Below are 72,089 nucleotides of genomic sequence, written 5' to 3' on the forward strand. Positions count from 1 at the left end.
TTCATTTTGGCATTAAAGTCTTCACTAGGACAGGGCCTGCATCTCAGCTTAGTGTTCTTATGAGCACTTCCACAGTTATTAACTGAGAGCTTTCTTTGTCAAAGTTGTCATTTTCGCATTCGTATCTCGTTTGGCAAGTACGATGATACTCTATGCCCAGGGAAGTCAAGGAAACTTCCACTACAAAAAGATCCTGAACCGACCGGGAATCGAACCCAGACACCTTCAGCATGGCTTTGCTTTGTAGCCGCGGACTCTAACCACTCGGCTAAGGAGTTCCTTAAGTGTTCTGTACGAATTTGTCCAGGGTTCCTTCAGAGTTCCTCCGATAATTCCTTCGTAGCTTCAACGGTAATTCCTCCGGAGTTGCTCAAGAAATTCTTCCAAAATTGTTGCAGTAATTCTTCTGAATTCCATCCAGCATATCCTCCGGAGTTCCTCCAGAGCTCTACAGGGAATTCCATTGGATTTTCTTCATAGCGACTTCCTACGAACTCAGGAATTTTAGGATGAGGTCTCAAGGGATTCTTGAAGGAACTCCCTATGAAAATTTTGAAGAAATTCCCGGGAAAGGAATCCTCAGAAATTCTTGGAGGACCTCTCAAAGGAATTTGTGCAAGAACTCCTGAAGAAATTTTTGGAGAAACTCCCGGAGGCCTTCCAAGAAAACTCTCGGGTATATTCTTGGAAAATTCTCGGAGGAACAACCGGCAGGATTCCTGGAGAAACTGCGGTAGAATTTCTGGTGAAGCTGCCAGATTCTTGAAGCAAATCGCGTGTAAATTCCTAAAGGAACTACAGTACAGTTCCTGGAGGAGCTCCGGAGAAATTGTGGGAGGGATTCCAGAGGAATTTAGAAAGCACCGTCTGAAAAAAAAAATCAGTGGAGCTTCGAAAGAATTCCAGAAGAAACTCCCTAAGAGTACCCGGATGAAGTCCCAAGGAATTGCCGAAGAACAAATTCTTGGTGGAGCTCTGGAGACTTTTTCGGAAGAACTGTTGAGAAACTACCGGTGGAGCTCCAGAGGTACTTCGGAAGAATAACTGGAAGAACTCCGAAAGAATGTATAGAAAAATTCCTGGAGAAACTCTGGAGGAATTTCCAGATCAATTTTGGAGGAATGGATCTTTAAAGTAAACACAATTAACCAAACTTCGAGTGGTTCTTCAAGGAATATTATCAGACATTTTTCCATCGAGTCTATTGAAGATTTTTTCAAGGATTCCTGGAATTCAATTTTTGCATCAACTCATTCATCGATATCCTCATGAGATTTCTTGTTTCAAACATTTTTCAGCACCTCTATGAAGAATTTGTTGGATAATTTGAGAAGAATTGAATTGAAAATTACATGTATTCCTCAAAAAACATCTGGAGAAAATCCAGTTTGAATTTGTTGACGATTATCCTGCTTTTATAAGAGAACCTGAGAGATTCATGTTGTAATCCCTAGATAAATTTCAACACGAATACCTCAGTAAATATCAGGATGAATTTAGTAAGCGCTTTTAAACGAATTCCACTACAAATTTGGTAAGTGTTACCATGAACAATTTCTTAAAGAAGAGCTGAAAAATTCATAGAAGAGTTTATTTGACAATTCCTCGGTGTAGACACTTTTTTTTCAAATGACTGGATGCATCCCTGAATTAATTTCTCGAGATATTCTTGAATAGTTAATAGGGCTGGGGAAACTTCTAGCAAAGTATCTAGGTTATTTTTGAATGAATCATTAAACAATTTAACTCCCGGCGTTAACAGTTGAATGAGATTCACAGTAAAATTGGGACTGGGATACACTCAAAGCTTTTAAGTATCGTAAGCGTGTTACTGCTTCCAAATGTTTAGCAGCATCCTTGCAGTCTTTGGAACATTGCACAGAGCCTTCAAATAAACTGATATGAATCAACCAGATAAACATTTTCTGTATGTTCAATGTTGTTTCATCAATACTGTTATGCAGTACTTTGAAACATTAACTCTACGAGCAATGACAATTATTGCTTACAATTCAGATCAATCATCAACAGAAAAATAACAAACCGATCAATGTTTTACTACACTCCTTCAACATTTTAAAAAGTTGATTTCCATCGGACAAAATCGATTTATTTTAAGTTTCAAACAGCATGCAAAAGAACGCACAGCAGCGTGTGCTTAATCATACGCGCCAAGCTGTTGTTGTCTAAACCTGAGATCAAGTGTGCTGTGCGCGGATGCAAACAATGCGTCAAGTTTTGCAACACAGTGGGGTGAAATGAACTGTTACCTGTTGCGTTTACGGACCAAAATTTATGACCCAAAGTGGCGTGTTCAAATCAAAATTGCAAGAGAACGCGTAGAGATAGAAGTTTGGTGTCAAAGAACGAATTGTAGAGCAGCTTGAAGCACACAACTTTGCTTAAGACAAGCATGAAATTTATTACGCATTTTTTAAAGTAAACTGACAAAAACAAGAGAAAAATCACTACCTTTGAACTTATTTGCTCTTAAAAATGAATTTATTTGCAAAACCCATTAGATGTAAAGTTGTTAGTAGATTGGAAATTTAATTAGCTTTCAAATGGAAGCAAGAGAATTGAGATTCGTTGAACTATTCCAAAGTTATAACCACTTAAAGGCAAACATATCCTAAAACATTAAATGTTTAATAACTCGGTAACAGTTAAGAATTGACCATATCCGTAGAACGATTTTTTTCATCTAACATGGTCCTCTATCACCCCTTAAAATGTCTGCACTCACGAACCTAACACCCTGTATGTTGATAGACTTTTAATTGACTACATGATAGACATATTGTTTGAATTCTTTGATGGCATTCGCCGTTTGGTGCGTAGCTCGCGAATATACAATAAACGCCTTCTTTTTGTGAGCAAGCAGAGCAAACGGAATGAAGAAAAAAATGTCTTTGCTATCTAAAATCGATTTGAGCATGTTTTGGGCAATGATTTATTTATATTCACAAAATTATTAATAGTGTTGCTTAATTTCGCCAATTTTAATTTTTTAAACATCACAACATTTCGTTATTTAAGTTTTTACTGATGTGAAATTCTGTAGTTTTTCAGTAACACGTTTTATAATCCTTGTAACTAATAAAAAAACAGGTTTGAATTTGTTTAGAATTTAGCACTAAATTTATTCCAATTTTCCGATCGTCAACATCCGCTACTGTTTCTGTACAGTAAACATAACATCGAAATGAGTGCGCTATATACTGCCCATAACTGCATATTTGTAACATTCGACAAAAGTAGGCATTGAGGAAATTAAATACCAAGTGTGAATTTTATTGCAGTATGGGAGGAAACTAAAATTTCAATAAATTGCTAGGAACTCAAAAGTGCTTAATTGAGGCTGTTATTTTGTACAACTCATATCGCATACTAGAGGAATAGTCAGAAAATAATTCTGATAGAAATTTCATTACTATTACATTACAAGGCTCATTTATAATCTCCATGTGACTGTTATGCGATTATAATTAACAATGTGACAAAACAACTTGGTATTGTTTTCGAATTTTCTAGAACAATCTCACAGATTTTATTAGGTTGATTGAAAGTATTTATCATTCGATGACTCTCCATGGTATTAACTCCAATTTGTCAAAAATGTCGAATGTGACTGTTATGCAGTTACGGGCAGTATAGTTTACCAGATGGATAATGCAACGCCCCACTTCCGAATACATATTCAACGTATTTTCTATACTGCAGCAAAAGGAAATTATCTGAATATCGAGTTTAATTGCATGAATCGAATTATTGAAAATGTTGAGTACCCCTAAATACTGCTCATCGAATAACTTTTCACAAAGTCGACTGGTCTTTTATATGATTGGTTTATCAAGTATCGAATACCAACACTAAATTCAACTATTTTACATAATAATTATTCAACAATGTACTGAAAACACTAACAGAACTACAGTAGTACAATAAAAGTAGAAAACATATCTGTGTTATCACCTGGCAAAATTTATACGACCTATTTCAAAATTACTCCTGATTTTTATTCCGATGGTGTCTAGTGATGTTCTTTCCGTAGCATCAATCGATTTTTTCTCAAATTCATGCAACAAATCACCTTAAAGCGTTAAGTGTTCTGCAAAATGCATATATACAGTCAACTCTCCCTTAATCGATATTTGGTATCTCGATATCGAGTTGGAGAACCATAGTAAACACGGGTTTTAATGGCTACCTCGAGGGTCCCTTGGATCGCAGTTGCACTGGTTTTGCGTTATGTAACTCGATACCTCCCTAACTCGATAGTATCGAGTATTGAGTTATGGAGAGTGAACTGTAGTTTTTTTTTTATAACAAATACAATATTCAATAACTGGATTGCTCATTGTTTTTTTTTTCATTGGCCTATTTCAATGCATAGATATTCGAAGAACTTTCTTAAAAGCATTTGAAAATCATTCAATAATTTTCTATATGTCAAAATAAGCTTTATTTCAACTGAATTTCATTCTGTAATTATTTTACTTCATATTTAATTTCACAATGAATACATAAATAATCGACCTTCCGGGGGTGAAATGAGCATCACTAATACCATCCGTTCAAGTGAAATTCTATACCGCGATCAAAAGTACGTTTTGTTTTGTATCTCCTCACGTGAAAATTTACCGCTGATTCGGAAAAAAATAACAAAAATGGGTCGAAAACGAGTGACTGCTGCCAAGAAACGTGTGCTCCGAAGTGCGACTGCAAAAAACATTGGATTCCTGGTTGAAAAACTTCCGGAATTGCAGGTAAAACATCCTGATCATTGTTGACCATAACCTAACGATGAACTGTTGTTATTGACTCGGTGGAGAGTGAAACCTAACCTGATTTGTTGTTCTTTTCTAGGAATCTGACGTAAAGAGCACACCAGCAAGCAAAAAGGTGAAATTTCAATCCGACATTGACGTGCAGGACGATGATTCTGGACCTGACTTAGTAGTCAATAAGGATAGAGATTTCGAAAAATATATGGGCTCAGATACCGATGATGATTCACCATGCGAATCCATCGCCGCGCAACCTGTTTCGAAGCCGCTGCTTAGAACATATCGCCGGAGAATAACCATCGATGAGTTGCTCGAGGATTGGAATGTCGGTGATCAGAATGCAACAACAAACAGCGGAATTGGAGTAAATTTGGAAGAACCATCGGAACCTATCGCGAAAAGCAGCAATACAATTGGTAATAGTTTACGTAAACATTTATACAAAAACTAAATGACTATTTTTAGAATGTTCGTGTGGGATGGCAGAAGAGGCTAAAAAATACAAGAATTTGTATGAGTCTCTACTTACGGCAACGATGGATAAAGAAGCAGTACGTCAAGATTCTCTAGGTAGATTTGTAATATTTGTGCAAAAATGCTATCTTAATGCTTAATGGTGATTTCTTGTAGATCCTGCTACCAAGGAAAAGCTTCTCAAACAAAATGCGGAACTGCTTGGACGCAACGCAAAGCTTCAGGAAGCCTTGACATCGAAGCTGTTGCCACAGCCCGAAGTTCCTTTCAAAGATGTGAAAGGCGATTTTCTGGACGCTGAGACCATCCGTTTGATTTCAATAGAAGCTGACACGGATTATCTATTCATGAAGTTTCTCATGATGAGACTATGGCCGGAGGGTTTAACCGGTCGTTCAGTTACCGGGCGTCGGTCTAATAATCCTTCGGGCCGTTCAAAATCAAAGCCTTCAAACGCAAGCGACCATACGGAACTCCCAGAATCAACCAACGTCATCAGAGCCGCTGAGGATGCCGAAGGAGCAACAAAGCGTCCCCTCGAAAAAGATAGGGTCGATTTTCTGATCTGTTAGTAAATTGTGATCACCGTTAGAGTTTAATATCTAATATTTATTTTTATTCTCAGCTTGTCTGTATCGCCGTCGAGTATTCTTGAAGGATGATGCCAATACTGCCCAAGTTCATACCAAAGCAGGAATCTCGCTGATGACACGAGTAATCGCGAATTCGACGCGTAAGTGAGACAAGATTAAGCGAATTTGCGGATGCGATTTTTAATCATTAATTTTTTAACGTGTAACTCACTTGACTGTTTGAATTGTTTTGTTACCTGTTACTTTGTCATTAGACATTATGAGTTAGACAAATATTTGTGTCTACGTATTCATGATTTTGAAAATAAAAAAAATAAATCTTCTAAATCAATCAAATGATTTTCATTAATAAAAATTATCACGAATATCTTGTTATCATTAGGTGCATAATATTTCAAACTGATAACTGATTTTGTTATCAAAGAAGCATAAAATTTTCTGTTATCTTCAATATGTATAAAAAACAAGATGATAACAAAATATGTTATTGGAAAGCTTTTTATGAATAGCTGAATATGTTATCATTTTGAACTCAGTGATAACGAAATTAGTTATCATTTTGATATTTACCATGCTATTATTTGTTATCATTTCTGTTATGTTGGCTCTTAACTCAGGCAAAATGATAACAAATTATGTTATCAAAATAAATGATAACCAGATAACTGAATTAGTTATCATTTTGTTATTCTTCTTTGCTCGGGATCCCCTTCCGCTTGTAGAACGCCTTTTGTTCCTTCGAACCGTACTCTCGTCCTTGGTCAACGGTAAGCTTGCTGATTCGTTTTTCAAACTGGGCAGTCACCATCGCTTCAAACTCTTGAAAAAGACCAAATACTTCAGACTTCTTCTCCATTGTGTACACGCAAGCGAAATGGCTCCAATCGTCAATGAATGAGACAAAGTACTTCGACCCGTCCCAAGCCGGAGGATCGATCGGTCCACACACATCCGAGTGTATCCGCTCCAGCAGACGACTAGCTCTTTCTCGATGTCCGTCGAAGGGTTCCCTGCATTGCTTTCCAAGCACACAGGTGTCACAGAATCCAACAGCATTCACTTTAGGACCGAACCCTTCTGCCATGTTAAACCGGGCCAGCGCGTTCATCGTAGATTGGCTGGCGTGACCCAAACGACGATGCCAAAGTTTCCCAGTATCCGAAGCACACACATTTGTTGTGGCTCCCGTCACGTTCAAATCTAAATCAAGTTCGTACAAATTACCTCTTAGATGTGCTACTCCAATTATTGCGTTCTTTTTCTTCATCACAGCTTGATGCTTTCCACCACGGGTTGTGAACATCACGTCGATGCCACCCTGGGACATCTTCTTCACGGACAACAGGTTACCTCTCAGCTCAGGTACGAAGATCACATTCTTCAGTTCAAACCACACGCCTTCTTTGGAAAATCCGAGGACTTCACCTTCATATTTGCCAACAATCGAGACGCCATCTTTGGCCACATCGATCACGAACGGTTCCTTGAGCTTCTTCACCGACTGCATGCACTCCAAGCTGTTCACTAGATGATCGCTACATCCAGAATCAACCACGAAAGTCGACTTCTTTGTGTCCATCTCCGCTGGTGTCTTGTTCACCATGAACGAAACAGCCTTATTTCCAACGGCCGTATTCACCTTACCTTCGGGCTTCTTGACACGACAATCTCGTTGCATATGTCCAGGCTTTCCGCACCGATGGCACTTACCAGCAAACGGCTTCTTCGGCTTCTCGGACTTCTTATTTCTTCCACCGACAAACGCTGCACTCCTATCTTCGCAAGAATCTTCCAACCGATCAGCCCGCTTGGATTCCTCCGCTAACAGTCGTTATTTCACGGCTTCCAACGTCAGGTCCTTCTCGTTTATATTCTCCAAAGCCGTAACCAGGGAGTCGTAGCTGTCGGGAAGGGTCAAAAAAAGCTGTGATACCGTATCGTTCTCCTCCAGTTTAGCGCCGGCTGACTTGAGCTGCCGTACGAAATCGTCGAACTGCTGCAAATGATGCCTCATCGATGCGCCCTCCTTCATCCGGAGTCTCGCCAGCTGTTTCCGTAGCAGGGTCTGGCTGGCCACCGACTTCTTGGCGTAGTTGTCCGCGAGAGCCTTCCACATATCACGCACCGTCTCCTTTTCCAGTACGTTGCCGAGGCACTCATCCGAAAGAAATCGAACGATCAATGACTTCGCTTTTCGATCGGTCTGCAGGAACTTCGCTCTTCCAGGGTCCTCTTCAGCAGGAACGTCCTTCTTCAGCACCTCCGAAACTTCCACTGCTTCCAAGTAGAGTTGAACTCGGAAACGCCAGTTCTCGAAGTTCGATCCAAGAGCATCCAACAGGGGAATTCCGGAGCCTTCCATCGTTGACGAGCCCATAACCTGATGGAATCTGAGGCGGATAGGGCTGGGAGAAATGACCAGGACACGGGTTCTAACAATAGCGAACAAGGTTTATTAACAGGAAACGGTCTGAACACTTCGGTGTCTTGATGTGGAATGGGGTTGAAAAAATAGTGCGGGCGCTCACGTCAGTAAACCAACGGCTACTACGTTTACAAATCATGATTGTCTTTCGCTAAAAGGTCCAACAAAAAATCGAAGTCACTGATCCAAACAAGGATCGTAGAGGGATCAATAATAAACAAATAGTACTGAAAAGTGCTGTTCAAGTAGCACTAAAAAGTACCGTTTTATATTTAGCACTTAGAAGTATGTAGTGTTTCTTTGCTTTAGGTAATTTTTAAAAACTCCCAAGAGCAGAGAGAATTCGTGTACGCACAGCACAAATGTACGATGCGCACTAAAGTTACAAATGTTGAAATGCCCAAGAAGTCGTTTTTTTTTTTTGACCCGTAAGGAAGTCATTTGTAACCAATCCAAGAATTAGGATACTAGATCCACACTACCCAAAACGGATATTCGAAGCTTGCATACTAATCCAACTGGAGATGGTCGCCAAGAGATCATTATCCCACAAAATTTCCTAACGCTCTGGTTCGGTTATTTCTCTCACAATTTCAAACTTGATTTACCGTGCTGCATCAATACCCGGACACCTAAGGTGATACACATATTCAAATGCGTTTATACAGTTGGATAATCGTTATTTGATCATGTATTACTTGGAGATGGTAACTATTAGGATAGGACTTGATAGTTTTCACAAAATTTACAATGAATTAATTGAAAATACAGGTAAAATTTTGATTATTCTGCACCATAAATCATAAATCCGGACACGTGAATCATAATCCGGACATCGATGCATCAAATTCCGGACATTCAGATAATCACAGCTGTTTTACACATAAAACTTGAAAAATGAAAAACATACCTTGATAACACAATGCAAAGATTCATGGATGTGTAGAAAATAATGTTGATATTCTGTTGGATGATTCTGAAATACCATGAAACGTTGTTTTTGAAGACTTCAACAGATACTATGTAGTGTGCATCATGCCCCCATAATAATTACACATAATTAACACTCATTTTCAGTTGATTTTGTTCAAAATGACAACGATATAACTTTCAACCACTTTTTCCAGGTTTTCGAACAATTATAATGTAATATTTCTTGTTGAACCATGTAATATTTGATGCTAAAGCACTGCGTCCGGATTCAAAGCCACACGTATCAGTATCCGGACATTCTCTTTCTGGCACGGAATTATGAATATTTTCATTAATTTCTTTGAAACTAAAGAATTAACCAAGAAGGAAATACAAACAAATCACTACAGAACATGTTTCTTATATAATTGGCACATTACAAACGCGGGATGAATCGTTGAAATAGCGATAGCGTACTGAGTGGAACTTCTTCTGTTTTCGTTGATTTTCGAAATAACTCCGTCCCAATGAAACTGACATTTGTGTTTGTATTTAACAATATTTTACAAGGCTAACTTGATGTCAATTCACGTTACAATGGTCATTAATAGTTAACACTATTCGTAGCAATCAATTATCTTACATTTAGAAAGATATTTATTATTGAAATAACTGAATTCCACCAGGGTGTCCGAATATTGGTCCCGTCCGGATTTTGATTCATCACGGTATTCAAGAAAAAAAAATCAAGTGGGGATCCATTCTCCATTCCATCCAAATAGTATTCTGGCATACATAAAAAAAAGTAACATGGCGAATAGTTTTCTGGCCAATATGGCACAATCCATGAATGGATCTTATCAATTTAATATGATCTTGAAATATTTCTTTTAAATATGTTATCAAAACTTCCAAATATAAGTCAATTGTAACACAGATTGAGAATATTTTTAATTATTATATATTTACAAGATGTTATGATTATCTAGTCCAAGGTAAGTAAAACCAGGCAAAGTAAACAAATTTGCGAAATTATTAATTTGGTTACGATTTATTCGTGCGGTTTGGAATTTGAATCAAGGTGTTCAGAATATGAGACAGCAATAATACACAGTTCGTCATTTGAATCAAAATGTTATTCCATACCGTTCTGTCTCAAATTTTGGAATTAGAGTTGTTTGGACATACTCATATTCTCAATACTTGATTCCGTATAGAGATTTTGTTGAAATATTTCACTTAAATATGTCGAATTTTGTGGAAATGGAAATCAGTTGTGACTCAATTTTGTTGTCTTGAAAAGTAGTTGAGACACTGGAAGTCTTATCGAGGCAAGTAAAACAAACTCAGATGACTTCGTTGGGAGGTCACACCTCTGACTACTAATTATGATTCTTCTTCTTTCTGGAACGCAACATTCAACGGGCACAAAGCCAGTTTCTCAGATTTCTGTTTGAGCGACCCCGCAGCTTTCAACCAACGAACGTGCTTGTGGAATGTCAAACAAAATGAGCGGTACTCCAATCTCTAGCAAAAAATAGTATAGAAAATGTTTAATTATTGCTTTTATCGGTAAACAGTAAAATAAGTAATGGAATAGACTTTTCGGCAAGTATTAGCTGATTTAAGCTCATAAGATGAATATATGGCACTGTTAGCCTTTTCAAAATATTAGCCCAACTGACATTACAAAAAAACATATTAGGAATTCGACAATTTTGTGCAATTCGTTTTTAAAAATAATATATTTTAAATTCACTATGTTTATGTCTCTCAGTCAATTTTCGCCATTCATTTATCCAAATGTAGGTACCTTATTTGAGTTAAAAATTTCCTAAACCTAAAAATTGTTTTATTTGATAGGCTCTTTTAAAAACTTATCCTAAAAGACTACTCCCTCCTTAAAAGTTTATATGGTTTGTAACGCGATTCTTAAACCAATATTAATACGTCAAAAGTTAAAAAACATGAACAAAAAAAAATGTCCCGTTTTTTTCAGGTTTCCGATTTTGTTAGCCTAAAATTCACCGAGAGGCTGACAAAATCGGGTAGTTACTGTATTACCAACTTAACATCCAGCACCCTTGGAAGGAAATGCTATTTGGTACACAGCTTCGCAGGCGGAAGTCTTCTCAAGTGGACTGTATTCTTGGGAAAAATGCTTCGTTTCGGGATGGATCGCCGTATTGGATTTTTGCTCAGGAGGACTGCTTGGGCCTTTGGCTTTGGCTGCTTATGATTATGAAGTTCCCTTCCTGATATAGTACTAATGAATTATATAGAATATCAAATGTTGAAACATTGGAGCAAATGTCGAATAAAGTAATTAACAATTTTTGACAAATATTGTTGCAATCTTTTATAACTGTATACACTCCCGTGCATAAGTTAGGGTTCACCCTCTTAAAAACATGCAAAAGTGTTCAGTCCATATCTCTGTGATTACACGTCCAACTGAAACTCTCTAAGCCGCATTCGGAAGGCAAATAGTTATTCTTACTTCGTATGTATTTTTCCAAAAACATTCTTTGAACTTTGTATACTAAATTTTTACTTAAAGTTGTGACATTTTTCAAAAAACACACTGAAAAATCATATCTAATTTCCTCAGCATTGGATCGACCAAAATTTTAAATCAAGGTGTCATTAGAATCGTAATCTTATATTCTTCGAAGAGACTCCACGAAATTTTGGCGGAAAATTCTGGAAAGTATTAAAAATCAATGAAACGGTCAGTCAAGTCATCGTGTAAAAGTTTGGGTTCACCCCTCAGTATGGTGTATCGTGCGAAAGTTTGAGTACACCTGAACTTACTAAAATCTGTGAAATCTCAAACCAATCATGTACGCGCCATTATTTGCGCTCGAAAAAACTTTGAACTATTAAAATCGGTTGAAAAATGGCAGAGATATTGACAAAAGTGATGTGCGTGCGGCTCAGGTGAACCCAAACTTTTGCACGATTTGCACCATACTAAGGGGTGAACCCAAACTTTTGCACGATGACTTGACAGACTGTTTCATTGATTTTGAATTCTTTCCAGATTTTTTCGCCAAAATTTCGTGGGGTCTCTTCAAAGAATATAAGATTACGATTCTAATAACACCTAGATTAAAAATTTTGGTCAATCCAATGCTGAGGAAATTAGATATGACATTTCAGTGTGTATTTTGAAAAATGTAACAATTTTAAGTAAAAAATTAGTATAGAAAATTCAAAAAATGTTTTTGAAAAAAATACATACGAAGTAAGAACAACTCTTTGCCTTTCGAATGCGGCTTAGTGAGTTTCAATTGGACGTGCAATCACAGAGATATGGACAGAACACTTTTGTATGTTTCTTAGGGGGTGAACCCAGACTTTTGCACGGGAGTGTAAGTGTTGATAAGAACACTTAGCTGAGCACATACTCTGTCCCAGTGGAGATGTAACGTCAAAAAGAAGAAGAAGAAGATATCGCTATTAATATGACATAAATCCACAAAAAAGTATAAACTGCCTGAAAAATGTCGTCCAAATTGTTCTCAAATGTTAGTTTAGAATATTGATTATCACCTATTATCCTGAACAGCTGTTACACTTACAATACAGTAGGTATGCATTCGTGTTTTGAACATTGAATTGATGCTTATTGCCCCTCGCTTTCATCATCCATTGTATCCTATGCTACACACTTCCCATCGAAAAGAAGCATGCGTGCAAGGTGACACGACACACCAACATGTACAGAATATGGATAAAACGCTCCTCCGCTCAATGACTCGGCATTTGTTTCTTGCGTCCCATTCATTCCCATGCTGGTACCGGGACCATAAACTACGCTCCTTTCTTGAAACAGGACCGAGGGTGGAGTGATTCCTGGTCGAGTCCCCGGTTGCTAGTGTTGGTGCCATACAGTTTCTCGGATCAGATGGTCAGTGGCCAACGCCAAGCAGCCGCAGTAGGCGCAATGTTCTGTTTACGGTTGAAATTTCGAGTGAAAGGGCGATGTTGGAGCTGCAATGTCTACCGGTGGAGGTAATTTCAAATGATATTCAATTGATATTGACATTTTATCAATGAAAATCTGATCTGATGATTGTTTTATCACCACAGGTCCTGTGTAGCATATTCGACAAACTGTCGGGCCGGGAACGGAGGCCACTGCATTTGGTGTGTCGCAGATGGTGTGAAATTTTAGCAACCAAACATTTCGTAGGAACGCGAACGCTCAAATTGACTGCCGATAATGTAGATCTCTTGGGACACTGTGATAAATTTACGTCCATCAGTATTCGCGATAACGATTCTAGTCCGAAATCTGTGAACCGTAGGATATTCTTGAACGCACTACGAAGAGCTCTGTTCAGCGAGGAGACAAACGATCAGCTGGAAGATTTGACGCTCAAAGATGCTCAGAGCGATTTGCTACAGGAGTTGTTCGGGGAATGCGATAGTGAAGTGTGTCGATTGTCCAATTTGAAAAGTTTGACTATTTGCTGCTTCGAATATTGCGACGTATCGCAGATTCGAGCGTGGAACATCTCCAAACATCTAACGAAACTGCACATAACCGTGGGTAAATCCGAAGAACTACGTCTTATTGAGTGTGTGGCTGAGCAGCTCGAGGAACTGTTTGTGGAAACCAACAAGTTGCATCTGATGCTAGAGTGTTGTAATGTGACCGGATTTGAAAAGCTACGGACCCTCAAGTTAAAATCGGATTCGTTTTTCCCGGAACGGTTTTCTTGTGCCAGTGAAATTGGGGAAAACTTCGGAAGAACTCTGAGTCGATTAAGAAATCTTGTAATCGGGTTTCGCCACAACGATTTTTTGCTCGGGTATGCACACGTGTTGCGGCACTGCCAAAAGCTTCGAACCCTTTCGATTCTCGGGGCAGATTTGTGCATCGAGGCATGTAATGCGATCGCAAATTTGCATTGTTTGAGGGTGAGTTTGATCGGTAAGTTAACACGATAAACGGAAATGATATCTCTGTATACAATTAAAACTTAGAAACTGGAGCTGCTATTACGCATCGAAAAAGGACGAGGTTTACGATCGTGGAATCTTCAAAGCTTGGAGGTTCTACATACTTACGTTGAGAACTTGGCACCACTTGGACAACACCTACCAGCACTAAGTACCATTCGCATCTCAAATCACACCATCAGGGAGGGTCGTTTCAGTGTCAGACCCGTAGAAAGGGCCTATGTAGGTTGAGTTTTTGTTTCATTGTTTTGTTTAGTTTGGATGTTTTTGATAATGATTGTATTTTTTATTTGCATGGCTCTCTCACCATTGATCTTTTTCTACTGAAATGTGTTCTTATGTTGTCTTATAAATCCTGTATATATAAAAAAAACTGGCAACTCCTATTTTGTATATTTTTCAACTATTCACATTTTGCAACACCATCATTTTTTGCAGAAAATATTGCAGTAGTCATTCGAATAATCTTCTTGCATTCTTTAAGAAATTGCATCATTATTATTTTTTCCATACATTTGTCAACTATTACTTTGCCGAAGACCGTACTCAAATCAAACTTCTAAGTAATTATTTATTGATTTATATTCAATCTAACAGTATCAGCGTCGCTCTAACCCTCAAGAGCACATGTGCAAACGCTACGAGCGATTGACTTAATTGCTTATTTTCCCACATTATTTTACCTACAAACTTTGTAGGATTTGCGCAGTCCCAGTTTTTATGCAAATGAGCTCAAATGTTGGGAGGACACTCAAAATTTGATTTAGAATCGAATGAGCGGTGTGGATTCAAAACGATTTTTTAACCACTCTAATATACAGTCATGTCTCCGATTAGCCACATGGTTGGGGGGCGTTGTAGAATTCCACGTTATAAAAGACTCAGGGCTCATGAAATTTCATCAATTTGGGGGATAAGAGATAGCACAGTATTGTCTTCAGTGAAAGTATGAATGATCAGTATGATCTACATTTAGGTGTTGTGAATCGTCCTTTTATTTGGAGACCTCCCGATCGGATCCTACCTGCTATCAAACGTATTCGCAAACTTGGGATAATTTTACAATTATTCTCATACAATAATTACTTGAAATATAAGTTTCACTGCCGACATGCAGTTCTGCAAAGAGTTGATTTTTGGATATTCAACTTTTGACGTTTCGCTGTCATTTCCTGTCTGCTGACATCTACGTCAACTGTTCGCTTACTCTTAGTCACAGGGTTTTCGAAGCAACGGGTCTGCGGCCAATGTGGTGTATGCGAGGTGCGGCGTCACGCACGTTAGGTGTACGCAACAAACGATGTAAACAGTCGTTACCCTTTTTAAGGAATCAAAGAGGGAGATTACGGAAATAAAATTAAAGATAAAATTTGATAAAACTCTTAGAGAAGAAATTTGTGGGTAAGTTTTGAAAGTATTCTTTAAAAGGTATGATGAGAAATTGTGGGCTGAGGCTCTTAAGCAATTCCAAGAGTAATGATTACGAAAGGCAGAACTTCTAAGGAACCTTAAAGTTTTTTTTCTGAAAAAATCTCTGCAGTGGTTGCTGAAGCTAGACTTTTAATAATATTATCATAATGTCTGCACTAATCTCTGGAAAAAAAATCTGAAGAATTGTCAGTAGAAAGTCCTGGCAAAGTAAGAGTTTCTTAAGCTGAACGTAATGCATTTAATCTCAGGCCTAATCTCAATCTGAAATGCCTGAATGGTGACCAATGGACGGCTTCTCGTGATGGCTATGGGTAGGTGCAATTTTTCTGGAACACTTTTAGGAAGATTTCCAACTGATAATGATAAAGCAATTGAGTCTAATATTCAGAAATTTGTCACAAATTTGTGTCCTTGGGTAACGAATATGAAGGATGAGATGTATATACATTGAGAGACCGAAATCCTCACAGCCTCAAAATCCATACACTTGATACAAATAGTAGGCGTTTTGTATGAAGTGTAGGGATTAGGTTCATTTCTAAGGTTTACGGATTTCGATCCCATACGGTGCTACCTAAGAGAAGACGAGTCAGATCAAGGTACAAAAACGAAAACAGGCTATTGTCAAAAAGACCACTTCTCATTGGTCGTTTTGGCGAAGGCCTACTTTTGCATCGGTGAGTTGGATTGCAACGGGACACTTTGTTGCTAGCCCGGTCGTGTTGCTAGTTCAGAAATTAGAGTTTTGGTCTACAATGCTGAAATGCATGAAAAAAAACTTGCAAGTGGACATTGTGCCTATTTTCTCTAAAATTAACGCCGATTTTAAAAATAAAGCTGATGTCGAAAAAGCTGACATTCTTTATTGCATTAATTTAATGAAACGTGCAAGGAACAACCAAATTATGTGCCTTCATAATTGAATTTTTTACAAAATTTGTTTACAAAGGATACTGGTAGCACTGGCTTTTGTATCATCAAGGTTATAGACAAAAAAAAAACTACGGGGCAGTCTTAGATGAGCTGTCACGTCCTGTCCTAGGGTGCTACTAGTGATCCCGGCAAACTTTGTCTTGCAATCAAGTAGGCTGTTGTACAACGTCATGTAATCTCCCATACAAAATGACACATAAGTCTTCTCCTGTTATCCCTATTATTACGGAGACTTTTCTAAACTTTATCCTCGCACGATCACGTCAAATTTCTTGTCGAGTGTAACAGTGAAAAACTTATGTTAAAACGCTCATCCGTTCTCAAGTTATTTCGTGACATAAAAACGCCGGTCCATTTTTATTTATATAGATAGATAATCAAGGACTCGGTCAATCGCAAATCGATTTAAATCACATAGAGACAAAATTCTACCCTCGATGAAGAATTTCGAAGGATTTCTGAAGGGTGACCTAAGAAATTTCTAAAGAAATCAGTTGTTAGTTTTCCGTAGGCAGAAATCGATGAAGGTTTGTTTTCATAACTTTTGGAGAACTCCGAAGATTTTTTTTTTTTTTTTTGCAGAAATTCAAGATTGAGTGCTTGATGAATTTTGCAAAAAAATATGGGGAAATCTTTTGAAAAAAAAAAACCAATGGGAGAATCTTTGGCGACAAAATTTGTAAGGAATCCCCATTAGAATTTTCCTTTCATATGGATTATCTTAGGATTTTTAAGGAAACGTGCAAAGAACTTCAAGAGATTTTTCAAAAGAAATTCAAATGAAACTTCTTGAAGAATCCTGAATGTACCCCTGAAAAAAGAACTCATTGAAGATTATTCTTTACGAACATTTGTTAGAAGAATCCCTGAAGGAGTTACAATTTAAGAAAAGCCTTTAGAAATTTGAATGGCATCTTTTGGAGACTTGCTGTGAAATTCCACGATGCTAAAGATGTCCATGTTTGCATGAATTCCTAAAAGAATTGTTATATGCATTGCTGAAAGGGTTTCTGGCACAGTTTCGATAAAATTAGTAAAAAATCGATTTGTGATAAACAAATATTTTGTTAGAATAAGATAAAATGTGGATTTCACTGAGGAGTTCTGGATAAATCTTTGCAGATTATGCAGACGCTATGCAATCTGCTCAAGAAGACCATAAAGTTGACTCACTACATCTTGATATTGATAGGACCATTAAAGTAGAGAGATGTCAATGAAACACGATATCGAAATATAGGTGGCACTGGTAATCCTTTATAAAATAAATCATGAAATCATGGTCTATTCTTCTTCTTTTTCCCTTTTTTTTTTTATTTTCGACTTTTGCAGTCAGCTATTTTTACTTTTAGGGTAAAGGTATTCAATATCGGCAGATAGAGATATTTTTGCCAAATTAAGTGTAATTGTGGTAACATTGTGCTAAAAGATTATGTAGCCGGCGGGACTTGAACCCACAATTTCCATTCTGTACACGGACGCATTACCTTTTTTTACCATTCTTCTTTTTGGCATAACGTTCCAATCCAAGATAACTGGGACAGAGCCTGCTTCTTAGTTCATTGATCTTATGAGAACTTTCACAGTTATTAACTGAGAGCTTTCATTGCCGTGTGACCATTTTTCAAAATGTCATTTTATGGTAGGTACAAATATATGAACAAATATATTTTCATTCCCACGCATTTCGCCATTCTGTTCTGTTTTCTTCACACCTCTTCCTAATGTTCTTCAACTTTTCCTTATTTGACAAGTAGCAACGTATATCTTTAGTTTGCATGTACATGCTCACTTATTCACATATTACTTATAACTGTTCAGCCATTTTCTAAAAAGGCATTTCTAACTTTCTGTAAATTTTATGTGATCCACAATCTAGTTGCAACGATACTTCACTCACTTCGAATCAATCACCAAACTATTCCTATACGACGTTTACCTTGAGGAGGACCTTCTCCAGCAGTTTCCCAACATGGCAGCAGTGAAGGAGATCATTCTACGCTGCGTCAGAACGGTACGTAACGATCAAACTCCTTCCCATCATTCAATCATAACTGACTTCGAACCCTTTAATCTCTCTCTACTTAGAGTTCCCTCGTGCTGGACATCATCTACGAGCGGGCGCCCCGGGTCTTCAAGGTCTACTTCTGGGACTGCTGCTTTCTGGTGAGCCCCCGAGCCAAAATTCCATCCTTCGAAGCCCTACGCCTTCTTCTGCCGGGGGCCTGCATTTCACATTCCAGCAGCAAGATCATTGCCGTGGATTACGAGCAGATTCTCTCCTGATGACTACATTTCCCTCCGACGACGGATCTCTTTTTGTCTCCCGTCTGGTATCTTTTAGCAATAAATTTACCTAATATCTCCGATTATCGATTCCAATTCGATCTTTTACAGAGAGAAAAAAAAGCTGGCCTTGTACAGTTATTATTTCTGATCCGAAAGCCGTCAAAACTGCTACTGTTCGGAAAGCTGATCGTTTTCTCGAGCTGAAAATTACTGATCATGGCATATTGATTGGGGGTCCTTCGTGAAAGAGCGCGGAGAAAAACTGGCTAAACGTTGATCGGTGGTATTATCGAAAAATTAGAAAATCAATCAGGGGCCCCGGGAAAGGTGTATTGCATTTGATTGAAGCTAATTTAAATATTTATTAGGTGCGCTCGCTGCCGAAAAGACCAACCGACCAAAGCTATTGAGAGATAACAAAACGGGCAACAGTGTTGGAAGTTCCACTCTATGGAGGTCTTTTGGCAACAGGAGTTCGACACTTAGTTTATCTCGCAGCACTGCTACCTATCTTGGAAGTGATCTGATAAAACAGCCATAAAGAAGTGTCCAAAAACTGGCTTCTGTTAGCCAAGCAAAAAATATCAACTCCCAAAGCTTCCAAGTTACGCACGCTATGCTAATAAATAGCAGCTCGGCTACAAAGTTCACTGTGTTGATCCTGCCTTTATGGCAGACACCGTGATTGATATTCATATGCATAAATCATTTTGGTGGCTGCTGCAATGTTGGACAGCCTTCCTTTTTCTTTCTTCTTTCTCCCTTGAACGTCATCATCCAGACGAGCGCCTAAATTAGTTTCGAGCGAAAAAATACCGATCGATTTTAGATCGATTTGGCGATTGACCAGGGCAGGGAAAATTCAAATTGAACGGGGAAGCTTTTGATTAGAAAGAAATAGCTACGAACGTCATTGACGATCGCCAGACAGGTTTCACTTAGTGGTCGAAACCATTCTACAGCGGAAGGATAATGGAAGGCTGAAACAGAAGCCCAGCGTCCACGCGGTTGTATATCACATTTTGCAAATTGTTCCGATGAATAAGTCGCAGCTACACACTCGTTCTACGCTTAATTGTCCCATGTTTCAAAACATGTGATCGACAAAAACGGGTTTACAATTTTTATCATGTTTTTGACTTGAATTAACACAGTTTGCGATCCCATAAAATATAGTATCCAATTATGTGTAGAGCATACTACTATCTATAGACGGCTGTTCTGACGTATATGTTGTATCGAAGGCTAAGTATGTATAATATGTAATGAAGGTTCAAATGCAGATTTCGTGATCGTGCAGTTAGTGTTATCAAGCATTTAGCCACATTGATCCATGGAGTGTGGATTCGATTCCAGCTTTAGCACCAACGAAATTTGCTAATTAAAAATTTTAATTATTCAGAACCAAAATTTCGTTAACCCGTATAGGCCTGAGTGAAAGCAAAAAATCTAAAACCCTCACCGCTCAGCGAATTCTTAATGGATTCAAATGATTTTTGTCAGTATACTGGCACACATATCTAATTTCTAGAAGTGGACAGAGGAACGCGGAATATTTCTGTGCTCGGAGTTATTCCGGTGGATCACTGGGTCCACCACGAACTCGCTCAACTCTACGGTGAATCCAGTATCGTGAAGGTAGCTAAAGCTGGAATGATACGCTGGGCAGGGCATGTTGCAAGAATGCCGGACAACAACCCTGTAAAGATGGTGTTCGCTACGAATCCTGTCGGAACAAAAAGGCGTGGGGCGCAGCGAGCAACGTGGATTGACCAGGTGCACCAGGACCTGGAGAGCGTGGGTCACAGTCGATGATGGAGAGAAGCGGCCATGAACCGAGTGAATTGGCAAAATATTGTTGGCGAGGTTTTATCAAGATAGGGAGCCGGATCCTATTCTTGGCACATTTGATTCACTTCGGCAGTGGGGTTTTTTGAAAGCTACACTGCCGTGAATCGCAAGTCAGTCCCATCTACATCTTCGTCAAAATTGAGTTGAGTTCAATTTTCAACACATTTTCCAATGCTCTTTCAGCTGCACTGATAAGGTAATATTATTGGTTCGGAAAAATTAGGAAAAAAACAGCAAGTCAAATTGTCCCATAATGAAAAGTAACCGCATATCAGTCCCACTACAGGTTTTCGCACCGTGTAACACAAAAACGAACCGTGTTTCGATCAACTTTATATTTTTCCCGGAAATATATCGTAGTAATAACCAGATTGTGAAAGTTTCATACAGAATTGCACATGGTCCAATCCTCTGGATTGTTTTTAATATTCGTATGGAAAACGAGTTTGGAAACCTCACAGCCCATTTTCTCAATGCCTACTTTTTACAGATGGGACTGACTTGCCATTCACGGCAGCCAAAATATGCGTTGTACCATAGCGCCCTTGTTGCAAAGTTTCAGATAATTCGGCCGAGAAAAACCCTCATGCCAAAGTGAATCATGGAAGTGCCCAAGTAGCTCTGCACCCTAATTGATATAAGGCCAAATAATTCAATTGGGGCAAAACTTCAAATCAACGAGGCAAAAGTTTGAGCTGTATATTATCTCGCGTAAAAACTTTCAAACTGCCTAAACTCCTCATATGGACTGTTCATTTTATGAAGTGGATACTTTGTTTATGCGATATCTTTTTTTATTTTTTGATAATACCGTAACCGGTTTTTGTGCATCTTTCAACTAGTATTCTAAAATGTTATGAAATTATATGATCTTACAAAATTCTTTTGGTTTAACCCGTATAGGCCTGAGTGAAAGCAAAAATACTCGCACCGCTCAACGAATTCTTAGAGGATTCAAATGATTTTTTGTCAGTTCACTGGCCCACATATTTAGTTTCTGGAAGTGGCCAGAGGAACTCAGAAATATTCCTGTGGCCGGAGTTATTCCGGTGGGTCACTGGGTCAATTCAGGTAAAAAAGATCTGTTTTTTGGGACATGCCAATTTACCTTTATTTATTTGCAATGAAAATCATTTAAATTTGCATAAATCATTAAGATCTGATATTCAACATTATAAATGAAGAGTTTTGAAAGTTTAAAATATACCAGATGTGGCCATTCGGATGTAATGCCCGGAAGAAGTGGCTGTAGATGTGTTGGATACTAAACCGTTTCAACTCTCGAAAAGTAGAAATAAAACATAACTGTGCACTAAAATGCGTTCTCATAAGCTTAGCACAGTTGTTCAGATACAAATTGGCCAGCAGATACATGAACCGGCCATGAACCGAGTGAATTGGCGAAATATTGTTGGTGAGGTTTTATCAAGATAGGGAGCCAGATCCTATTCTTGGCACTTTTGATTCGGTAGTGGGGTTTTTTAAAAGCTACATAGTTCATATTTGGCCAAAATATGCGTTGTACTATAGCGCTCCTTGTTGCAAATTTTCAGACAATTCGGCCGAGAAAAACCCCCCATGCCAAAGTAAATCATGGAAGTGCCCAAGTAGCTCTGCACCCTAATTGATATAAGGCCAAATAATTCAATTGGGGCAAAACTTCAAATCAGCGAGGCAAAAGTTCGAGCTGTATATTATCTCGCGTAAAAACTTTCAAACTGCCTAAACTCCTCATATGGACTGTTCATTTTATGAAGTGGATACTTTGTTTATGCAATATCTTTTTATATTTTTTGATAAAACCATAATCGGTTTTTGTGCATCTTTCAACTAGTATTCTAAAATGTTATGAAATTATATGATCTTACCAAATTCTTTTGGTTTAACCCGTATAGGCCTGAGTGAAAGCAAAAATACTCGCACCGCTCAACGAATTCTTAGAGGATTCAAATGATTTTTTGTCAGTTCACTGGCCCACATATTTAGTTTCTAGAAGTGGCCAGAGGAACTCGGAAAAATTCCTGTGGCCGAAGTTATTCCGGTGGGTCACTGGGTCAATTCGGGTAAAAAAGAACTGTTTTTTGGGACATGCCAATTTACCTTTATTTATTTGCAATGAAAATTATTATAAATGAAGAGTTTTGCAAAGTTTAATATATGATGGATGTGGCCATTCGGACATAATGCCCGGAAGAAGTAGCTGTATATTTGTTGGATAATTGGACCGTTTCAACTCTCGAAAAGTAGAAATAAAACATAATTGTGCACTAAAATGCGTTCCCATAAGCTTAGCACAGTTGTTCAGATACAAATTGGCCACTTTATCATAAGTTTGAGGCGTCCCAGGACCCGAAAATGGCCGTTTGTAGGATTATTTAAATTCAAAACTCATAGTTACCCAATTAAATCGTTTCTCAAAAGGTATATACTGATGCAATTTTCTTAACATTCCGTCATGTAGTGGCCACATTATGACCGATTCCGGAAATTATCTGTGACTTTAAATTTTTCCTACTTTTAGGGGCACAAACGCACAGTACCCTTCTCACCCGACCTGACCCAGTGATCCACCGGAATAACTCCGGCCGCAAGAATATTTCCGCGTTCCTCTGTCCACTTCTTGAAACTAGATATGTGTGCCAGTATACTGACAAAAATCATTTGAATCCATTAAGAATTCACTGAGCGGTGAGAGTTTTAGAATTTTTACTTTCACTCAGGCCTATACGGGTTAAAAGCTAAATAGTTTTTTTTTTCCAAAAACTTAAGAAAAGCTGTTCATCAAAGTAAACATTATTTTTCGCATAGCAAAAATCCTCATTTTTACGAATAAACTGTATGTTAGTATCCTTTACTATTCTACTAAAGGTAGAGCTTTGAAAAATAAATTATATTCCACCATTCTCTGACATTAATGGCAAAATTTTCTGATACACCATCCTTTTACTCCCAGCAAAAAAGAGAAGTAAAAAGCGTGTTCAAAATTAGTTTAGATTACTGAAAAACATATTTCTTCAAAAGAGAGCAAAACCGTGAGTTTTAACCGCATTCTTAAGTATAAATTTAACTCTTTATGGTCGTTTTACCAAAAACTCTCATACTTTAAAATTATGTACATTTCCCAGACAACCAAAATGTACGTATAACGAAATCACCTGGAGGCTCTATATGTGCAAGATTTCACTTATAAGATGCTGCGAAACGGCCTTCTACGTACAAAAGTGGAGGCGATATGCGTGCATATATTATGTGATGAATAATAACATACAATGCGAGTCTATAAATATTTTACCGAACTAACCTGCAATATTATGCGACTTAACTTATGATAACAAATGATGATTTGACAGCTGCTACGAATTGATTCGACTTACTTTGTACGTGTGTACGAGACGAAACAAAATGTACAAATGAACTCAGAAAAGAAGTGTTTTATGCGAGGAAACTCATCAATCTGACGAGTTTATCCACGGTGTTTAGCGAGTTTGATGTAATTAGTATGAATAAACGAGTTGTAACGTGAACTTTCATGCGATTTCTGGTTGTGTGGGTTAGTCCAAAACACCGCTAGCGCATGACGGCTCACCATAGTAGCATGTCCGAAAGAACTTGAAACTATTGAGAACCAGAGCTACAGGTCCAAAGCCCTGATAAAGGTGGATGGTTGTGATGGCTATGACCGTGGTCATCATGTAAAGAACAAACGGACAATGCTGTATCATATCAGCACCGAGGAGGCAGCCCCTCTAGCACGATGTAGGTAGCGCAACCCTGGTTAGGTGGCCTATCGAAGACTCTTCACCAACCAAGAAAGGCAAAAGTAGAGCAAACGGATTGATTTTACGGCAACAGACCCGGCAACGAATAAAGGACAACGATTGGAAAGTTGGATCTTGGAACGTGAGAACTTTGAATGAACCCGCGCGTGTTGGGCTCCTGGCTCGTGAACTACGGAATGTCGGCGTGAACGTGGCAGCTATCCAGGAAATACACTGGCCGAGAACCGGAGAACGCGAATTCCGAGCGGTGGACCCCATCGCCAACACTTCATTCAAGTACCACATCTACTACAGCGGTGGCGACAGAGCAGAACGTGGAGTTGGCTTCATTGTGATTGGGAAGCAGATGAAGCGAATTATTCGGTGGAAACCGGTAAGCGACCGAATCTGTGTGTTGAGAATGAAGGGCAAGTTCTTCAACTACAGCCTGATCAGCATATATTCGCCAACGAACGATAAGCCCGATGACATGAAGGATGAGTTCTATGAGAACCTGGATAAGGCCTATGGAGAGTGCCCAAAACAAGACGTCAAGATAGTCATCGGCGACGCAGAAAGTTTCTTCCGACCCGTCATTGGAACGGAAAGCCTTCATTCCGTTACCAATGATAATGACCTGCGGCTAGTAACCTTCGCTGCTGCTAGAGGGATGGCAATCAGCAGTACATACTTCGCGCGAAAGAATATCCGCAAACACACCTGGCGACACCCGAGTGGCGATGCCTGCTCCCAAATAGACCACGTGCTGGTTGATGGACGACATTTCTCAGATGTCATTGATGTCAGGACCTTCCGAGGCCCTAATATCGAGTCGGATCATTATTTCGTTGTAGCTGAAATTCGGGCGCGGTTATCCAGCGTCACGAGTTCCGCAACACACAGAACGCTGCGCTTCAATATACAACGCTTGTCGACTGATGGGGTAGCTGCGCAGTACCATCAGCAACTAGACGAGAAGTTGGGAAGAGTCAACGTTGCTGGAGACGTCGACAGCCTGTGTGACCCTATCCACGAAGCTGTGACAACAACGGCGCGGGAAGTGATTGGCACTGGTCAACGGCGAAGACGAAACGACTGATTCGATGAAGAGTGCCAGAGAGTGACAGATATGAAGAATGTCGTCAGAAGCCGTATGCTTGTGGCCGGTACCCGACAGAACAGAGAACGGTACAGGACAGCGAGAGCCGAAGAAAAGCGAATCCACCGCAGGAAGAAAAGGCAGCACGAAGAAAGTGTGGTAGCTGAAGCACAAGAAAGCTTAAACCGGAATGATATGCGGAGATAATATGCAAAGATCATTGGTGCGCGGCACAATACCGTAACAGTGCCCGCCATGCGCAATGATCGAGAAGGGAATTTGCTGACCGATAAAACAGCGGTGGCTGGCAGATGAAAGGAGCACTTTCAGCAATTTTAGAACGGTGAAAATGGAAATGTCGCGAGGAACATACACACTTGGAAAATATCATGTAAAATTAAGTTCGGTTAGATGCACATAAAAGAAGCGAACCTTTTGACTTCATTTTACGTCCGTTCTTAAAATTACATGACACAAACCAAAAAAAAAAATACACGCCGTGACATAGAAGTAAGGTTTCAAACTTACTTTTACATCACGACGTGCATTCGCTCTAGAGGTTTTGTTGTCACATAATTTACTTGATAAACGCGCTGGATTTTATTGCACTGAGCAGCCATTGAACATCACTATTACTTACCAGTTAAAGCGATCCCATCATGTTGAATTTGGTTGCGTTACTCGTGCACGAATTGCATGTGTAGTCCCATAAATTTCACGGCAGAAATACCAAAATGCATGCAATTAGAGCGGTGGTCAGACTAGTGACCAAACATTCAATTTGATCTGATCTGCAAACATCATCATTATGTTTGACAATTGGACAGATTTATAAGAAGATCTCTTTCACTTTTCACTGACTCACGAAAAATTATGGTAAGTCTTGCTTGCTGCCACATCCACTTATTCTGTACGCACTCCAAATCCAGCTCAAAAAATCACCTGACATCATCACACACCAGCATTTCAACTGGAGGGTTGGATGGAAATCACTCGCGCACCGATAGTAACAAAAATTTTGTGAAATCAAACTGGGCGAACAATAACACGAATAATTCTATCAACAATTCACGAGAATATTATGTAAAACACTAAAAGAACGACTTTCCGGCGGATCGTATTTCGTTTTGCATCTTTTCTGTGAAAAAACTGAACTCAACTGTCAGCGCCCAGCGGTCGTGTGCCTGCTCAAGCAAAGTGAAAATCATGTAATTTTACAGCTTTTGAAACTCGAATTCAAATCTCGCGACATGTCTTACTCTTCATTTATGCTTTATTGTGTGCTAAGCTGTTTTTGTATGTGCAATCGAATGTATTATTATGTTTGATAATCGTGGTATTATGATACATCAAAAGAAACAAAAAATTATGTCATATTGAGGATTGAGTCACGAAATATTTAAGTGCTTTTACGATTCAGTTGCCGGTAAAATTAATATTTTTTAAGAGTGTAGATGATGACAATCAAGCTGTGGACCCACCGACCAGAGGAGAGGTTAAAAAGGCTATCAGCGAGCTGAAGAACTGTAAGGCTGCAGGGAAGCACGAGATCCCGGTCGAGCTTCTCAAGCACGGAAGTGAGCAGCTTTACCAGTCGATCCACCTTGTACTTCTGAAGGTATGGGAGGACGAAGAATTGCCCACCGGCTGGTTGGATATCCTCATATGCCCTTTCTACAGGAAAGGGCACAGACTGGAGTGTGCCACTTACAGAAGAATTACCCTACTGAAATCGGCGTACAAATTTCTGTCGCGCATCCTGTTTAACAGGCTAAAACCGCTCGAGGAGTCATCGACGAATACCAAGCTGGTTTTCGTGAGGGCCGTTCGACAACGAACCAGATGTTTAGTTTGCGAATGATCCTAGATAAATTCCAGGAGTATAACTTGCAGAATTACCATCTGTTTATTGATTTCAAGGCGGCGTACGACTCAGTGAAAAGAAATGAGCTTTGGCAGATAATTTCTGAACATGGTTTTCAAGCGAAACTAATAAAGCTGATACGTGCTACGCTGGATGCTTAGAAATCAAGTACTTAGATCGCAGACGAGGTGTCAACCTTGTTCGTGACGTTAGATGGGTTGAAGCAGGGAGACGCACTTTCGAATTTACTGTTCAACATTGAACTCAAGGGTGCTATTAGGAGATCTGGCGTGCAGAGAAATGGCACTATTATCACAAGGTCGCGCATGCTCCTTGGCTTTGCGGACGATATAGACCAAATTGGAATCGATGGCAGGTCAGTGGAAGAGGCCTTCGTGCTTCTGATGAGGGAGACAGCGAGGATAGGCCTGACCATTAATTCTACCAAAACGAAATACATGGTTGCAGGTAAAGATAAAGTTAGGCTTGGTGGTATAGGTGCTGAGGTAGTGTTTGATGGGGATGTGTTTAAAGTTGTTGAGAATTTGTTTGCCTTGGATTACTTATTACATTACGACAACGACGTTTCCCGCGATGTCAAAAGACGTGTTTCGGCTGTGAATAATGCCTTTTATGGACTACGTAGCTAGCTTAGGTCCCGCAGCTTGCAAACAGAAACAAAATTCGACCTGTATAAAACATTGATTCTTCCGGTGAATCTTTATGGGCATGAAGCGTGGACGTTGAAAGAGTCAAACCGGAAAGCTCTCGGTGTTTTCGAGCGTAAAGTGCTGCGGACAATACTCGGTGGGAAACGCGAAAATGGTGTGTGGCGCAGACGCATGAATCACGAGTTGTATCAAGTGTACAAAGATGCGAATATTATCAAACGCGTAAAATACGGCAGACTTCAGTGGGCTGGTCACTTAGTGCGAATTTCGGAGGAAAGAATTGCGAAAATAATATTCAACAGGGAACCAGGTAGAGGTCAGCGGCTTCAGGGAAGACCACGAATACGCTGGCTGTACGCAGAGGAAGAGGACCTGGCGACCCTAAATGAAGTTTCGCCCAAGACCGACGAAGATGGAGCTCTATAATACGCCCGGCAATGGCGTGACCAGGTCCGTCCCACTCGGGCTCAGATTGGGTACCACTTCTAGTACTGCATTTCGTCCCTCGGTAGTGCAAAAGGTACCCAAGTTTGGCAGATCGCAGTACACTTTGCACGGCATTCTAGATTACCTTATGAGCCATAAAATTTTGGGCAACTGCAAGGGACATGAAGGTCTTTAATGTTGTAGGAAAGTGAAAACACATCTTCCGTCTTAAGAGTAATACATTACAATCTTTTTTTCTGAACCTTCCTGTCACAATCCTCAAGCATGGCCTACTCTAATCTAATATAGAAGCACAATACTACATCTCTCCTTTTTTCCATAAATGTGAATCAATAGTTTAATCTAGCTTAAAAACTAATGAACAAACATAATGATATTCTTTCAATAATGTATGAATGGTCTTTAGGAATGTTTCATAGTTTGAAGTATTGTTGATCTCTGCCGGAAAGCATACAGCGCGACATTCTCGAGTTTTTCGTCCTTGTACTGATGAATATGATACTGTGCTTATCTCGTCACACTACCAATGGTATCTAAACGCAAATGGAATTAATTATTAAACATATAGCATCAATAAGTCAAAACTGAAAGTATACTTAGCTGCGTTGAGTTACTTCTTTCCTTTCTTTTATCGCTAAATTATTTACTTTACATTACCGTTTCAATATCTGCTTTTATGCAAAGGTTGCTTGATCTTGTATATTCTCCGTTCTTGATTGTTGTCAAAGAGGTTCGTTTAAAATGCTTTAAACAATCCATGCCACACTATACTTTTAAAACCACGAAAAATGTTAAAAAATAGATAAATAAACACAGTTTATATGAATTAGTACTACTAGAAATACAATATGAATAAACTTCATTTGTCTAGTACCAAACTGTAGTACTAGTAGTATTTCATTTCCATTACATGTCCCTTTATCATAGATGTACTGAAAAAAATATTTCCTTCATCTCATAATAGACTGGACTGCCAGAAGGACTGAGATGGATCTCCTACATCTGGTCTTCTCAATTGCAGACTGAAATCTTTCGTTTGTTTGGTGTTTAACATACTTGTCTATTATTTTTATCTTTTTCTTTATAAAGAAACGGACCGGATGATACGTTTTATTCCTACTGTTCTCTTTCGAACAGGGTTGAATTTTCACGATCTCCCTGCGTTCTTTTACTAGAAATGGACTAGGATTACTTCATCCTCTTCATTTCTTTTGGAAAAGTAGACCAGAATCATTCAAAATGTTCTCTTTACTCTCTTCTTATTCTCTAAAAGCGGACCGGATGATTTGTTTTATTCCTTCATTTCTATTTAGAAATGGGCTGAATTTCAACAAACTCCCTACGTTTTTTTGATACAGAAATGGACCAGGATTTTTTCATCCTCTTCATTTCTTATGGAGAAGTAGACCAGAATCATTTGAAATGTTCTCTTTACTCTCTTCTTTTCTCCAAGAGCGGACCGGATGATTTGTTTTATCCCTTCATTTCTTTTCAGAAATGGGCCGAATTTCAACAATCTCCCTACGTTCTTGTTACAGAAACGGACCAGGTTTATCCTCTTCGTTTCATAAGGAGACGTAGACCGGAATTACTTAATGTATTCCCTTTACTCTCTACTTATCAACAAAAATAACTTGCTCGTGTATTATATTCCTTCCTTTTATTCATAAAATGGAACGAATGTTTTCTTCCAATCATTCATTTCGTTTGCTAAAATGGTCTAAGTTCCTAATATATATATGAAGTCTTGAACTACATTACAAATCATATATGTTGCAGAAATCTCTTAATTCTCAACAATTTGTTATTGGTTTCTTATTTTGTTTGACCATAGACAACATAATTATTCCATTGTTAAGCTATTTTACATCTGTCTTGTCATGCTCTGTATTCGCAGGCTAATTCACATTTTTAACGCCAATTTGCGAGTCAAATTTATTTTAGAGCTAAAGTTTCTTTAAATTTTTTTACTTTCTTTAAATTTGTACTTGGTAGCCTTATGCACCTTCTTAACGTATTCACGAGTTTAAAAACTATTTATAATCACATGATTGAGTCATTCACATTTCTGATAATTTCTTTTAAGTTTATTTCACTTATGATCCAAATTAATACCTTCAGCAGATTTGATAAAATTGTAAGCCTTCTTTAAATTAAACTTTCCTTCCTTGAATAACATAAGAGTAATATTATTAAAGTTATATTGAAATATTACACCACTACTACTATACTTTGATTGTTTTCTAACTACAGAATTAAACAATTTCAAAAAAAAATTGGTTAGAAAGTTGCTATTTAATTTTAAAACGTTAAATAAATATATTGTACATTATATAAAAAATACCGGTGATCTAAACGTTTTGGTGTTTCTCTTATACTTTCCCTAGTCAACAGATTTTTGTTTTTTTTTTTTTACAGAAATGCTGTTGCTGGCAATCAGACTATTTGTTTTTTTCTACTGCTTCATTTGCTTTTAAATGCAAATGTTTAAATGTTTCAATAAACTTAGTCCTGTTGTTTTCTCTATTCTATTCAACTATTTTTTTTTCTTCGAAACACACATGAATTTCAATAAAATAATAATAATCCTCATGATTGGAATGTAAATAACATTGCTTTAAATGAATCAAATATCTAAATACTTCTTTTCTGTCTTTGTTGTAAACACCAAATAAGTTACGCCAAACCATACAATAATGATTACTGTGCAAAAACTGTGTTTCATGAAAAACTTCCATGAGGAATGCTTTTAATTGTCATGACATCTATCTTATGAAGCAAAATCATACATCGCACATTGAAAATATTCTTTCATTATTTCATGAGTTAATTGTCGCAGAAGAAGAAACTGTTAACAGAATATTTACTAAAAAGTACACAACGTTTAAATAAAACTAGTGCCTTTTCATTACTTTTATGTGCATAACAAAACCATTCAAGCATATATCATACTACAGAAACATCATTCTTTGTTTATTTCATTATTATAGAAAAAACATATTTGGTTTGTCTTATTAATATAAAAAAACCAACAACGAGGAATACTCAAGTAATTTTCCATAGAAATTAGAACTAGAAATTGCTTGACAAATTGTATATTTTGTTAGTTTTCTATTCTTTCTCCCTTCTTTTTCCTACCGCCGGCTGTCGAAACTACTCAAAAGTTAACATGGAACAAATAAAACTGTGTCTACCTACGTGTATTTCCGGTTCCAGATACGTTCCGATCATAGGCAGCAAATCTGTATCGCAATAATTTTCCTGTTACCCTTTTCCGTAATTTCGTCACGCGTTCCTCCGAACAGCATACAGCCAATTTTCCAGTTTATTGTGCACAAATCTATGAACCGCATACTCTAGTCAAAATGGGATCCGTTCCAACAATCGTCGCCAATGTAGGAAAGTGAAAACACATCTTCCGTCTTCAGAGTAATACATTACAATCTTTTTTTCTGAACCTTCCTGTCACAATCCTCAAGCATGGCCTACTCTAATCTAATATAGAAGCACAATACTACAAATGTGTCTTTGGCGTGACGCTACGCTGTAGCCACAAGGTATCAAGGTATAATTGTCAAATGGTGCCGAAGCCGTTAGTCTCTCTAGATGATTATTCTGACGTATCGAGGTAGACGATACATATCCTCAATACTTTGAGGCACTTAAAGTATCGTCCATAAATTACGTAGCATTTTGTGGCTATTTTTGACACCCCCTCTCCCATCTTAGCCTATTTTACCATACCTCATACATGGTTCGTAACAAAATCGTAGACTCCCCCTCCTAAAATGCTACGTATGGTTATTGTCACTAAACATTTAGCCCACAAGGAGTGTGGGTTTGACTCCCGCTTCAGTACGGAAATCTTCGGAAACTCGATCATGAACAGGGATACTGCATTTGGCAAAATTGTGCAAAACTAATAAGAAAATAATTGAATTCGATTCATTATTCAAGTAGCACCAACGCTAATTTCAAATTTCAAAACTCTATTTTTAAGAATCAGAATTTCGTTGACGAAACCGAACCGTAAGGTTCTAGCAAGCAAACTAAGTTTGATTATCTAGCTGTTTGATTGTGAAGCTATCTGAGAATATTTTTCGGCCTTAGCAGTCTGGAATAACGGCAAAAACGAAATTGCCTTTACATTTACATGGGATGTAAATTTAAACTCGTTTTCGCCGTTATCCTAGGCCGAAAAATATCCTCAGATAGCTAAATTATCAAGTCAAAAAGCTATCATTCTATTTTGTGAGATTGAAGTTAGTCATAGCGATTGTAAAACAATCAAAGCAATTTTTTGTTTATGAAAACCATTTAGAAGTAATAAAATAGGGTACAGTTTTTTTTAATGGGTCGATGCACGAGTTCACTATTTGACGTTTAAGCGGTGCCGTGTTATATACGTAGCCATGGCAACGAGTGAATTTGGCACCACTCAAACGTCAAATTAGTTAAATTTTCAGACTTTCTGCGATCAGATATACGATGCCACAAAATTTCGATGTAAATAAAAAATAAGCCCCCAAGCCTCGAACGTGAGACCTCTGGATTATAAATCAGATATCTTATCACTGGACCACCAATAGAGTGAAAATAGATAATTGCACACATCCACAGCTGTTGTAAGTTTATGTATTCTCTTTCTCCTATCCATGGAGAACTTTTCCTGTATTCATCGCAGCTGTTGCTTTTATGCATCAAATTAATTACTGCTTTCGTCAAGTTGATGTGGTAGCATGGTTGGCGTGCACACATCGCGGTTGTTTTTAGCATTGTTCTAGGTTCGAATTCCGTAACCGGCATCGATTTAGTGATTATTCTCGGGAGAAGCTACACTGAGGCAAAAAAACTTAATAATTTCTTAAGGAATAATAATGATTTGGCGCCACAACGATTATTGTTGAAATTTGTAAGTTTTACTTATGATTTTGGTGAAGAATTTCTAAATTAATTTCATAAGTCAATCAATGAAATTCGGTAATAAACGCAATGGTATTACTCAAATCGTATTATCAATCGATAATGTTGTTCGCCTTTTATTTCAGGCGTGCACAAAAATTGACATGTTTTGATAACATGTGATCTGTTTTCGATTAACTTGTAGCCAACATCGAAAGCGGAGTAGTTCTTCTAGCGATTGCTATGATAAATATTTCAAGTAATTGTTGTTAAAGAATTCAAAGCTCTCACTTATGAAATTTATGATCCCATTTTCGAAATGTTTAAGCGTGCAATGAAACCATAACTTGGCTGGTTCATAAGTCTTGATTTATGGAAAACCTAAGTATTTTTGTTTCAGTGTAGTGCGCTAAAATATGATGCACTGAACAAAATCTCCCGCCTTGAACTGAATGATTCGTAATTCACACGGCTGCATATCTCAAAATTCCTTATTTTGAATGATTTTGAGTGAATATGATGCATCCACTATTTGTTGAACAAAAATCATCCGATTCTGTGATGGCATTCAGCATGAATCCGTATGAAAATATGTTGATATTTGAATTATGGCAACATGAATGAATAATGTGCTTATTTTAAAGGATAATAATTTCCACCATGTCCCAAATCAAAAATCATTCAATTATGTTCTGAATGTCATATTTAAAACTAATGATGCTAGACATAAAACCATCCTTGTCAATTATAGTAAAAAATGGCGGTTGCAACAGTTCCCGCGTGCAGAGTTCGGAGTTTTTCGATTTGATTTAACAGGTAACTGAACTTTTTGATGGACTTATTGTTATCTGTAGCAACTGATTATTATATTTAGGAGCACCAAACATCATTTGTAGCTAAAGATGGATTGTTTGCTGGATCAAGGACTCGTTATTCAAATAGGCACCTCACGCCAAGTCACGATGGTCGTCGATTCAAGATTGATAATTATTATACTTTTAATGCAGCTAAACAGTTCGTGGAAATAAATATTTATGTGCGTTGAACAATTAAGAAGCCTTGCTCTTCGATTTGCAATCATTTAAATATCTTATTGGTATTTCATTCAATATGTTTACATTTAGATGTATGATGATCATTCAATTATCGATCGCTTTTGGAAACAGACAATTCATTCCATGATTGGATGATTTTAATGCAGATGAAAATCATCTTGAATGTGTCTGAAAATAGGAATGGGGCTCGGATGAGGCAAAAATCATTCAATGTATGGCGGGAGATTTCGTTCAGTGTGGGGTGAAAAAGAAATTCTCGCGAAACATTACTAAAGAACCTATGTACAAATGAGAGGCTCTCTTTGTTTACTTTCTCTTTGATCAATAACTGAGTCACATTAACCTCTTCTGTTGCGTTTTTTGTATGAAACGCTAGTCATAGAAACTGCCTTTCGATCTGTAGTGAAAAACTTCCCAAAAGCTTTGGTATTCCACTGTTATAATCGAAAGAGAACGAGAGAGGAGAGAATCTCTCATTTGTACGAAGGTCCTTTAGTAATGTTTCGCGAGAATTATCCCCGGAGTGGAATGATTTGGTTTCCGGTCATGCTCCATCGGTAACTTCAAGGAAAATAATTGTGAGCGATAAAAGATTCACGTTCACGTAAGGAAGTGAAAAAGCATTCTCCCTCCGAGGGAAAAATCTTAGATTTCGCATCATTGATACGAAAATTTGGATCCCTGCTTACTCCCAATCATGTCGTTAGAAATGATTCAGTTACAAATTTCAATCTGTCAATTCAATTTGTCAAACCCCAATTTTATTGTTTACATTAGAAAGATTTTTTAAAGTTTTATCAGAAAAAAGAAGAATAAGTACTTTGCGTGAAAAAAAAACTGGATAAACAAGCTGATGAGTCAAATGCATGAGCCAACTAATACATGATGTTTTGTTGAGTTGCGTGAGCTACAACTCAAGTGTGAAAAATCTCAATCATGAATGCTTTACATAGATATTCCTAACAAAATTTCCTATTCATAAGGTGTTTTTCGTCAACGACATGTGAAAACAAACTTTAAGTAACTTTAAGTCAAGATGGGAAAAAAGTAACATGGGTCAATTATGCGTATAACGGCAGTCCAGCCAGGAGAGGATCTACCGATAATGGGATTTCTTCACATCAGACGAGGCAATCAGTTTAGGAGAGCAGACATGTACTCGATCATAACAATTTCCTGCGTCTGGGCCATGACTGGGACACTGAAAAGATTGATGCACTATCCAGCGAGGCATGTCCCTGCGATGTCGTCCTCCTCATAATCATCATTATGGTGCAAGGAGGATCCTCTGAAATGACGACGGCTCGGAGACCAGGACGCAACGTAGCACGGTAGCGATTTCAAATTAACGCTGAAGAGTGTATGCCCTCGCTGGTTTAAACAATCGTCGAACGTCTCGGCGGTAATTTTTCATTGCCGGCCCTCATCTCTGGTGGGACAGTGAGTGATTATCGGAAACGGTGTGAGCTGTGGAATCTGGAAGGTAAGTATGAATTCTCATGCGAATTGTGGCACTCCAGAAGAGATCAATCGACTGAGAACATGTTGTGGCATCAGTCGCTTTAAAATTAGGCTATTTTTGATTTACCTGTCAACCTATGATGATGAAACTGGACCTGAAAATCGAGAATTTCTCTCATGGAGTTTATAATTCTGAATGTTCAAAAACTGATCTAGCTCCGAAACACTTTTTATCTACCGATTACCAGTTCCCATCCATAGCAATTAGAGCTCGTGCGTTCAATTCAAACAACTCGTCCCCTGGCCGAAAGGTAGGTGGCCCGATATCGGGTCGCTCGTCACGCGAATTTTTCTCACACACGACTTCAATGGATGACGACCACTAGATGTATGTCGGTTCCGCATCGAAATCAATGCAAAAGAATGTTGCAAATACGTGTTAAAAGCGGTGTAAATTGTCGCACTTTATTCTTTAAATTGTTTACGGCTATCGAGTCTGCACCAAAAGAGTGAAAAGAAAGTGTACAGGGTGATCACTATTTTCTGACAGTAAAATGAATGATCATAGAAAATCCATGTTTGAATTTTAATTTCCAGTGTACATCAAGCTTGTTCTGTAGCATTTGACTTGACTAGGCAAATATAAAATATGTCATTCTGTCATAAGTAGTTTATGATATGAACTACTATTAATTTAGATTTGATCTACACTTTTTCAAAAAACAACTTTGTACTGTACAGAGCAGAATGTACAGTGAAAATTAAAATTCAATACATACATTTTTTCCCATAATCATTTAGTTTACAGTCAGGAAATAGTAATCTCCCTGTAGGTCCAGTCGCGGCGTGGTTGGCCCTTGTAGTTGTTATGACCAATAGTGGGCATATAAGGCACCTCACTCGAAAACGGTGGGCAGAGGACTGGGTGAAGGAAGCGACAACTAGCGCGTGAAGCTGATTGCTTATGCGAATTTTTATTCCAAACTAGAGGTCCAGATGGGGTGCAAGTGGGGAAGAACTGCCGTTGTTGTGTTGGCGAAAAAAATGCAGCACGGCCGCCACTTTCCTAGATGACATGGAACAAAATTACACTTGTAAAGCATTTTTTTCTTGTTGTCAACTTGGGCGAGAAACTTAGGACTGGTTGTTTGTTCTGCTCCCATTTTGGACTATCGTACTTGTCGTGAGGTGGTGATCCGAGCGAAACTAAAGCCGATTTGTTTTTCCAGGAGTTCTCTAGAGAAGTACTCTGATTGCGTAACATTTGAATATTCTAGTATCTATTAACGTGACTTAAGTTTCCAAGTCATACGACACAATAGTTGATTAGAAACAAACATGTAGTTGTATCACGGTGATATAAATAGTTATTTACGAAATAATTAATCATCAATTTTTCACCCACCACTCGAAAGATATGGTATCCTCGCATCCTCTCCATGATTTCCGAAATGTTTTATCGAAGAAAAACAAAAGTAAGTAAAAGAAAATGTCCAAACTACCGTTACTTATGCACTAGAAAAAAAATGCTGTAATCCTTGATCCAAGTCCTAGGTTTTGCCCGCTAGGTATAGATCACCTCCAAACTGCATGACCAACAGTCCTGGTGAGCGAAGCCAATAATGTGATTCGATTGTTTCTCATGATTAAATCTCCGAACCCATTCCGAGGCAAACCGCTCACCGTGGCATTATCGCGCTTAATATGGTTGCAATTTGGAACTAAATATACATTTCAGCATTTTATTCGATAATTATACCTCCGCGGGTCCGGCTTGGCTAGATCGAACGATGGGGTTTTGTTTCGCTCGTTTTTATCAACACTCCAGCATCTTCAGGGCGCGCGGCATCAATTGCTATAAGACCCCGTCTATCGCAATCCATCGTTCACCGGAGCATATGTGAACCTGCTCACCTAATGTGGGGCCTTCCTCGGCGGAACGGCAGGCAGAAGTACCGCGTGAACCACCAAATCCAGCGAAATTAATAGCTACGGTTGTTCGTTTAATAATAATCTGGTGTGTAAGAAAAGCACTTTTTCTCGGTCGCGATCGATCGCAGCTAGAGGGGGAGTTTTCTCCTCCTAGGACCGAAGATACATGGTTTTGTGTGTTTGGTAAGGAGCATATTATTTAATCAGTGGCAAAGTCATCGTGCATGGTTGTTTTAGTGGGGCTGCTTCGGTGGCAGTCCAGGAAAGCAGAGGAGGGTATCAATCATGATGAGCCATAGGGTTACTAGACAGCAAATGATTTACCAAATTATTGGCGAACAAACATTTACAAAGACTCCGGTAATGTGATAAATTTCATATTTTGTAATAATGAAATTGAGTTCCTGCTGATGGCTCATATGGAAGCAAAGTTACAGCATGTCAAAGTTGAGCATTTTGTATGAAAATCGGCTTTCACTACTATTATTTTGAACACAACTGTTAATAGACAATTTCCATCCAGAACGAGCCGGAAAATTAAAAAATCATGCTCGATGATATTCAATTTGGATTGGATTTCACACATGTTTTCAGGACTCTATGACGCTACCCCGAACGCCGTTGAGGCTCCCCCAAATCAAAGCGATTTTTTTACGGCGACAGTGACAAACAATCGCCGTGATTTCGCTACATGTACACACTCAGCTCGAATCACCGATGTTGGTAATTCGTTTACCGAAATCTCAACAGCTGAACAATTCGGTAATTCGTTCGGTAAACGAATAGATTACAGATCATACGGTAATTCGGATATTGCAGCTCAGGTGTCAAAACAACCGAATCTTCGGTAACCGTTTACCAAAGAACGGTAATCCTGGTGCTCACGTTTTCTGTCGGAATATACAATTCTCTCTGAGGAAAAGAACTGAATTCGAGAAAATTATACAACCACAAATCTTAATTTTATCTACCAGATGATACATTTGCATTCAAGCTACTTCGTAGAAACAGAAATAAGTAATTGCATGATCCCCCAACACAAAGAGAAGGACGCAGCCGATGATTTTCACTTGAAGCGATGCCGGTGTCAGCGTAATCGAAAACAATGCATTCAGTAGCGCACAAAAACTGCCGTCACTGATATCTGGAATGTTTTGATTGTTTTGTTAGTTAATAAATAAAACATGTATAGACTAGATCGGCTTATTTCCTTCACTATAACATGTGCATAACTTTTCAATTTAATAAATTAATATCTAATTAACAACAATCCCACGAAAAGAAAAAAAATCCGTGATGGTTCAACGCCAACTACCGATGTCGGTAATCTATGAACATGATTACCGAAATATCAGTTTGATATTTTACAGCTTTCGGTAACATTTAAGATTCACAGATATACCACGATTCACCAAAACTCAGTAATTTCAGTGATGGCGCGCTGTCAAAAAGCGGTCGTTTACCAAATCGTCGGTATTTTGAAGGTTTACCGGCCAGTTTCAGTAATTTTATTTACCGAACACCCACAGTCTGTTTAAGTGTGTAGAGTATTGTGGGCGTGTCTAAACCGCAGTGACGCGATTTCGCAACGATTTTCATCGCGTCAATCTAGCTGGTTCCATACAAGAGTTCTTGCAGCGACACAACAACGAAATCGTCGCTGTCGCTGTCGCTGAGAAAAATCGCATTGATTTGGAGAAGCCTTTAACCCGAAAGCCTTTAACCCCAAGCGACTTTTTACGGCGACAGCGACAGACAATCGACGCGATTTCGCTGATATTTCGCTGCATGCACTGTTTGATGAGCGCGTCTAAGCCACAGCGACGCAATTACGCAGCGATTCGCGTCGTGTCAGTCAAGACGGTTCCATAGAAGAGTGCTTGCAGTGACACATCAACAAAATCGCGACAATATTTTGTCGTTGTTGCCGTAAAAAGTCGCGTAGATTTGGGGGAGCCTTAATATGGACTTATTCACGGTCTTCTTTTATTGTCGATTTTATTTTCTTTTCCGCTCTAAATGTGGGCCGTTTGTTTTGTGTAAACAAATGACATTCGGACCAACGTCCAGTGAAGGAATGTTTACAGAATGAACATTGAGTGGATGAATGCGCAGTGAAACCTTTTTTTTTTGTAAATACGGCCCGCTGGAAGCTGTAGCGTGTAGGGTTACTATCCATCCTGATTTAGCAGGACATGTCATGATTTTGAGTTTCTTTTGAGGCGTCCTGATTTATTTTTCACATTTTAAGATTTGTCCTGCTTTTTCAGCACAGATAGTAGCAACCACAGCATTTTCTATGTTCGTTTCAATATTTTGATGCATCGGGATTTCCTCCATTTCACATCTCGTGCTACACACCATGTCTAATCAAAGTTTCGGGAGAGATCCTTTACGAATGTTTTAAAGAATCGTGTAGCAAAAACTGTCGGATTCTAAAGAAAATCTTTGACGGATTTCTCCCAAAAACTTTGATTGATTTTTTGAAGGGCTAAGCGTCATTCTTACGAGACCTTCAAAGAAACTTAGCGGAAGCTTTTTTATGAAATTCTTAAGAAGAGTCTTACCATATTCTCTGTTTCGATTCGAGAAATGCTACCGTTATTTCATAGCATTATTATGTTTAACCCTAGATTGGTCGCATGCGTGTACTGAGTACATGCACCTTGAAAAAAGCTCGCTTTTCATACACAGCTCAAGCGAGGTGGCGCTGGCGATGGTTGAATGCGCGACCGCTCTTGAGTTAATAAATCTCCCAGAATGTTCTAGATGGATTTCATTAATGTTTTTATTAGACTCTATGAAATATACTAGGCTGTTTTTGACATTCTTAGTTATTACCTAGCAAAATCTTGATCTGACACTATTCTTTTTATTCTAATTATCGGTAAATTGCTGCAATAATCTGCTGGATTCTTGGGATATCTAAATTAATATTCTGAGACCCTCGGCAGATTCCTAATGAATTCTTATTGTCTTAGCAAAAGACAACCTAGTTATATTTAAGAATTTGTACGTATACTCAAACCTGTAAATCAGAAGTGTCTCGTGATTTTACATTACATTAGGGGGATATCCCCCAGTACTGGACACTTAAGCCACTAAATTCATAATTCGAAAAATATTGATTTTATGGGCTCGTGTTACCCATTTATGATAAAAATTATCATTTTTATAGTGTACAAAAATAAATTTGAAAATATAAATATGAATTTTGACATTGAGTTTTGATGATGTATTTTAGTACCAAATTGATCGATCTTGAAAGGTGGCACCCAATACCGGACACGATCTGGAAATGCCTAGAAATAGTTTATAATTACCAATTCAATGCAATTGCAACATTTACAAAAATAATTTGAGTTTTTCTTAGATTGCAAGATGCCTATCAAAAACCTCTTTCATATATGATGAAAAATAGCACATTTTAGGATGGTGTTATGAATGTTCATTCTTCTTAATTTTATTGCATGTTTGATACCATGGTCAACGGAACCCATATAATGCCCCCAATAAAATGCTTCTTATTGCAAAGTTTCAGACAAATCGGTCGAGAAAAACTCCCAATGCCAAAGCACCCTAAGTTGTGAACAATTTAAAATGTCCTTTGATTTTGAGTCTTCAAGAAATGGTCACCCTAGTAGCGTGACGTCATCGTGAATAAGTTCATTATGAGATGGATAATTGTGGAGTATTGTGATGTGGAATTTCGATCAATATTGGTAAGGAACCTAAATAGGCATAGCCCTTAACGCACAGTAAGATCATCCTGCAAGCGACAGGTTAAAATCCGACGATCGAGGGCATAGAGTATATTTGTGCTTGCCACTCAACATACTTATGTAAAATTGATTGGTTGACTAAGATAACTCTAAGTTAATAACTGTGGAAGTGCTCGTGAGAATATTAGGCTGAGTAGCAGGTTTTGTTACTCCGGAGATGTAACTTCTTCTTCCTGACTGGAATATTATTAATGCTGCTTCTTATTAATTTGTTTATGTATTTTTAACTTTTAATTTAGAAAGGGAGGAAAATCCCTTTGATTAATATTATTTTAAAATCTTTCTCAAAAGGGCGCAAAACCTTTTTATCTTGTCGAATACGTTATAAAAAAAAAAAAAAAAAGAAGAATTTAAAGCTAAAGGCCCAACTGGACAGGATCCATTGCAGAGCCGAAGTCGTCAGATAATGAATGCAAATCTCCATGGTGGTAGGAAATAAGGTATCCAATAAACTTATCAATCTGAAAGTAAAAATAAACAAACATATACAAAAAAGAAATATTCTGCTAAAAACATTCTACTTCTTATTATTTGTATTGGCACTTCGACAAAAATTAACTGAGAGCTTTTTTGTCGATTAATCATTTTCATTGTGTATATCGTGTGACAAGTGCGAAGATACAACACGTCAACCCATATTAGGCATTTAACGGAAAAATGCCAACAAAGGATCAATTTTCTACGAACAATTACCGGAACATGGTGGGGTGCTCACCCGGAAGACCTCATAAAACTCTATAAAACAACCATTCTCTCTGTTCTAGAGTATGGCTCTTTCTGTTTTCTCTCAGCAGCAAACTGCCACCTGATTAAATTGGAACGAATTCAATATCGTTGTTTGCGTATCGCCTTAGGGTGTATGCACTCAACACATAATGCGAGCCTAGAGGTTCTGGCAGGGGTTTTACCGCTACAGAACCGATTCTGGGAGCTCTCGCTAAGAATACTGATTAAGTGTGGAGTGAGCAACACACTCGTTATCGAAAATTTCGAAGAATTGCTCAAACTGAATGCTCAGTCAAAATTCATGAGAGTTTATCTCTACTACATGTCATCTGACATTAGCCTTCCATGTTACAACCCCCCACGTGTACGCTTCACCAATGACAGTTCCTCTGTTGAATATGATCTGTCCATGAAACAAGCTATTCATGGAATTCCAGATCAACTTCGATGTATTACTATCCCACGTATTTTTGACACAAAGTACCAGAATGTCGATTCCTACAGGAGATATTTCACTGACGGGTCCCGTATAAATGGATCCACTGGCTTCGGTGTCTTCAATGAAAACTCTTCCGCCTTCCGAAAACTTCAGGAACCTTGCACGGTTTATGTTGCTGAGCTGGCAGCAATCAACTTCGCTTTGGGGATGATCTCAAACATGCCCGCAGACCACTTCTTCATCTTCTCGGATAGCCTCAGTTCTATTGAGGCTCTCCGATCGATGAAACCTGTAAAGCATGCATCTTACTTTCTTACAAAAATAAGAGAGCAGATGTGTGCACTGGTCGAAAGATCATATAAGATTACCTTTGTATGGGTCCCCTCACATTGCCTAATTTATGGCAATGAGAAGGCGGACTCTCTCGCAAAGGTGGGCGCTGAGGAAGGTGAGATTTATGATAGACGAATTTCACATGATGAATTTTTTCATTTAGTACGTCAAAGTTCTCTTCACGGTTGGCAAAGCGATTGGCTAAATGACCAACTGGGACGGTGGTTACATTCCATAATTCCTAGAGTTTCCTTGCGAGCCTGGTGGAAAGGTTTGGACATAAGTCGAGATTTCATTCGCGTGATGTCAAGACTTATGGCCAACCATTACTCGCTAGATGCACATCTACACAGGATTAACCTCGCGCTGAGCAATATTTGTAGTAGGTGTGGTTCCGGTTATGATGACATCGATCACGTAGTTTGGCAGTGGGGCATTTTTTTAAATTATCGGACAGGTTTGGGCCGGAGGTTCTCCGATTTGCATGCAATTTTCACCAGAGGTAGAGCTCATGGATACATGACCAAAAGTGAAATTCAAAAAAATTATAGTGGCCTATTTTCCCGGAAAACTCTAGATGAATTTTCACGATTTCTCTATATACCTCAAACTTTGAAAATTCATATCTCCTGAAGTATGCATCATAGAACAAAAGTTTTTTTTGTGAAATCGAAAGGAAATTTTCTCAGCAATCTATTAAAAATATAAAAATAAAAACATTTCTCGGAAAATTTTTCACCATGGAGAAAATTGTCGGAAAAATAGCGCAAAAACTATCGTCTGTATCATGAAAATTTTTCAAAAAAATATTTTTTGTTTTATCAATCCATACTCTAACTTTCGTCCATAGACGCCAAAGTGGTATCTTTTACCGTTTAGGCGACAGAACTGAAAAACCGATGACCACCCGCACGCTTCCTATAGGAAAATGTGTTCTATTGTGGGCCTCATAACCGTGCGCTACCGGCGGCAGTAATTTACACGCATTGTAGCTAAGTGTAACACAGTGAACCATCCTTTCCTATCCAGTCAGAAAAAGCTTTTCGTCAATCGGACCACTCTCCATTGGTCAGTTGGGTGTTTTGTGTGCCCTTCATTAGCAACGTTATTTAGTATTAAAGATAACAGCCTTTATGAAAGCCGCACGGGAAGTTCTTGTTACAATCAATCATTACGGTAACGTTTGAAGGATCAAATCTCAAGATCCACTTTCTTTGAAAACTTATGGATATATTGTTAATATGTTGTTTCGGCCAGGACGTCTTTCCTACGTTGTGTCTTTTACGATACAACGGACGACAAATCAAGCGAACGGCTTCACTTTAACAGATTTATTACCACTGAGAGGCAGCATGCCTACTCGATGGAGAAATGAAAGAAACTACATTTTTACGAATTCAATGGGTGCGTCTTACAAATTCGGACAAAGGACAAACATTAGAAAAGGGCCCAAGAGGTCTTGAGTCTTTTTTTGAGAAACGTTGCTGTTGAGCCCTTTTTAGCCCGCCCACGCAAACTAACCCCACTATCAGAAATTATTGGTGTTAGCTCTTCCTTATAGTGGCATTGGTGAGCGTGATCGAGTTGAATTGGGTTCAACAGCGGCTTGCAAAGCCAATGTTTACCAATGTCGATGTGCTCTTTTGAAATGTTTGTCCAGGAATGATTGTTGACATTCTGATTCCGTTCGAATGGCATTCGGTATTGAGTGCTAAGGGTTCATTCAAATATTACGTAACGCAAAATTTGTCAGTTTTAGACCCCCTCCCTCCCCCACGTAACAGCTTTTGTGTGGTAAATTTTAAATTTTTGTATGGACCGTAACACCATATAAGACCCCCTCCCTCCCCCTGCTACGTTACGTAATATTTGAACGATCCCTAATGAGCGTTCACTGACTGGCAGTCCACACCACGGAATGATTCAGTGAGTAGGAATCCTCTCAGTCAGTTCAATGCATTCGGCGAATGGATGCTAAGTGCATTAACTCGTGCCTCGCAGATACAAGTGTATTGGTATTCACTTCTCTTCGCGTTCCTTCCGATTGTCGCTTTTACACAATAGGTTTCGACGCTTTCATGCTACACTCCGCCTAGGACGGTTCAGCTATCACTGAATGTTCGATAGCAGCAGATTTTTTGCTATTTTTCATCTGTGGCGTTCGGGTGAGTGAGTGAATTTTCCCATGCTTGCTGAGGGTCAGTTCCTATTACCTATATTATTAAATGTTAGGATCGTTTTCAATTGAAGACTGTTGGTCTTAATAGTAAAGGTTACGAATAAAGGACATACAAAACACCCAACCAAAAGAGAGTGCTCCGATTGACGAAAAGCTTCTTCTGACTGGAAAGGAAAGGATGGTTTACTGCGTTACACTTACAATGCGTGTAAATTACTGCCGTTAGCGTTAGCGTTAGCACACGGTTATGAGGCCCACAATAGAACACATTTTTCTATGAAAAGCGTGCGGGTGGTCATCGGTTTTTCAGTTCTGTCGCCTAAACGGTAAAAGATACCACTTTGGCGTCTATGGACGAAAGTTAGAGTATGGATTGATGAAACAAAAAGTATTTTTTTGACGATAGTTTTTTCTCTATGGTATGGATTGATGAAACAAAAAGTATTTTTTAGACGATAGTTTTTTCTCTATTTTTCCGACAATTTTCTCCATGGTGAAAAATTTTCCGAGAAATGTTTTTATTTTTATATTTTTAATAGATTGCTGAGAAAATTTCCTTTCGATTTCACAAAAAAACTTTTGTTCTACGATGCATAGTTCAGGAGATATGAATTTTCAAAGTTTGAGGTATATAGAGAAATCGTGAAAATTCATCTAGAGTTTTCCGGGAAAATAGGCCACTATATTTTTTTTGAATTTCACTTTTGGTCATGTATCTACGAGCTCTACCTCTGGTGAAAATTTCATGCAAATCGGAGAACCTCCGGCCCAAATTGTCCGATAATAAAAAAAAATCCCCAGTGCCCGGATATGGACGCCTCCAGAGCGCAACTTTTGGATACCCTTGCGGCCCGAGGTAGACAACCCTATGTTCCAGTTAGAGATGTGTTGGGCACCCGCGATTTCACTTATATGGTCGCAATTTACGATTTCCTTCGCTTGTCTTGTATAAAAGTTTAATTCTCTTGTGTTCTCTTCTCCAGTTTTTTTTTCTCTGTGTTGTCCCTTTTGTGTTGGATTGAGGATCCTGGCCATCCGGCAGACGAATACCGGCAAGAAATTGGTACCAACGCTATGACACGATAATAGAGCTACCACGCTATACCTCCCGGATGAGCTGCAGAGAACCCTAAACCCAATCCTTACCATGCCCTTCCCTTTCAAAATTGTGACCATTAACCTCGAGTTGCCACGAGTACCCTGGCTCCATCCCATACTAACTTTGGTAATGAAAAAGTAAATAAATTGTAAATAGTACAAAAATGAACTTCGGCTCCGTAAAGCGTTACACGCATTTGAGCCCCAAATAAACGAACTAGTAAAGATACAACACGTCCCGGGAAATCGAAATAAAAACATCCAAGCCGAAAAGATCCTCGAGCGGTTGGATTCGAACCCACGACCCTTAGCTTGATCTTGCTGACTAGTTGTGCGTTATCCACTTTGGCTATCTGGGCTCCAATGTAAAATCAGGATTTTCCAGGAGGTTCTTGAACAATCTATTGCTGTGTCTAACAATAGAAACAAAGATGGGGGAAAATTGATTATCCTTAAGGTGATTTGATCCGCTGGCACAATTTTTTTCATTTGTCGAGACTTCAGCATATGTTCCAAAATTTGCACATGATTTGAATATGTTTCAAATAACAACCTATATTGAAAAGAAGGGAAAATTTGTTTTGAAATTAAAAACTATGAAATTCTCAAAACCACTATTTTTATACACTATTATTTCCTCGCTCATATTTAATTTGCAGTAACGATAATGAATGGTCGCCATCTTGACATTTGGTTCACAAATTTGACCAAAATTTCTGGGCTGTGGTATAGAAGGCTGGGAAGATTGTACTTGTATCAACACCAAAATATAATGAAAAAAAATCTAAAAATTAACGCTTTAGTATGCAGAATTCTGTAGCTGAATTTCGAACAGAAATTAAATTCTCCAATTGAATTCCGAAAACAGCTGTTGAGTAGCTCCATAAGAGATCTGAACTTACATATAACAAAAATAACTCTATGTTCAAAAGAAATTAAATATTTTGATCAGCCCTTTAAGTATTACTGGAGAAAAAAGTGCTGCTCAATCTCTTATCAATGATCCTTACAACAGTATAACTGGTAAAAAAATAGTCTGTTTTTTCGTTAAAATTAACAGTATAAGGAAATACCAGTGGCTAACTTTCGCTACAATAACTCAAAAGAAAAGCCTATTTTAGAAAGAAGGGAATATCTATGATGAAATACTTGCAGCTATGACGCCGAGATGAATTAATCTCAAGCTGGAAGTCTCGTTGATGAAGATAATAATAATGATGACATTAAGCACGACAAAAGCATTGACCAGAAGAAAGTTAAATCTCTGATAAAGATAATAGTGGGGTAATAACCACCAAAGGAATATTTTGAAAAAAAACAACAACAATTTAAGGTCCGATTTTCCACACCTTGCTTGCCAGCTTACATTACAGATGCATACATACAAACCATGAGTGGTCCAATTTTATTGCCCACAAAAAAATACTATGCTTAATTCAAAACTACTCGGGGTAATGGCTCATTCAGGGCAGTAGCGTTTGGGGTAATGACCCATTCAGGGTAATGGCTTTTTCGGGATAGTGACCCATTCGGGATAGTGGCAATCGGGGTAATGGCGTTTCGGGTAATGAGATTCAGCCGTTTTCAGTATACTAGAATAAGTGTTTTCCATAGATAAATCGATCTTTTTGACTCAAGAATAATTTTTAAAACTGACCTATGAGTTTTCACACAATTTATTTGAAAAATTCTAGTTCAGAAATTGATGATGTTAGTGAAAAATTCCATAGAACGAAGAAGTTGTAACGAAGGATTTGGACAATAAGAAAAAAAATTCACTGACAAAATATATATTATCATGCAATATTAAATAAAAAAAACTAAAATTTCAAATAAAACACAAGCCCCATATTAGTTTTTTTTTATTTTCCTCAGATAATCTTGACAGAAACAGTTATTTAGGACAAAGTTTTACGATAAAGAAATTTGTAATAAAAAAGTTTCCTAAAAAAAACTTTTGGTCGTTTTTGAAAATTTTAATGTTTCGGCAAAAGAAAAACGTTTCGATGATACAATTCGCATCTTGAAATTATTCTAAACCATAATAATTATTATGATTCCTTTCTTTTTCAATAGCCTTTTTCGAGTTATTTCAAGTTCAATGCAACCATGTATTATTTAAATAATGAAATAGGCCGTTTTCATTAGTTATTCGCGGGTTTTCATCAAGATAAACAAGTCTGTACAGAGAAGCATGACCTTTACTCTCAAAAGTCTGTAGCTCATATTGGAGAATCGCTAAGTTATTTAAAATGTTTCAAATCGGTTTAAAATAGTTAATGCTTGTTCAAACTGTATTTTTTTTTAAATTTCAACCCGGTTTTTTTGTGGCAATTTTTCATAAGGGGTTTCCATATTGTAACCGTTTGAAATCCACGAGGTTTTCTTTTTAATGTAATTGAATCCTCTGAGCATAATCTCAATAGAGAAACAAAAAAAGTAGATCTTAATTCGGCCCTAATTGCTTATCTTTGACAGATACGCGTAATTCGACCACCACTTGCCACCTTCTTTAGTGAATGTGGATACGAGTAACTGACACTGAAGAAGACTGCACGTGGTAGTCGAATTACGCGTGTCTGTCAAAGATAAGCAATCAGGGCAGAATTGAAAGGTAGAAGATACTCCAATCTACTTTTTTGTTTCATCACGAGGTTTTATTGAAACTCGGTGGCTTAAGCGCCACTCCCGCTAACCGAGAGTCCACCGGTCGTTTTTAAACTTTGCCAGACTGTTCCAGAGACCTTACCTTCTGGGGAGACGGCTTTATTAAACTTTTTTCTCCTACTGACGAACCTTCTATCTTCACGCCAAAAGTTTAACTTCTTCCCACAAATACTCTTGCCCCAAGACCTTAAACTCGTTCAACCCTATCTTAACCTAAATGGAGTTTGGAAGTCTGAAATGCCAACCCAGCAGAAAACGAAAAGCAAAACGTACGTAAGGGTGAATTTTCTAGAATGACCCAAAATGGAAAAATAAATTAGCTTTTAGATCTCCAACAACTCTTTATTTACGGAAGCTCATTCATGTTGGACCTGTTTATTGACGGTATCGGGTAGTTAAAGAAACAATCATGGCCATGCAAAAGGTTTCTACGTACCTGCGCAGATTTTTTTGTGACGAAGACTCGATGACGTAGTCTGTCGTATCCGGCGGCTGGCGAAGGACGGTCGTCGTGGAGCAATGGCGGGAACAGGCTTGGGAACTGTGACCACAATTTACCACAGTTCATCGATTCTGCCAGTCAACCAAAACACAAAGCAGCAGCAGCATCAATACCATCAGGCGTTGCACTGCCAACGGTTCACACACTGCTTGAATGTTTTTGTCTCTCCACTATGATCGTATTCGGGCAGCCATCTTGAGGTGAATGATTGAAAAAAATGTTAAATAGTTCAATTTCGCTTGTGTTTTCAACTAATTGAAATCTATTAGCGCTAATAGCAAGAGCACAATCATTCCGTTGCGAAACATATAAACAAGTTCAAATGTTGCATTTATCTAGCAAAAATGCAAAACCCCGAAAACCGGGAAAACCATGTCACCACTGTGCTCGAGTCATTTCGCATTCGAGTTTGAAAACACGTTAGGAAGAAGAAGACTACAGTTTTGAAGAGCCGTGACATTTTTTTGTTTTGAACGGCCATGGTTTGCTTTGGCTTTTGATGGTCGTGTAGAAAAATGTGAATGTCGAGGTGGTAAATGTTTGCTACAGTACATTTCCCATCCCTGGGCGGGGATGTAGCTAGTCCGCTGACGCTTCTGTGATGGCGGCAGCATTGAATGGATTGAGCTAGGGAAGTACGGCCGAATTGTCGTTGCGGAGGGGGTGGAGGCTGGACGGAAGGCTTCCGATTTGATCATCTACGAGAGCTGCAACGACGACTTGTCGTGCTTCCCGGATTTGACCGCCTCTTCAGGGTCGAGGCCAACGTACCGTCGCCCGGCTATGCCTTGGGGGTTCTGACCGAACGCGATGAAATGAAACCCCTTACCTTCAGATTTGGTCAGATCCGGCGTTCAATTATTGGCTACGTACGGGGATCGCGCTCTCGTACTCCGTCCAACGGGGTTGCAGTGTAAGGCGAACTTACACTTCGACTTCGTTCGATTGATGGGTGAACCTCACCTCTCTCCCTTTGAAGACGGGCCTTAGTGGATCCCGAGCTCGAATACTCTTTGATGATGGCGCCGGAAACGCCACAGGGGAACCCCAAAATGACTACAATGTTTGTACAATACTAGCGCCTGAGCGCTGGTAAGTCCAACGCGAATGGCGTAATAAGTCAAAAATTAAAAATTAAATAAAATACAGGTCCAAAATCTACCTTTTTGTACGATTTTACGTAACAAATGATAAGAAGATTTCACAGGCCACGGTCGGATAGACCGGAAACATGTACAATTTACTAGAAACACATAGAAGACACAAAAATCCGTTTTAAACACTTCACTGAAATTCACCTTTTTACGCAAAATAACCTAACACGTTGACGAAGGACGCAGAAAAACCTAACAACTCGATGCTTGAAAACCGCAATAACTTCTATACTCCAGCCTAGTAAAGAACGAAATGACCGAGCATAAGTCCTTTTTGATTGAATAAATCTTCATTAAACAACCCCCTTTTTGTCAACAGTTTCGCGCCAACGAATCTTTCAATGGCGATCTTAGCGCTTTTTTAGGTTCGTCAAGATGGTGTAAATGAGTTACATATATTTAGGAGCCATTACTGCACTCACTACGTATTTTTATGGCATACATTTAGCCTAGACACAAACCAATTAGATACAGTTCCTATTGCATGTTCACATGAGGCACATTCAAAATTAATTCCAAGATACTTTTCGACGATATTTACAAATAGCTATTTTATTTAACAAATCTTATTTAACAGTTTCATTCGAACTAATATTCAAAATAATGCTTAAATCAACGAATTCAAAGTGAAATTATTTTGCTTAAAAAAACGTCCCAACATTACAATGTATTTCGATAGTCGATTTGCCTGAGTGTATGAAAACCCTTGAGCCCACCCCATATAGTGCTTTAGGAACACCTTGAGCTTGAGCTTGGTTACTACTAAAGTGTTGCCAGATCAGCTGCAATTACGCAGTGAACCATCCAGACGACTGCTTAGGACTAACAGACATCCTCAGTGTATTGCTTATTAATAATAATTATTGAGGGATTCCATGGAGGCATGCAAGTCGATTCTGATCGACCATTTCAAAAATATCTGAAACTTTGCACAGTTTTTCAGTTCCATCTAAATCGTCATTTTCCGATATCAAATCTTCAAGTTGAGTCACGGCTAACTTTTCAAAAGGGTGTATGTGAAAATGGTTCAAAAATATTCAAAAAGCTGCACAGCAAAAACGGTTCGTTCGATTGTTAGACAACTAAAAAAACAAAGTTAGACAACTAAATAAAGATTCCAAAAAAAATACACACAGTAAAAAAAATTTTTTTTGCATTAAAAAACATCATTTTTGTCACAAAAACTCGAATATCTCAAAACCCTATCGGAATACCAACGTAATTTTTTGAGGGAAAACGGTCCATTATATTAGCTATCCATAAAAATAAAAATTTGGTGATGGTAAGCCAATAAACAAAAAAGTTATGACATTTCAAATATTTCACGAATTTTACACTTAGTGAAATTTTTTTTTTTTCATTGTTAATTTTTTTTTAGGACCGCAGTTTGTTGCTGAATTTTTTGTTACGGGTACCACATGAGGTTAACAAGTTGTTTTCATGATATTTTATTTAATTATTCATAACTATTATAGCATCTATTAGAAAGTTAGACGCGATCCAGTGTTGTGATCTAAAGTCTTGATAGTGTCATATTTTTTATTGTACGTAACTGAAGAAAAATTCTCTCAATAGTGTTGAAACCTTTTGATAGAAGAAACCTATAAGAAATCTAATATTGAAGACAAAAGCTACAAAAAAAGTTTTCTATACAGGTATACGACTAGTTTACCTGCAAAAAGTTTACCTCGTAGAGAACAAGGCGGGTCTATACCCAGGTGATCTAGTATACGTAAAGCAGGTCGGTTTTCTCGGCGCTGGTTTTCTCCACAAAGTTAAAATCTGATTACACCTGGGTATAGACCCGCCTTGGTAGAAAATAGACTTTGTTAATCATATTTGGGAGAAAGCGAGTAACTTCAACAACATCAAAAACATGATAGGTACATACCATGAACATACTCACGAAAAAGCTAAAAATATACTACCACTATGGTTATAAAAGATTTAATTGTAAAATTTTTCTTCAGTCAAGCAAACGACACCAAACTAGTCAGTAAAAACATAAAAGTGATTTTGTTTATTAAAATCTAACGAGCAACATGAGTAGTCGCTTTCTCAACTGTTGCAGGCCATTTGCAGAAAAAAAGTGTTCGAAAGAGCTACGAAATCTCACCGAAAGCACCATAGATAAACTGAAAGCGGCTGGTTAGAGTAAGGTGGGGCAAAAGTTCGACCTTAGTGGTATGATCAAAATTTCCAGGAAAATAATAGCAGATGAAACAAAACAAATACCATACAGCAAACCTTCAACATATTGGCTATAACTTTGCTGAACAAACTTGTGTCAAAATATTTACCCATTTTTAGTTATAACAGTTTTAAAATCGATTGTCGTATTCGAACTTTTGCCCCACCGGTGGGGCAAAAGTTCGAATCTAATGTGGGGCAAAAGTTCGTTGGCTAAAACACAAAATATCAATACTTTTATGCCAGGCATACTTTCTACCAGCCGTAAACTTATGTTTGCCGAAAAATACACACTAAATTTTCATCAAAAAATGCCCAAAACAGGGTTAATTGTAATACATTCAAAAAATAGCAGTTTTTCGCAAAACTAAGTGAAAATGTAAAATTTTTGTGACATTTTTCAAACGATCAGGCAAATTTCACTAAATTTGAAGATAATATGTGGATTTCAGGCAATTCGAAATTTTTTCCGTGAGTTTATACATGGGTCGAACTTTTGCCCCGCAGATTCGAACTTTTGCCCCGCTATGGGCCAAAAATTGATTCCAACTATTTATGGAAAAACTAATACACGTCAAAGCATCCTTATGATAGGCCTAGAAACGCCCTTACATAAAATATTGAAAAATATTTTATCTTCATTTGGTTCCATACATCATAAGTTTGACCAAATATTACAATATTTACGTCGAAAAACAACAAACAGCCGTAACTTTTCCAAATCTCAATCGATTTTTATGATATTTGGAGTGAAAGTCTTTTACTTGAATAGCATTCGAACCACCATGACATTTCTTAGTTTTGATTTGATTTGAGCTAGAAATCTTAAAAAGAAACTCTTGCCCCACTCGAACTTTTGCCCCACTTTACTCTATGCTCCAATGTCTACATTGAATACAAATTTACGCATTTGTACGTCCTGCCGTTTAAACGTTGACAAACGGGCAATCTGTACGTCATCGGTGGATCAGGTTGCAGGAAGTTCGAAAACAACAACAACTGAGGAATTACTAGATGCACCGACAACAACTGAGGAGTTACCAGAAGTACCAAGTGTAGATAGTCTTGCCACGGTACCATCAGCGACATCTGTTTCAACAAATCAATCAGAAGATGAGTGCATCCAGAAGGTCAACATCGAACGCTTCAACGAAGGGATAGCTGGAATAAAAGTGACTCCGATTAAATGGACGAAGATGGGTTACGTCAATTATCCCGAGAAAAAATACCGTGAAATCAACGAAGCTGTACGAAGAAACCTCTTCAAATTAGGACCTGAGGATGTGGAAAATACAGACTACGATGAGGTAATTATGAATATGAAGGAAAGGTTCTCGAATCTAGCCACGACAAGGAAAGAAAAATTATTGATTTTGTCGATGCTGCCAAGCTCGTGGTCTATTCAAGACGCCATTGATGAGTTCAAAACCAATAGAAATACAGCAAAAGAGGCAAAACAATTCAAAAATAACTGTCTTGCAACCAAAAATGCTAGGTCGAGTACTTCATTAACAGATGAGACAAAAGAAAAAATAATTCAATATTTTGAAGACGATGAAGTAAGTAGAGCTATGCCTGGCCAAAAAGATTATGAATCTGTAAAAAAAGACGGAAAGCGTCAAGCAATCCAAAAACGATTAATGATGACTACTTTGAAAGAAGCGTATACACGCTTCAAGGAAATTAACGAAAATATTAAGGTAGGTTTTTCCTCATTTGCAAGCCTTCGTCCAAGGCAATGCAAGCTTCTATCCAATTCAGGAACACATAATGTTTGTGTGTGCACAACACACGAAAATATTAACCTAATCTTACATAGTTTGAAAAGAATCAATTTATCAAAGGATATTAAAATGTTAACTGGTAGTCTTTTGTGTGAAAATACAACATCAAATTGCTATCTACGATCTTGTTCGGATTGTCCAGATTCTTCATCATTGGAAAATACTTTATTCGCTGAGTTTGAAGAAAATTATATTGATCAGTTATCATTTGAGCAATGGGTGACCACGGATAGGTGTGACCTAGAAACTATTGTAAAACCTGTAGATGAGTTTGTGTCATTTTTTTTGCTTGAAATTAGAAAGTTTAATTCCTCACGACTTTATTAAAACAGAGCAATCCCGCTTTTTAAAAAATACGAAAAATACATTACAAGATGGTGAATTTTTAGTCATTTGTGATTTTTCTGAAAACTATAGCTTTGTATTGCAAGATGAAGTGCAGTCCCATCACTGGAACGTACAACAAGCTAAAATTCATCCATTCGTTATTTATTTCAATGGAAGTACGCAAATTGAACATTTTAGTTTTATTGTAATTTCCGAAGATTTAAGACACGACTCAGTATCTGTAAATTTGTTCATTGCCAAAATGATTAACTTTTTACGCGTTGATAAGGATAAAGAAATCAGAAAGATATATTTCATGTCTGATGGAGCAGCATCGCAGTACAAAAACCGTAAGAATTTTTCGAGCCTATGTCAATTTAAATCAAAGTACGGAATTGATGCAGAATGGCATTTCTTTGCTACGTCACATGGCTAAGGTCCTTGTTATGCTATTGGAGGAACCATAAAGCGCATGGCCACAAGAGCAAGTTTAGCCAAAGAACGTGAGCATCCAATTAAAACTGCAAAACAACTATTTGATTGGGCGAATCGCAAAAAAGAAGAAGATTTAACAAAATTATCATTTTGTTTTACTACTACTGAAGAGTACGAATTAACGGCATCAGAGCTCAGCAAGCAATATAATAACGCGAAAACGATCTTAGGAACCCAAAAATTTCACTGTTTCATTCCATTGTCAGAAAATAAAATTAAAGCAAAACTATACTCGAACTGTACTGATAATGATGCAAAAGTGTTCGATATTGTAAAAAAATTGAATACCTAACAATAAATAAATAAATAAGTATTAATAAAATGTTTTCATGATCTCATAACGCATACCCAAATCCAAAACTTTTAAAGTTTATATATAACATTTAGAAACTCATCGATCATACTCTAAAAAAAATATCCTGGTAAAAAAAAATTTTATTTTCGTGTAATCTGTTAATTCATTTTAATTTATACATATATACATATACATATAATATTTATACATATACATAATATTTATACATATAATATACATAATACTAATGAATACATGAAAACGACTTGTTTAATTCACGCAATGCCCTTAACAATAAAATCAGCAACAAACTGCGGTTCCCGTAATAATTTACACCGAAAAAAAATTTTTTTTCTACTAAATGTGAAAATTGTGACATGTTTGAAATGTCATAACTTTTTTGTTTATTGGTTTACCATCACCAAATTTTAATGGTAGATAGCTAATACAATGGACCGTTTTCCTTCAAAAAATTACGTTGGTATTCCGATAGGGTTTTGAGATATTTGAGTTTTTGTGTCAAAAAATATGTTTTTTAATGCAAAAAAAAAAATTTTTTTTACTGTGTGTATTTTTTTTTTGAATCTTTATTTAGTTGTCTAACTTTGTTTCTTTAGTTGTCTAACAATCGAACGAACCGTTTTTGCTGTGTAGCTTTTTGAATATTTTTGAACCATTTTCACATACACCCCTTTGAAAAGTTAGTCGTGACTCAACTTGAAGATTTGATATCGGAAAATGACGATTTAGATGGAACTGGAAAACTGTGCAAAGTTTCAGCTCAATAGAAAAAAATGAATTAAAAAATTTACCAAATTTTGGTGCTGTTGCTTGGAATCACTCTATTGTGATCATCTGTTTTAAGGTAACAATAGTGCCTGCCAAGAGGGGAAGGAACCCATGTACCAGTTACTGGCCCACTGTAGACCGTGGAAAGTCTGATGGAATCTACGCCAGTTCATGCGTGAATGTATGAGTTGGAGGTTAAACAATTTTATGGCAGAGTGGCTTACGTTTGGTTAGCAGACTGTCTATGTATCAGGCGTGCTATAATGATGGAAGAATGTAAGCAAAAGGAAAAGGTATCTTGTCTGTTCTTCATTCTAGCGATTGCTATGAACAAATAGATTAAGTGTGATTCATTTAGAGTTCAAGATAGAAGCAAGAGATAAATGCATCTACAAAGTACGTGAAAAGGGATTAACCTGGAATAGAACCCACGACCGTCTGCTTGTGAAGCAGACTTCCACCCCTGTCATAAAACATACATGTAAAATTACAAAATTGAACGTATAAAAACAGCCAAATATTTCTGAAAATCGAAATCTAGCAATTGATAGGACCGGTTTGATAAAATAGACAAAAAAATGTAAAAGTTTTACCGGGATGGTCTAGAGAGTGAGAATATTGTTGTAAAATAGATCAATTACCGTAAAATGGGGTGAAGTTGATCAATTTCAAGCGATTCTATTCTATAACTCCTAGTAGAATTCATGTATTATTATCCAAATATTTTTAAAACATGTACTGATTGGATATCTATCGAATTATACAAACGAAATTTTAATGAAATGTTCACTTAATTACAAAAACATTTATTTGAAATCAAAAAGTGAAGTATTTGATTCCGGGGTGAAGTTGATCAATTATTGCGATAAGTTTCCTTAAATAAAGAGATATGCTATTTACTAAATTTGGGGTCACTGAATCTGGAACAAGTCCCAACAAAAATCTTACAACTTAATGATTTATCGATCAATTTTCAATTTGAATGTTGGAAATTTCAGAACACACCACATTAAACGCCTAAAGGTATGCAATTTTCCTTAAAATTAGCAACTCGCGCACAAAAAAAATACATTTTTACTCAGAAAATGATTGTTTATCCACAATGCAAATTTAAAACTGGATTTATAGAACATATATGGAATGTAAGAAATAGTTTATTTAAATGGTGTCTTTATATAGCCTTGTCAATAGTCGATTGTTTGGAGAAGAACCCTTCAACAGTTTATCAAACATTTCATAAAAATCTGTTTTTCCATGATATAATTATCTTGAATGTCAAACCGAACATAGGAACCTCAAGAGCAGCCATCAGGTAATACGACGTCACAGGAATTGTGCTGATTGAAATCAAAACATAGCTCTATTGACAGTTTATACTTGTGGGTACGTGAATGATCAACTTCTCCCCACTGATTAACTACACCCCGAATTACGGTACGTCTGACTCTTGTTACACAACCATTACGACGGCCGTTTTTAATTACTTTTTTTGCTGTGGTTTCCTTACGGGTCATTGAAAAGCCTTTCTATTACCAATCACCTTTCAATTCTCTCGTTTCACGAACTTTACCACTTGCCAAAAAATATAAAAATACGCGAGTAGAATGTATGTATGGGAAGTATTTAACCCGAAATGTTTCAATATTTTCCGTTAAAACGTTCCCACTTTCAAGGCTTGTTTCAATAAGCATTTATTATAGAAGATTCCACCCCATTACTCCGAATGACATTACCCCGAATTTTAACAACATGGAGAAATGATAGTAAATTCGAGGAAATAGTATTCGGGATGATAGAATTCGGGGTCATGGCATTCGGGGTGAAAGCATTAGAAGAAATGGCATTTAGGGTACTGAGGTAGAATAATTATAGATATCTATGAAAATTTAGAATGCCCAACTGCCTTGGACGACTCTTTTATGGTTTGATGATTCCAATTATTGATTTAACTGTTTTAATTATGTTTTTAATTAGCTGTCCAGAATATAAAGCAAAAGTGATCAAAAGTCAAATGTTTTCAAAGCTCGATGAAGAATAATTTATTCTACATGATATTTGATGAGTTGTATTCATTAAGTCCTTGAGTGTCCGAAAAATCAAAAAGTTATCAATTTGAGCTTGAGCTTGAGCTTGAGCTTGAGCTTGATTGGCCGCCCGTGGATGCTACTCCAGTATCGCCAGATCAGCTGCACTTACACAAGGAACCAACCGAATGACTGCTTGGGACTAACAGGCATCCTCAGTGTATAAATGCTGGTGATCTACTATTTTTAGCGACAATGGTGCCTGCCACGTCAGAATGCAGACCAATGTGGGGAAGGGAGAGGAATTGATGATGCATCTAAGCCAGTTCATGCGGGAGTGTATGGATTGGGGGAAAGGCATGGCAGAGAGGTTTGGTTTTGTGGTTAGGGGCGGTCCATTAATTACGTAAGGGTTTATGGGGGGAGGGGGGATCTGAGATTTCTTACGCGCCATACAAATTCTTTTTAATTTTCATACAAAAAATCTTACCATGGGGGGAGGGGGGGTTGAAAAACCTCGAAAAATGTCTTACATAATAAGTGGACAGCCCCTTAGCAGACTGCCTATGTATCAGGCGTAAGGAAAGGCATGCGCGTGGAAGAATGGAAGCGTTATGGAAACAATTTCTTGTCCGTCTCTGGTTCTAGCGTTTGCTATGAACGAATAGTTTGAGTGTGATAGATTTAGAATGGGAGATAGAAGCAAGTGAGAGATATACAACTACAAAGTATGAGGAAAGGGACGGGCCTGGGATTGAACCCATGACCTTCTGCTTATGAAGCAGAAGCGGTAGCCATTACACCACCAACCTCGTCTATGAATCAAAAAGTTATCAATTTATCATCAAAACTGACAGCAAACTGAGTTCTAAAACAAACTGTAAAACCAAGTTTTAGAAAGCATAAATTTACTCTTGATAAGTCAATACAAAAAAGAAAATTTCGCGTAATAAATCGTTCAACAATAAATTGAGTAACCCTTACGTTCTCTGGTAACCGTTCCCTAAACCAAGCTTAATTTCAATATCTTTCGCCTGTACTATCGAGCGACTGAGGTCATCTAAGAAACTGAGAGGGCACCGAAAGTTCAATCTTGGCGTCGTCCGAGCGAGATATATGGAATTGATAATGACTCTGCTGGCTCCTTGTTTTCGTTGTCTCGGTTTGACCACGCTGCAGAGACCCTACGATCGCGAGTAGATCGAAAAATCGTTCGCTCGCGTAGGTCAAATGGGCTACTCTACGCCTCCGGCTACCCAACGGACCCCAAGCTGATGACTTTCTACATAATACGGCTAATATGACGGAGCGTAAATTTCTTTCTATCTCTCACTCTGTGCGCGCCATTCCGGGGGCCGAGATCTAAATGGGTGAGATGACTTTTCAAAAAGACCGAGTTTTATTTTTTTGGGACACCCCATCTCGTCGGGATCATTCGAATTGGATTCGAAACGGTATCGCCGGAGGTCCAAACAGATCGCGGCGAACCGCAACTTGTCGGAATTAATCGACGCGATGTTATTTTTAATAAACATTGGACAGCTCAGGTTACGGACACACAGTTCATTTTAATCGGATAAGTTTACGGTGGAAAGGAATTTCTCGTTTAATGAGTCGTATTTAACGGTTGGTCGGCCATTTGTTTGGGTGGCGAATTTTCTAACCGAATTGTGATTGAGATTCGGCAGTCAGTGTTTGAGGTTACTGATGATCTTCTCGGCAAATAGGTATAGGCGTAACCACAGGGATGCACAGGGAGGTAGCATTGTCATAGTCGTTGTATTTCATCTTTTTTTTTTATAACTGAATAATTAATAAATGGAGTTGCGTCAACATATTGACTAAGGTTTGAATACTTTGTTGGATGCATTACGCAATCGAATACGATGCAATATTCACAGTGAAGTTCGTGGATTGATTCATGGAAGTCTCCTGCCTACATTTTAAGTCTTTTGTTGGATGACTTTTGTAAGATATTCTTGAGAAAAACTTAAATTTTTCCCTTTCAATTTAGGCATTGTCAATAAATAATCCCTAGCATCATTCCGGGAAATAATAAGGAAATGCCTTAATTGTAAAGAAATTCTTGGAGGAGTCATAAGAGATGAACGCTTCCTTATCAAAAACCTTGCTACGCCCATGCTAATGGATTAGCTTGAAGAGCAAATGGCTTTAGGGCGACAGAGAGAATGCTTGTTGTTGGTAAGATTATCTGGTCAAATGAACTTGTCAAATGAGGAAGATAAATGCTCAATATAATTCTAACGGCAAAGGCTGTGGGAACCAGCTTGACTTAAATTCAATTTCATCGATTTGACTACTGGAATTTAGGGTTGATTCGATAGCAGTTAATGTCCAAACGCGTAAAACCACTCGATGTAGCAAAAGACAATCCATTCTACGAAGCGAAACGCACGCTCAACCCAGAAACATGCCATTTATCAAATTTAACACGCAATAAATCGCCTGAAAGCACCGAAAATAACCTAACCGAGTGTTGCAGCGTAATTACAGATTAAGTAAACTGGATATAATCAGAAGCACGTTCGCGATCGATAAAACGGCTAACCGGTATCGATCTCTCCGGTTTCCGCCGCCGACGATGATCATGATTTCCGAGCGAATCGTAAACCATTGGTCGGAGTTTGCGCAGCGCGCAGTAGTTGTCCTCGGGATTTTATCTGAAATTACATTTGGTGCGTGATTTGTGCACATTTTTTTCTTTGTTATCACGCTGTCCTATCGCCTGTCTCAGGTGGGTATTCGAATGCAAAAGCGAACGTTGGTTGGTATTGCGGTACGTTCATCCGCTTGATGCCGTGCACTCGAGAAGACGATCTTATTTCGAATCCCACTGTGAGGATTGGGTTTGAACCCTTGAAGAGAGCGACAGATCTTCTGAATGGAGGAACATACGCTGTTGTTCCAAGTCATTCTTCAGGTTGTTTTAATGAAAACTATCATTATCCAAAATACTGGACACATTAAAAATAAGCATCAACTAATATCTAAATTTTTATTTATATTTAATAATCATTTTTTGCTTTTTTTGTGGATTTCTAAGAACAATGGTCAATTTTTAAAAGATATTCTATGAAAATATAGGTTTCAAAAGTCTTTAAATTTCTTTTTTGAACATCCCCATCAATGTTCAAGTTTTAACAATACCTTTGTCGCTGAAAATCTCCCTTATAAAGATAATAATAATACCTTTGTCAATAAGAAAATTACATTTTTATCTGGAGCTTTTTTTATTTTCAGTGTAACTAAGAAAAAAACAGTTTTCTAAGATTGATAACTTGTCAGTTTTTTCTTCTATGATAGGTTAACTATGAAACATTTTATGAACAAATTTTTGTATTACACATTGAATGAGATTTTTTAATTTGTTTATTAATTTGAGATTAAATGTGATAAGATTGAATTATTCTGATACCCCGAAACTACGAACAAGTTTGTTTGCAGGTTCATCAATAACCTCTGCTCATGTGTCTACAGCACGTTTAACCTTTGCATCCCTGATTTATTTTAAAAATCAAATTTCCAAGATCTGTTTGCTCTAATTTCCACAATTTTCAACCGATTTGAATACATTTTAACACAACACCACAACAGCATTCAAGTTGCGTGATCTGTACTGGGAAACCCCAATCAGAAGGTTGGTTCCGGATCTAAACGGATGTTCCGTGGGGTCTGTCCGAAGGTCATTTAATACATTTCCATACCTATTTTGCACGGATTAAACAAAACTACAGTGTTTGTAACTGAATTATGAACCGTTAGCATATTCCGACTCTTTCAACACATTCAGAATCATTCCGGCCAGCCTTGAAGTAGTTCCTGGGGCATCAGTTGGGGATCAAAATTTGATCAGCACACACCATATCATGCGACACATCAATCTTCAAGATTTTACAACAGAAGTATAATACTATTCATATTGAATAATTGTATCCAACATAGGGCTATCTACAAGTACTTCCGAAATATCCTGGAGTCGATTCCGGGACCTTGAAAGAGGACATCAATCCAATAATTGCAAACCCTATCATGCGATACATTATTCTTCAAGTTTTTTTGTTGAAAGTATTATATGGTGCATATTAACCTTCGGGCTGTCACACTGTTGTACTTTGTACCAGTGCTGGGACTGGTAATAGTAGTAGGCTTGAATTTCGAGAAAATCACGTGGTTCTTCTCAGTACAGTAGTTAAAAAACGTGAATCTCATCAAGTAGCCTATGTTGGGTGCCTGAATTTTCAAATTCATTACCCGAGCAGAAGAAAATAACTACTGAATGCCAAATTGAGGTATTCCATACCAGACAATTTCCAATACTTACAACCTGAATGAGGTATGAATGAGCCCTGCATAAGAGGTAATATACCTCAAATAATACCTTCTGCATATTCTACCAATACCAAGCTGATAACTAGATCAGGTATTGTAATACCTAAATAATACTTGATGGATTGTCATATAAAAGTGAAATTTTTCAATACCTCCAGCAGTCCTCAATAGCTATCGAATACCAAAATGAAGTATTTTTAATTGTTTTTCAAATACCATTATAATACCAAAATGAGGTATTGACAACTGAATAATACCTAATTATGGTATGATACCGAAATATAGAATGCATAAGTTATTGGGGAGTTATTTATTCCTTCTCGGGCAGTGTCATTGAAGGCTCTAAATGCGGGAAATGCAGCGGGAAATAGAACATTTTTCTACAGTAATTTTGGGTTGCCCTTAACAACGGGTGTTTTGCTATTTTCAAGGCTGTTTGCAATAGAAATATTAGTAGTAGAACGCTAATGGCGCTGTTCTCACAAAACTCAATTAGTTTATTATCACCTTTAACTGTATCTTTTCATTGTTTATTCGATGCCATGCCATGTTGTAGTGGAGGGTTTTAAAATTTATTTGACACTTTGAGAACCGGTACTCAAGCTGTCAGCGCTTGGCAAACTAGATGTTGGTAACACGAACAGTAGCGACATTAGCATTCTTAGGTTAATGCATCTACTCTGTTTGCCTACAGCAGCGATTGGCGTGAGTTTCACTGGCTTCGCTGACTGTGACTTGCTTTGCTTGGCTACTGTAGAATGAATTTCAGAATTTTTCCCAACCCTGCTTTGTACAACAGTTGTGATTTATATGCTATAATTTTGCAACAAAGATATCTATCGATACCAAACTTAGTAAAGTTGTTCTAGAGGTGAATCGCTATCTGAAGGTACCTCATTTAATTCGGAATTTAACCGCAAGGTGGCACTAGTGAGCATGTAAGTTTTACTTTTGTTTTGCAGATATTTCAGGATCCTGACCATTTAGAAGCATTCAGCAAAGTTGTTTAGTAAGTTAAGGACTATGATTGTTAGAGCTTGTTGATTCAAAATTTGGCCACTAGGCGGCGCTAGTGAGCATGAAAATTTGTTTGCAGATTTCTCAGGAGCCTGACTACCTAGAAACATAGTCTCTTCGACAAAGTAGTTCAGTAGCTCAAGGCAGTAGCGTAGCTAGAGGGGTGCAGTAGGTTCCTAGGGGCCCCAAAATCATGGTGAATATTTCCTATAGCAGTAGAAATGCAGGAGATTCTCCGGTTTTCTAGTGACAACAGCTAACTAACTAACTTCCTTCCTCTCCCCGGTGGACATAAGGACGTGGCCGGCGCCGTTATCAATCGAAAAATATCAAGGGTAGTGAGATTGTACATTGAAGATGGAAAAAAGCTAAAACCCAAGCTTCATCTGAGTGGTTCTCTGTGCAATATCAATATCCTGATTGATCACGGAGTAGCAACTATCAGTCGATCGTTTTTTTTTTATTTCTATTGTGAGTCATACCTTGAACGAAGCCAGTCTCCAAGCCTTTCAAAATAAATGTTTGTATTCCTAAGAGAAATTATGCCATGGGTTTACATATTCATCATGGAAAAGCTTCAGGAATTTTTCTAGTGATTTGTCTAGAACCTTTTCTTATGAAGATTTCTCCAGGGATTGTATAAAGATTCCTCTAATATTTCTCTCAGATATTTGATTTGAAAAACGTTAAATGATTCAATTTCAATTGTGCGATTTGCAAAACTTTCAATAATGTTATCAGTCGAACACTGTGGCAATTATCACAAAAATTCTCATAGGATTTCCAAGATATTTTCTTTTAGTTCTAGCGATATTCCATTAATTACTATCTCAGCGTCATAGCTACAAAAATATTCCTACAAAAATACATACGTTTATTCCAGGTTTGAATACATCCGTGTAGAAAATTTCTAGAGAAATCAAAACTAGAAAAGCTCCCATGTTATTTTTTTTTTTTTTGTTCAGTATCACTTTATGCCACTAAATGCCACTCCTTCAGGCATTACCCCACAGATTATCACATGAATTGTTGCATTTAATTTACATTAGCTTGATTCAACCGGGGATCCTTCATACATTTCTCCAGATATTTTGGGTTCTTTCAAACATTTGTTGAAAAATTTGTGAAGAAATTTCTCAATAAATTCTTCAATTTAATAGTTCATTTTGGGTTTAAGACCACAAAATACTACAGCAACTATTTCTGTAATTCCTTCAAGACTTCCACTCGAGAAATGCATCATCTATGTTACCACAATCAGTGATATCTCTATAATTTAGTTTAAAAATATCCACCGGATTTTTTTCAGTAATCCCTTTTATTTTTTTCTGTAAATTTTCCTTAAAGAAATCCTGGATGAATTCTATGAGAACTTCTTTTTGGAAAAGCCTGATGAAGAATTCATATAGAAAAATCTCTCAATGCAGTTTAAGATAAAATTTCTAGTTGCAATTTTGAAGAAACTATAAACGAAAATAACAGGAAATTAGAAAAAAAATCCCAAAAGAAACTCAGAAATATTTTTTGAATTCAATGGGAGAGCCGCTTGATTAGTTCCGAGAAAGATAACTTCCTTGAGAAATAAATTTAAAAAAAGTCCTTGGAATAATGTCAGAGGGTTTCTTTGAAAAAAAAAACTCCGGATGAACACTTCTCCCCGAACAAAAATCTGGAGGGAATTCCTTGTGAAATTTATGAAGGAATATCAAAATGTATTTCAAAACAGTTTTTGACTTAAAAAAATATAAACAAATACCTGATTTTCATTCTCAGGAAATTATTGAATATTAGTAGTAATATTTGGTGTAACTTCACTAGAAATCCCCAACAGAATTTTTTAGAAAGACCCTCAGAGAGATTTAATATCGGCATTTTTAAGCTTTCACCGAGATCAAGCAAACAAATTTGATAGGTTCTAAACAAGCGTGGTGTTCGTTCAGAGATTTTCCAAGCTAGGAGTTTCAAAAATGGTTGTGACATTAAAGAGCATTACTAAATAAAACTCGTGACGGATCTCTACATCTCAGAACATAGAGTATTTTTGAGCTTGTTGCGATATACTTATTTAAAAACAGTAAATTGGCAAAGAAAGTTCAAGGGAACGCTCATAGAATATTTCGCTGCAGATCAAGCTCTGTCCCAGTTTGGACGTAACACTCGATGAAAATTACTTGATAAAAGAATGGATTTTTTTTTATTTTTGCAAAATATTAAAACCTCTAATCCTAAGATCTATCAATGCGACTTAATGCAAAAATAGTCTATATACGAGAGCAGATTATTTTTCGTTAAATTGTTTAAGGCACTAACGCAAAAAAAATCTTTTCACAGCATAGCTCAAATGAACAACACATCTTTAAAAGAAAATGTTTGTGGCAAAACTTTTCAACGGTACAATATAAATTCTAATTTAGGAAGTGTACATCAAAAATATCGTCTACCCACGCGTTTGCCCCAAAAAAGTATATGTTGAATATTGGCAGGTTCTAAAGTAATTATCATTATAACAACAACACATCTGGCAAGAATTGATAAAACAGCAAAATATAAAAATGGTTAACATTTAGCTTTACTAAATAATAAAATTTAAAACAGTATAAATATAAAGAACAGCCTATTTTTTAAATAATATAATTATAAATATAATTTATAATTAAACTAATAGAAAAATGGACGCCAATAATTATTACGGCATAATAAAACGAAAAGACATAAAAAGTGTGTTCAGAATCATCGAAGTGATTGTGCTACTTTTCCCCGAATGCCCTTTTCCCCGAATGACTGGTTTCCCCGAAAAGCGATGACGAGAAAGAACAAAAAACAGTCAAAAGAAGGAAGTATTCTGTCATTCTCGGCTAAACAGATGTTGGCAAAATGGAATATTCGGGGAACTGGCATTCGGTGAACTGGCGTTCGGGGAAACGACAATCGGGGAAAAGTAGCACAACCCACCGAAGTAACTGCAGTAATCGATTTCTCTTTTCGCTGGTAATTTGAGCAGATCAATGTTATCGATTGCCACCCTTTTGTCAGTTGGAAACAAAAAAAACTTTTAAAATATAGCTCCAAAGAACAGCCTATGCATAAAAGAAGGAGAAATTTATTGAAATATTAAATCAACAGTTTTCATACCTAAGATTATGGTTAAATCATATTTAGAAAAAAAAATGAACAAAGTAAAGAAGGGTAAATTTGTGCTTAACATATAAAAATCTTCAGTGCAAAAATTTGTTCCAATAGCGAAACTCAAAAGAAGAATTAATATTTGAAAGAAGGGTAATTTCTGTATAAATAATAAAATACTATTGGCGTTCGGGGAAACGACATTCGGGGAAAAGTAGTACAACCCACCGAAGTAACTGCAGTAATCGATTTCTCTTTTCGCTGATAATTTGAGCAGATCAATGTTATCGATTGCCATCCTTTTGTCAGTTGGAAACAAAAAAATACTTAAAAAATATAGCTCCGAAGAGCAGCCTATGCATAAAAGAAGGAGAAATTTATTGAAATTATAAATCAACAGTTTTCATACCTAAGATTATGGTTACATTATATTAGGAAAAAAAATGAACAAATTTAAGAGGGTAAATTTGTGCTTAATATATAAAAATCTTCAGTGCAAAAATTTGTTCCAATAGCGAAACTTAAAAGAAGAATTAATATTTGAAAGAAGGGAATTTGAATTTCTGGATAAATAATAAAATACTATTGGCAATAACTTTCCTAATATGTTTAAATTTATTCAAGTGGGAATGATTGAATGAAGTGTCATTTTGTATCAATTGACTCCAAAACAAGCCTGATGTCATCAGAAATATTCAATAGACACTAAAAAACGAAAAATTGAGAAATTATTTGTTTCAGACTCATTATGCCAAACGACTTTATGCCAAATGACTATTATGTCAAACGAATTTATGCCAAACGATTTTATGCCAAATAACCTACCACCCAGCACATCACGATTGGAACCACGCTATCTAGCGGCGACCATGTACTTTGTTATGCTGGTATTGACAGTAAATCAAATCCTCGCTGTCTCCCTTTAAAAAGGCACGAATGCCTCGACGATGGAATCCTTTTATATCGATATCGTCCGCAAAACCTAGGAGCATATGCGACCGCTTGACGATGGTTTAACTTCTTTGCTCGCCTGCTCTCCTAATAGCTCCTTCGAGGACAATGTTGAACAAAAGGTTCGAAAGCGCATCTCCTTGCTTCAATCCATCTAAGGTTATAAAGGAGGTCGAAATCTCATCTGCAACCCGCACACTTGATTTCGATCCATCTAACGTTGCACGAATCAGTCTGATCAGTTTCGTCGGAAAACCATGTTCTATCATTATCTGCCATGACTCTTTTCTCTTCACTGAATCGTAAGCCGCCAAATGATGAGTCTGCAAGTTGTATTCCCGGAACTTATCAAGATAAATTGATATTCTCCGACGAAGGACTCCTCAAGTGGCCTCAATCTGTTGAACAGAATACGTGACATTATTTTGTACGCCGAATTGAGAAGCGTTATTCCTCGGTAATTGGCGCACTCCAGCCTGTGTTCCTTCTTACACAGGGAGCAGATGAGGCCCTTCAGCCAGCAGACAATTCCTCATGCTCCCATATCCTTAACAGAGTACGGTGCAGTTTTTAGTACAGCTCAGTGGCGCGGTAAGTGGGTAGGACAGGTAGGACATGTACTACGCATGAAAACACCTGGGTAGGACAGTCAAAGTATTGTCCTACCCACGATTTAACGAAACAAAAAACTTGATCAGCAGAAAAACGACCAACGTCGTAAGGTTTTTCATTGTATTCTCATGCCTAGTAAAGTATGACATGGTTTGTACATAAATAACACGAGTGTGATAGTGCTAGCGAGTTATGAAAAGGCTATATCTCTTGATATAATCTACTAAAGCATTGCTGAATCCCTTGACGATTTTCAGAGCAATTTCTATAGAACTCCCAAAGCGCACTGTCTTGAAGGTCTTTATTGATTCAGAATTGACGTAGAAATTTCTGGAAGTAATTCTTAGTTAATTCCTTAAAAATTATTTGATCAAATTCCTACTGATATTTTGTGGCATCATTCATAGAAATACTTAGAGCAGATTATGTCGCTTTTTCAAAAGAGATTTTTTGCACAATTGTTAAAGAAATTCTAGCGAAATGTTTGTTGTAGTTTCTGCGCGATGAAGCATTTTTCAAGTATCTTCAGTGTCTCCTGCAAACTTTTACAAACAGCCGGGTCTCTTCGGAGCCAACAAAAAAACTACCCAAATTCACAGAACTTTTACTGTTCATCCATTTGTTGTCTTGAAATAAATGATAAAATTAGAACGACCAAATTGGTAATTAAGAGCAAGAAGTCTCTATTTTAAAGGGAAGGTCTTTAGAGTATCTATTTCAACCAGAATGGTCTCTAAAGTATCTCTTTTTCCGAAGTATTCAATTATGTCTTCAAGAAATCCTGCAAGAATTTCTTCACCTGTTCATGTGGATTCAAGAATTCATCCATGTTTCCTTCCTGAAATCTATAATTTCTTGAACCGAAGAACCGCAAATCTATTTTTTATAGGATTTTTTTTGCATTTCATCCATGTTTTACTCCTATAGTTTTACCAACCATTCTTTAAAAAAATTCTCAAAAAATTCCCATACAATCTGCAAAACTTCATTTGAGTCTTCACACCAGTTTATGCTGCAACAGTTTTTACTATAATTCCTCGGATTATTCCACAAACTTGTTTGAAAGTTTTTGTCCAACATTTTTCCAGAAATTTCTTAAGAAAATCCTGCATAATGCAACCTCGAGATTCGATTGTTTTTTTTTATTATCTCAGCAAATTATTTGGGAAATCTTCTAAAATTTCTTTAAGAGCTCATGAATTATTTCAGAAATCCTTAAGGGTGACTTCAAAACTTATCCAAGTTTTGTCAGAGATTACTATACAAGTTTTTTTTAGTACCTCACTGATTTATTTTCCAGAAAAAAACTCCTTAACATTTCCTTGGAGACATTCCTGAAAGAATTCCTGAAAAAAAAAACATTTGTTTTAATCGGGAATCTCAGAAGATGTCCCAGGGAAATAGATGGATGAATCACTGGATAAAATATTGGAGGAGTTTTGACTTTCTTGTAAAATTTCTCGAAGATTTTTTGAAGGAATTCAGATTATTTAAGAAATATTTTTTAGGGAAATCCATGTTACTAGAGAAATGTCTGCTCTGATGCTATGAGTAGTCAAACTCTTTTCTCCTAGCTCCTATTAGGTTTCATTTTGTTTTTTTGATTCGTGTTTGGTCTCTTTTTGGTTCCTTTTATCTCTTTTTGGCAAGAGGTATTCTATTTCCTATTTTTAAGACACTCAGTCGCTACCAGCCCAAAGAAAAGTCTTCTAAGTCTTGTAGTAAAGGCTGGAATGAAATTGAGCAAAGTGATGTCAGTGACAAAAACCTAGTTTTGTGATAATCTACTTTGAAGTTTTTTCAGCAATTTTAATAACGACTGTCCTACCCATGGTTTCGAACGTAGACGCGCCTCTGGTACAGCTCATCACTACCTTGCTTGAAAAATTCGGCCAAGAGCTCGTCTTTTCCAGCAAACTTACTGTTCTTCAACTCTCTGATTGCCTTTTTGACTTCATCACAGCTTGTTAATTGTCGCTGATGGTTAATCTGTTCTCAGACGCGCTGATGTTCTCTCCATTCAACAAATGCTCAAAGTGCTCTTTCCACCTGAAAGCCACCATGGTTTTGTCGGTCAGCAAGTTACCTTCACGGTCATTGCACATGACGGAGACGGAGCTGTTTTTCTTCGCACGCCATAGTCAGTTTAGTAAAATCTCCGCATATCATCTTGTTCCATGCTGTTCTGCGCCTCAGTAATGATGTCTTCTTCGTACTGCATTTTCTTTCTTTCTTGTACCGAAAAGATCCTGGACCGACCGGGAATCGATCCCAGACACCTTCAGCATAACTTTGTTTTGTAGCCGCGGACTCTAATCACGCGGCTAAGGAAGACCCCAACAACGGATGCTACTTGGGATGAGTTGCACGCACATTATGAAAGTATTGGAGCTCCAATTCTTTTTACTAAGCAACACCGACGTAGCCTGCTTCCGAATGCAGGTCAATTTGGGATGGAGAGTAAATGTTGAAATGTTACTCGCTTTAAGGAAACCGTTGAGTCCTCTGCATTTTCCCGAGAACTAGGAGTTTGTCAAATGGGAAGAGGTTGAATAACGGGATTCAGCATGGTAAACGGCAAGCTTGACTATAAGGTCCCTAGCGGCCATCCAAAAATAACGTATCATTTTTACTGGTTACACAGACTCCCAAGTAAAAACTTTGTGTCAATTGTAAAAGTAATATATCTATCTATCTTTATAAAACTTGACTAAATGCACGATATATCCACACCTTCGATGATGAACCATTGACATTCCAACCATTCAAATATTTCGCATTACCACACTTCTAGTGCCGAGCCATTATAAACTTCGTTTTATCCCGACAGTAATTGACTATCCAATGTTTTTGAACAAATATATAAACGAAGTATTTTCTTTGCTGTCGCAATAACAATGTTGAACCAGAAGCATGAAACGAGCTCACCATCCTCGACTGCGCATCAAGATGCTGCTCAACCAAACGCGAAAATTAAACAAAACTTTAACTATGACGATACAAAAAACTATCTCACTTGCTTGGACTTTACGAAACGTCCTCAATTGGTTATCCTTTTTGAATTCGTATTCAAAGTATTCCTCGCATCTTTTCCAATTATTATGTAACGCTAAAATTGGCAATTTTCGACCCCCGTCCGCACCGTTTTTGTAGTTAAAATTTGAAAGGCGCCTTATTGCATTCTTCTATATCTCACGTTACCTCAAGGAACTATTCTCATGTATTATGCTGCAGATATCGGTGGAAAAGTCCTCGGAATATTTTCTTATGAAAGTTCTGGAAGAATGTATATTTAAAAACAACTGAAATGTTCTAGAAGGTATCTCTGAACGAATTTTTGGAAAGATCTTAAAATTTATCTCGTCAAGATCCTCTAAAATACCCTTCAAGAATT

At 37.6% G+C, this 72,089-nt stretch overlaps 2 protein-coding genes across 2 annotated transcripts; both read left to right on the forward strand.

Annotated features, from left to right (window-relative positions):
• The first annotated feature begins 4,444 nt into the window (after window positions 1–4,444).
• Window positions 4,445–6,119, forward strand: LOC110676097. Its single transcript, XM_021842630.1, has 4 exons — window positions 4,445–5,206; window positions 5,256–5,360; window positions 5,421–5,831; window positions 5,890–6,119. The coding sequence occupies exons 1-4, from the start codon at window positions 4,993–4,995 to the stop codon at window positions 6,003–6,005; spliced, it is 846 nt and encodes a 281-aa protein (XP_021698322.1). The 5' UTR covers window positions 4,445–4,992; the 3' UTR covers window positions 6,006–6,119.
• Window positions 6,120–12,986: 6,867 nt separating this feature from the next.
• On the forward strand, window positions 12,987–18,938 carry LOC110677198. Its single transcript, XM_021848123.1, has 5 exons — window positions 12,987–13,211; window positions 13,290–14,123; window positions 14,190–14,387; window positions 18,409–18,543; window positions 18,618–18,938. The coding sequence occupies exons 1-5, from the start codon at window positions 13,182–13,184 to the stop codon at window positions 18,813–18,815; spliced, it is 1,395 nt and encodes a 464-aa protein (XP_021703815.1). The 5' UTR covers window positions 12,987–13,181; the 3' UTR covers window positions 18,816–18,938.
• Window positions 18,939–72,089: the final 53,151 nt, after the last annotated feature.

Source organism: Aedes aegypti, chromosome 2 (genome assembly GCF_002204515.2).
Source record: "Aedes aegypti strain LVP_AGWG chromosome 2, AaegL5.0 Primary Assembly, whole genome shotgun sequence".
Taxonomy (NCBI): domain Eukaryota; kingdom Metazoa; phylum Arthropoda; class Insecta; order Diptera; family Culicidae; genus Aedes; species Aedes aegypti.

Coding starts and splice junctions, on each gene's coding strand:
- LOC110676097 (XM_021842630.1), top strand. CDS start 4,993: ATGGGCTCAGATACCGATGATGATTCACCATGCGAATCCATCGCCGCG. Junction 5,361..5,420: donor AGTACGTCAAGATTCTCTAG/GTAGATTTGTAA, acceptor GATTTCTTGTAG/ATCCTGCTACCAAGGAAAAG. Junction 5,832..5,889: donor TAGGGTCGATTTTCTGATCT/GTTAGTAAATTG, acceptor TTTTATTCTCAG/CTTGTCTGTATCGCCGTCGA.
- LOC110677198 (XM_021848123.1), top strand. CDS start 13,182: ATGTTGGAGCTGCAATGTCTACCGGTGGAG. Junction 13,212..13,289: donor TGCAATGTCTACCGGTGGAG/GTAATTTCAAAT, acceptor TTATCACCACAG/GTCCTGTGTAGCATATTCGA. Junction 14,388..18,408: donor GACCCGTAGAAAGGGCCTAT/GTAGGTTGAGTT, acceptor TCCACAATCTAG/TTGCAACGATACTTCACTCA.